Genomic DNA, 72,089 nt, shown 5'->3' on the forward strand with positions numbered 1-72,089 from the left:
AGGTGAACATCCATGCCGGAATAGCTGTCGGAATAACTATCGGAATAGCTATCGAAATCTGAGGGACTTGAACTGGTTGAGGGATTCATCTCGTACGATCAGATGAAGGATTTTCGATAAGAAATAGATTATAGGATATAGATTAGTACCCTGCAATACATAATTCACATTTGCATATATAATACTAAAATCCCATAAGTTATGGAGGAATCTACGGAAGCTGTCAGGCAAAGGTAACAATAACAGATACGCTAAGATATGAATTTTGTCTATACACTATTCATGCAATCAATGCAGTAAGATCTGTCTAGACTAGGAATGATAAGCAAGTAATTTTCTAAGGATAATAAGTAGATGATTTTCAACACGAATGATAAGCAAAACTTTTGATATGCAGACACGGTCGAAGTCCAGACTCACTAATGCATCTAAACAACTATCAGTTAGACACACTAATGCAAGACCTGGTTCGCTAAGACCACCGCTCTGATACCAACTGAAATGCCCCGTTCATATACAATATAAACGATTCACAATAGCTGATTTCATCACGAGGTAATTGACCTCTATATGATACATTTTACAAACATTGCATTCGTTTTTAAAAGACAAACTTCATTTGCATCGAAAGTTGACGGCATGCATACCATTTCATAATATATCCTACTATAATTGACTTAATAATAATCTTGATAAATTCAACGACTCGAATGCAACGTCTTTTGAAATATGCCATGAATGACTCCAAATAATATCTCTAGAATGAGCAAATGCACAGTGGAAGATTTCTTTCATACCTGATAATAAACATGATTTCAAGTGTCAACCAAAAGGTTGGTGAGTTCATAGGTTTATTATAAAACAATAAAATTCATCATTTTGATAGACCACAAGATTTAAATCCTGCATGGTACAAATGGGCCCGAATCCTATACCCACCTGTAATGTACATGCGATATCTTTTAAATACAGTACACCTTTCTCGTGTACGAAATCATCTTTCATAAATCTTAGTAACCGTACACATATCTTGTGCACAAAAATAACATACACATAACCTGTGTATAAAATCATTCTCTTGATACATAACATTCACTTTTCATTGCTTTCATAACTTGGCTTGGTAACCGACCTTAACATATAATGCGCATAATAATATCCCCAAAACAGAACATCTCATCTGTCTAATAATCATATAAACTTCGAAGTACTAAACACCACGCCCACTAGCCCTTCCGTCTAGTGAACATTCTGGGTGGGGGTGTTAAACCCGGTAGCTACCTTTAGGATTCGCGTGAATTAGGCGTGCACTAATTCTCAAAATTAGTGATGTTCCCTAATTCTTAGGTTACCAAGCAATAATAATCAGGGGAAAATATTCATATCAATTGTGGCAATTATCACGTCCACATAATTCAATGGTGGCAATTATCACGTCTACATAATTCATTCGAGGAATGTTTTGCTTGTGTCTATCTTGTCAAACATTTATAAAAGCATTTCATGTATTCACAGTTCAAAATGTATTTCAAAAGCATTTTATAAAGCAGTTGTAAAAATAGCGCATGTATTCTCAGTCCCAAAAATGTAAAGAGAAAAAGGGAATCAAATGAACTCACCATACTGTATTTTATAGTAAAAATACATATGATGACATTGAACAAGTGTAGGGTTGACCTCGGATTCACGAACCTATATCATTTGTGTATATATATATATATTAATACACATAATCGTAATTGAATAAATATATATATAAATTTCTTAGTTATATCATTTTTATGTTAATAACTTATATGTTCTGTGTATTCATTTTATATATTTTAACTAAATAAGATATTAAGTTTGTTATGTTTTATATACTAAATATATATATATATATATATATATATATATATATATATATATATATATATATATATATATATATATATATATATATATATATATATATATATTTATGTATACCATTTGTTTGTTAAAACAGTATTTTAATAATACTAAGATAATATTTGAAGTAATATAATGATAATACTCATATTAAATATAATGATAACATCAGTAGTTTTAATAAGATTGATAATTTAATAATAATTGTAATTAATAATTTTGATATTAATACATAATACTTAATAATGATAATAATTATAATAATCTTATTACGAGTGGTAATCCTACTAATAATACTTTTATTCATAATAATAATAATAATAATAATAATAATAATAATAATAATAATAATAATAATAATAATAATAATAATAATAATAATAATAATAATAATAATAATAATAATAATAATAATAATAATAATAATAATAATAATAATAATAAAAATAAAAATAATAAATGACTACCTTCAAAAATGGCACAAAAAGAATACCCCAGCCTAGTATCAAACCTGTGACCTCCCTCTCATTCACACACCCCTTAAACCATTCCCCCGCTTAATAATTTTTGAAATAACTAGTCTCCTAAATCTTTTTAACTTATTAGATTGTGACCCAAATTGAAATATGGCAGCTCAACAGAAGAATATGAGCTGGGTCACGGCCCATTAACAGCCCACTATGAATAGCAGTCCAAGAAATCCATTTAATCAAGTCCAAATTGATTACATATCTGATTTGTGAATTAATGGGAAACATTAGATAGGGTCCCTGGTTCATCATCACTCATCTTACTCATATGCGTAATAATTTATGTGTCCCAATCACTAGCGATTCGATCACTATCATCATCTTCTAATCCATCTTCATGCATCATCATAATCATTCCATCGTCTAATCCTGCATCGTTAGTTCACTGTATTCATTATCAATTCCACCACCATCATCGTTTCATCATCATTCTTTTTCATGATCCCTTATTATCATCACATTCATGTTATCATCTCATCATTCTCCTGTTGTCGTTGTTTAATTGGCAAGTATTGAATAACTGGTTTGCATCAATAGGTAGTGGAAACAATTGAACCACGAAGGAGATGATAAAGAAAAAAAAAATAATAAAACAAAAGCAGTAGCTGCAATTGTTCGATTTGGAGCAATAGTGGTAACAGAAACCTAAGTGTGTACAGTAACAGTAGTGTTCGACAGATGATTTTTATAACTGCAACAGATGATCAAAGATTTGATATGACGTTGGTTGGTTTTCGGACAGAATACATGAAATATGAAAGATGGGTTTCGTTTGTTTTGAGGTTGCGACCAAATAATAAGCAGCAATAGTGAACAAGAGTAATATCAGTAAATAATGTCTGTCATGGTAGCTTGTATAGTGGTCGTTGATGATTTTTGCTGGTGGGTTATTGAACCGGAACACAAACAGTGATAGGAGGATGTAATTGTTATATGGAGATGATGATGTTGGGTTATATTTAAAGAAGGTGGTGCGATGTTTAATGGGTTCACACCGAAAAATAGACAAGGGAGATAAGAGGGATGAAGGTGGTTTATAGTAGTGGGTTTGGATGGTGATCCGATGGTTATGAAGGTTTTGTTTGGGTTGCAAAATAAAGATACGATAATGGTGGTTATTGGTGGCGTTAGTGAGGTGGTGATAGGTGGTGATCTCCGGTTGGCCAAGGATGGGGATAGCATGTGTATATAATTTTTTTGCAAGTTGATCAAAGTGAGATTGAGGTTCGGTTTTTGTACAGCAAAAAAAAATCAAATGGGTTTTTGGTTTCAAGTTGGTTTTGCAAGTAGTCTATTATAAAATAGAAACATAAAGATAGATAGATAAAGAATACAGAAAAAAAATGGTTTATGAGAGAAAAAGGTGACAGGAACTCAGCATAATTTATTTTTGTGATCTTTTATTTCATATTATATTAGTATGTGTATATAAATAAGAAAAGTGATGAGATAATTGAGGAAGAAAAATCAAAAACAAGAATAGTAAAATGGTACAATTCAAACACCCATGAATTTTAGTTAATTGAGTGCTACCGACAGTTTATATGGTTATTATTTCGTACTCCGTTGTTGATCAGTGGCGGATAAAAGGTCTTAGAAAAATCCCAAACTTTTAGATTAACTATCTTTATTTATTTTAGTCATTATGGTATAAAATTCGATCATTAATTTATTAAATAAAAATTACATTAACTGTCCCTCTCATTTATGGGTGAAATAAAAAAGGTGTTAAAACTTAACAAATAGTTCCTAGATACATTTTTAATACGCCTAAAATTTATAGAACTCATTTTCGTATTACCGTTTATTTTAAAATTACATAAGTTTGAATTTAACTTCTCTAAATAATAATCGAAACGTCTAACGAGTATTACAATCATTAAATATTTATTTTTAATATACTTTTATTTATATATATAGATATGTTTTAATTAATAATAATTATTATATTTTGTTTTATTTTACATAGATAAATTTTGGTAACAACAACATACAATATTTAAAATTATATTTGTAATTATTATATATATATATATATATATATATATATATATACACACACACATATCAAGTTACAATTAATTGTTCGTGAATCGTCGGAACTGATCGAAGGTCAAATGATTTCATGAAACAGTTCAAAAAATTTTGAGACTCGGTTTAATAAACTTTGCTTATCGTGTCAAAACTATATAAAGATTAAGTTTAAATTTGATCGAAAATTCCCGGGTCATCACATATTTTGCTCCTTATTTATTCTAAATCCTTGTGAAAGGATTTTCTTCATCAACATTCGAACTTAGAAATTCCAAAATATCATCATAAATATCTTCGATATTTCTGAAGTTATTTTCATAGATATTCTTGTCTGAAATTATTTATCTCCTCGTGCTATCTATGTTACATCATAAAAGAAACTGTTTTAGTTTCTATTCTTCTATAAGATTTGAGTTTAAATTATGAATGATTTCTGGAGAAGTGTTGGGAGTTGAAGCATGAGTTAGTATAATATAATGACGCTTGGCCAACATGATTATATTACAGTAAGTCATGCTGAACTTCTAATGGAACGTGATGATGGTTCACAGATCATACCATCATCATGGACTATGTTACATAACTCTTTCGTTCTATTTAACCTCTAAACATATCAAGAACATAATTACTTGATAGTTCTATCTTTCTCGGATATTCTAATAATTTGATAAATAAAATCGTGCTAATACATTCTGCTTAGAATATTATAGTCATTCAAAACTCTATACCTATGAATTCTGGACCATTATTCGCCTGACTTGAAGTAGGATGAGAGTGGTGACAATAAGGAAACAAAGAAGGTGAATTTATAGTGAAATATCAGACATAGAAATCGAGGCAGATTACCGCATTTAATTAAAGATTCCTTTAAATCCCTTGAATTCCGGAATTCAACAGTGACTACGTCAATAGTTAAGACGAATTTTTATTTCCTCATCCCCTATTTTGTGATAGCTTCACTCGTACTCTTCGAGTAATCGAAATCTTATCCATATTAGTCAACAGTAATAAAACTCTATTTATCAACTCATATCCGTCATGAACACATTTTTATTGTTAGCCATGACTACCTCACTCAAATTTCGGGATGAAATTTCTTTAACGGGTAGGTACTGTGACCACCCAGAAATTTTCGACCAAATTTAAACCTAACCTTTATATAATTTCGACACGATAAGCAAAGTCTATAATATTGAATCACAAAATTTTTGAACTGTTTTCATGAAATCATTTGACCTTTGACTACTTCCGATGATTCACGAACGTTTGTGTGAAATAAAAATGAAGATATATATGAATTCTAAACATAAGTAATATTATATATATATTGTAATAAAATATTATAGAAAATGTGATATAATTAATAAATTGTAATATATCACAAGTTTGAATAAAAATTTTATAATAATATCATCATTTTTGTTATTATTATTAACATTAATAATATTATAATTATTATTTTATTTATCATCATTATTATCTATATTATTATTATCATACTATTATCCTTATTGTTATTATTAATATCATTATTAACATTATTATTAACAATTATTATTTTCATTTATAGAATTACTATTATTAATATAATTATATATATATATATATTAATTATTAATATAAACTTTATAAAAAAAAAATATCAAGATTTAGTTTCATGTAATCTAACTGTATGATATTCGTTTCCTGTTTCTAATTGCTACTAGTACAAATCAGTTACATTACACAACAAATTTAGTTTAACTTAGCTATCTACTTTTAAACTTTTATTCATGATTTGTCTCTGATTATGATATATGATGAATTCAATTTGCAATGCAAACAAAATTTGTTAAACATCAGTATCTACTTTATTTTTCTTCATTCTTTTACTTCTGTCTTCTTCTTTCTGATCTGCTACATATCGAATCCAAATCACCACTTCAATACAAAATCAGTTGAACGTAGCTATCTGTAATTTTTTTATTTCCTCCTGATTAGAAATTTTGTCCTTCCTGTCTGATTCTTGTTACACGTCGATATCCTCATCACTACAATACAAACTCAATTGGTTATTGATACAACATCAAACAATAATGAAAGAAATAGATTCATGTACTAAACTTAGATGACTTTGTATATTTATATACATACCTCATTTTATGGTTTCTGCAACAACACCACAACTCAACATCTTCAAACACCCACCATCACCACACACCTACAAAACCCATTAATGTTCCTGTTTTTCGTTCGAACCACCCTACCATCATGAACACCATCAACCGCCACCCTAGTGTTCTTGTTTCTTGACAATATAAATAAATACATATATATGCATTGATTGATCACACAGAACCATCAACCATTTGTTTCTTGTTTCTCTGTTGACATCTGAAATGTCCCGTTCATATTAATTATAAACGTTCCATATTAATTGATTTCGTCGCGAGGTTTTGACCTTTATATGAGACGTTTTTCCAAGACTGCATTCATTTTTAAAACAACCATAACCTTTATTCTATCGATGAAGGTTTAAAAAGCATTACATAGATTATCAAATAATGATAATCTAAAATATACCGTTTACACACGACCATTACATAATGGTTTACAATAAGAATATATTACATCAAAAATAAGTTTCTTGAATGCAGTTTTTACATAATATTCTACAAGCATGGAATCCAAATCTTGTCCTTATTTTAGTATGCAACAGCGGAAGCTCTTAATAATCACCTGAGAATAAACATGCTTAAAACGTCAACCAAATGTTGGTGAGTTATAAGTTTAACCTATATATTATTAAATCATAATAATAGACCACAAGATTTCATATTTCAATACATCCCATACATAGAGATAAAAATCATTCATACGGTGAATACCTGGTAACCGACATTAACAAGATGCATATAGAATATCCGCATCATTCTGGGACACCCATCGGACATGATAATTTCGAAGTACTAAAGCATTCCAAATTCCAGAATGGGGCTTGTTGGGCCCGATAGATCTTTCTTTAGGATTCGCGTCAATTTGGGGGTATGTTCCCAAATTCTTAGGCTACCAAGCTAAAAAGGCATATTCGGCTTCGATCATTCATCCATATAAAGTAGTTTCATTTACTTGTGTCTATTTCGTAAAACATTTATAAAATTTCATGTATTCTCATCCCAAAATATTAGATTTTAAAAGTGGGACTATAACTCACTTTTATAGATTTTTACTTCGTCGGGAAGTAAGACTTGGCCATTGGTCGATTCACGAACCTATAAAAAATATGTACATATATATCAAAGTATGTTCAAAATATATTTACAATATTTTTAATACGTTTTAATGTTTTAAATTTATTAAGTCAGCTGTCCTCGTTAGTAACCTACAACTAGTTGTCCATAGTTAGATGTACAGAAATAAATCGATATATATTATCTTAGATCAATCCACGACCCAGTGTATACACGTCTCAGGCTAGATCACAACTCAAAGTATATATATTTTTGGAATCAACCTCAACCCTGTATAGCTAACTCCAACATTACTGCATATAGAGTATCTATGGTTGTTACAAATAATATATATACATGGGTCGATATGATATGTCAAAACATTTGCATACGTGTCTATGGTATCCCAAGATTACATAATATATTAGAATACATGTAAAATATAATATAAGTTAGCTAGGATATGATTTGTATAGAATTGTTACAATATTTCCCGTAGCTACAACAATCAAAAAATATCCAATCTTGTTTTACCCATAACTTCTTCGTTTTAAATCCGTTTTGAGTGAATCAAATTGCTATGGTTTTATATTAAACTCTATTTTATGAATCTAAATATAAAAAGTATAGGTTTATAGTCGGAAATATAAGTTACAAGTCATTTTTGTAAGAGGTAGTCATTTCAGTCGAAAGAACGACGTCTGGATGACCATTTTGGAAAACATACTTCCACTTTGAGTTTACCCATGATTTTTGGATATAGTTTCATGTTCATAAGAAAAATCATTTTCCAGAAGAACAACTTTTAAATCAAATTTTATCATAGTTTTTAATTAACTAACCCAAAACAGCCCGCGGTGTTACTACGACGGCGTATATCCGGTTTTACGGTGTTTTTCGTGTTTCCATGTTTTAAATCATTAAGTTAGAATATCATATAGATATATAACATGTGTTTAGTTGATTTTAAAAGTCAATTTAGAAGGATTAACTTTTATTTGCGAACAAGTTTAGAATTAACTAAACTATGTTCTAGTGATTTCAAGTTTAAACCTTCGAATAAGGTAGTTTTATATATATGAATCGAATGATGTTATGAACATCATTACTACCTCAAGTTTTGTGGATAAACCTACTAGAAATGAGAAAAATAGATCTAGCTTCAAAGGATCCTTGGATGGCTTGAAAGTTCTTGAAGCAGAATCATGACACAAAAACAAGTTCAAGTAAGATTTTCACTCGAAATAAGATTGTTATAGTTATAGAAATTGAATCAAAGTTTGAATATGAGTATTACCTTGTATTAGAAAGATATCTTACTGTAAATAAGAAAGATTTCTTGAGGTTGGATGATCAATTTACAAGATTGGAAGTAAGCTAGCAAACTTGGAAGTATTCTTGATTTTATGAAACTAGAACTTATAGAATTTATAAAGAACACTTAAAACTTGAAGATAGAACTTGAGAGAGATCAATTAGATGAAGAAAATTGAAGAATGAAATTGTTTGTATGTGTTTTTGGTCGTTGGTGTATGGATTAGATATAAAGGATGTGTAATTTTGTTTACATGTAAATAAGTCATGAATGATTACTAGTATTTTTGTAATTTTATGAGATATTTCATGCTAGTTGCCAAATGATGGTTCCCACATGTGTTAGGTGACTCACATGGGCTGCTAAGAGCTAATCATTGGAGTGTATATACCAATAGTACATACATCTAAAAGATGTGTATTGTACGAGTACGAATACGGGTGCATACGAGTAGAATTGTTGATGAAACTGAACGAGGATGAAATTGTAAGCATTTTTGTTAAGTAGAAGTATTTTGATAAGTGTATTGAAGTCTTTCAAAAGTGTATGAATACATATTAAAACACTACATGTATATACATTTTAACTGAGTCGTTAAGTCATCATTAGTCGTTACATGTAAATGTTGTTTTGAAACCTTTAGGTTAACGATCTTGTTAAATGTTGTTAACCCATTGTTTATTATATCTAAAGGGATGTTAAATTATTACATTATCATGATATTATGATATATTAATATATCTTAGTATGATATATATACAGTTAAATGTTGTTACAACGATAATCGTTACATATATGTCTCGTTTCGAAATCATTAAGTTAGTAGTCTTGTTTTTACATATGTAGTTCATTATTAATATACTTAATGATATGTTTACTTATCATAATAGTATGTTAACTATATATATATCCATATATATGACATCATTTTGTTTTTACAACTTTTAACGTTCGTGAATCACCGGTCAACTTGGGTGGTCAATTGTCTATATAAAACTTATTTCAATTAATCAAGTCTTAACAAGTTTGATTGCTTAACATGTTGGAAACACTTAATCATATAAATATCAATTTCATTTAATATATATAAACATGGAAAAGTTCGGGTCACTACAGTACCTACCCGTTAAATAAATTTCGTCCCGAAATTTTAAGCAGTTGGAGGTGTTGACGTATCTTCTGGAAATAAGTGCGGGTATTTCTTCTTCATCTGATCTTCTTGTTTCCAGGTGAACTCAGGTCCTCTACAAGCATTCCATCGAACTTTAACAATTGGTATCTTGTTTTGCTTAAGTCTTTTAACCTCACAATCCATTATTTCGACGGGTTCTTCAATGAATTGAAGTTTTTTGTTGATTTGAATTTCGTCTAACGGAATAGTGAGATCTTCTTTAGCAAAACATTTCTTCAAATTTGAGACGTGGAAAGTGTTATGTACAGCCGCGAGTTGTTGTGGTAATTCAAGTCGGTAAGCAACTGGTCCAATATACCTTGGATTTAATTTCCCCCGTTTACCAAATTGAACAACGCCTTTCCAAGGTGCAACTTTAACCATGACCATCTCTCTAATTTCAAATTCTATATCTTTTCTTTTAATGTCAGCGTAGCTCTTTTGTCGACTTTGGGCGGTTTTCAACCGTTGTTGAATTTGGATGATCTTCTCGGTAGTTTCTTGTATTATCTCCGGACCCATAATCTGTCTATCCCTCACTTCACTCCAACAAATCTGAGACCTGTACTTTCTACCATAAAGTGCTTCAAACGGTGCCATCTCAATGCTTGAATGGTAGCTGTTGTTGTAGGAAAATTCTGCTAACGGTAGGTGTCGATCCCAACTGTTTCAGAAATCAATAACACATGCTCGTAGCATGTCTTCAAGCATTTGTATCGTCCTTTTGCTCTGCCCATTAGTTTGTAGATGATAGGCAGTACTCATGTCTAGACGAGTTCCTAATGCTTGCTGTAATGTCTGCCAGAATCTTGAAATAAATCTGCCATCCCTATCAGAGATAATAGAGATTGGTATTCCATGTCTGGAGACGACTTCTTTCAAATATAGTCGTGCTAACTTCTCCATCTTGTCATCTTCTCTTATTGGCAGGAAGTGTGCTGATTTGGTGAGATGATCAACTATTACCCAAATAGTATCAAAACCACTTGCAGTCCTTGGCAATTTAGTGATGAAATCCATGGTAATGTTTTCCCATTTCCATTCCGGGATTTCGGGTTGTTGAAGTAGACCTGATGTTTTCTGATGGTCCGCTTTGACCTTAGAACATGTCAAACATTCCCCTATGTATTTAGCAACATCGGATTTCATACTCGGCCACCAAAAATGTTTCTTGAGATCTTTGTACCTTCCCCGTTCCAGGATGTATTGAGTATCTGATTTTATGAGCTTCTCTAAGTACCATTTCTCTCATACCTCCAAATTTTGGTACCCAAATTCTTTCAGCCCTATACCGGGTTCCGTCTTCCTGAATATTAAGATGCTTCTCCGATCCTTTGGGTATTTCATCCCTTAAGTTTCCCTCTTTTAAAACTCCTTGTTGCGCCACCTTTATTTGAGTAGTAAGGTTAGTGTGAATCATTGTATTCATAGCTTTTACTCGAATAGATTCTCTGTCCTTTCTGCTCAAGGCGTCGGCTACCACATTTGCCTTCCCTGGGTGGTAACGAATATCAAAGTCGTAATCATTCAACAATTCAATCCATCTGCGCTGCCTCATGTTCAGTTATTTCTGATTAAATATGTGTTGAAGACTTTTGTGGTCGGTATATATAATACTTTTGACCTGTAATGACCCAGAATTTTCCGAACAAATTATACTTATGAGATTAATATTTACATAAATTAAACCATACCAACATGATAAGCAATCCAAATTGTTGATACTTGTGCTTTTGAAAAGAGTTTTACACAACGTTTGACCGTCCAATATGACCGATGATATCACGAACTATATAACATACGATAATTATACGTTTGTGTATACATATGTATTTATATATATTTAACATGATCTAAGGATGGTTTAACATCTCATTGTATACTAATGACAATGAGTTATAAGTATATTTTGAAACTACTAACTTAAGTTTTCAAAACGATAACTATACGTAACATTCTTTGATATATATACTTATAATATATAATGCTTATATACGTACGTATCGTATATATAATGTATTAAATCACTTTTTAAGGACTTAAATACATAAAACAATATAAGTATATTCACAAAAGATAGCTATATTTGAATTCTCGTTCCGTTTCCTCAAGATTTCTATACGTATATTTGGGGTATATGTACCCGTATCATACCCAGCTTCTATACGTATTTACTATTGGTATATACACATCAAATCAACACTCCAATCAACATTATTACTGCCCTAGATTCGAGGTAACTAGGATTTGTCAAGTAGTATGAATTATTAGTAAGAAAACAAAATTAGGAATCCTTTTCTTTCTTTATAAACTAAAAACGTTTTTATAAATGAACACCATTTCTTCACTCCATTTTCTCATACCTACACCCTCATTTCTCTCTCAAAATACTCATAACTTCATACTTGATCATCTCCAAGCATTTTACCCATCATTTAGCTTCAATTACAAGCCTTAAACACCATAAGAAAACTCTTTCAAGAACATATCAAAATAACCACCCATTTGAAGAAGTTTACTTCCAACCTTTTGATCTAACTTCACCACTCTTTGATTCTAAGATTATTTCTTATCTTTTGCAGTAACTTTGTCCAAGTAACTTGAGGTAGTAACCTTGTTCATAATCTTATTCAATTCATATTCATATAGCTATCTTATTTTGTGGTATAAAATTTTAACAACAAGAACATAGTTTGAATGATTTCAAACTTGTTCGCAAACTAAATAGATCCTTCTAACTTGACTTTTAAAACACTTCAAGACCTGTAATATATCATAATGATATGCTAACCTAACAAGATATAACTTGCTTTTACAAAGAACATCTTAAAAACTAAATCTACGTCGTCGGCGTGCAACCGGGGGCTATTTTGGGTTGGATAATTAAAAACCATCTTGAACTTTGAATTGGAAGTTCATGTTCTGGAAAAATGATATTTCTTATGAATATGTTAACACATAAAAATTTCATGGTTTAACTCAAAGTGTAAGTATTTTTAGAAAAATGATCATTAAATGTTGTTTTTATGATGGAAAATGATCACTTTCATAAGTTTCACCAAAGTTTGACCTATAACCTATGATTTTGAATACAAACTAAGCTATTTTCAGTTCATATTCTTAAAATTTGACTCGATCCAAGGAAGTGGCAAGTTGAACCAACAAAAACGGAGTTGTAATGAAGAAACTACGACTAAAACAAGATTGGGTATCCGAAGCTAGTTTAGCAACGAAAATATTTGGAGAAAAAGTAAATTAATCATATCTTTTCTAATTAATATGATATTTTATATATAATTACTTATGATTTGATTTTATATATTTCAGGACCACCCGTAAACAACACGAGAAGATTAATCATAAGACCTCATGATTGTACGCAACACGTCATTTGACAACACGGTACTTTATGTACGCAACACGTCATTTGACAACATAGTACCATGGGTCGAGATTAATTCTGATTAATACGAATACGATGGGGTCTTTATTTATTTTATTTAAGCAACTAATTGTGGACCACTAACATCGGACTGTTAACTACGGACTAAGAAAATATTAAAAGTATTAAAAGTATATATATATGTAACGATTACTTAAAAAGAAAATATGTTGATATATTATATATATGGTTAGGTTCGTGATATCTATCGGAGACCAAGTCGAATTAAATACCTTCAAGGCAAAAGTGAGTTTCATTTGCTCCCTTTTATATATATTTTTGGGACTGAGAATACATGCGCTGTTTTTATAAATGTTTTACGAAATAGGCACAAGTACTATAACTAATTCTATGTAGGTTTAAACCAGAAATATACCCTTAGCTTGGTAACATTAAACTACTTGTCTATGTACGGTAGGCGTGAATCCAAAAGATAGATCTATTGGGCCTGACAAACCCCATCCTGACTATGGGATGCTTTAGTACTTCGAGGTTATTTTAAACACACCTGATCTGGTGTACTTCAGAGGGTAAAACATGAACGTTAAGGCTTGTTACCGGGTGCCTACAACTTATAGAATACTTTTATACACTTGCGAGTGTACATATATTTATAAACGGAAATCTTGTGATCTATTAATATATTGAAATGATTGTTATGATAAACCTATGAACTCACCAACCTTTTGGTTGACACTTTAAAGCATGTTTATTCTCAGGTATTAAAGAAATCTTCCGCTGTGCATTAGCTCATTTTAAGGATATTACTTGGAGTCATTCATGGCATATTTAGAAAGATGTTGCATTCGAGTCATTGAGTTCATCAAGATTATTATTAAGTCAATTATAGTTGGATATATTATGAAATGGTGTGCATACCGTCAATTTTCATTGTAAAGAAAGTTTGCCTTTTAAAAACAAATGCAATGTTTGTAAAATGTATCATATAGAGGTCAAATACCTCGCGATGTAATTAACTATTGTGAATCGTTTATAATGTATATGAACGGGTCCTTTCAATTGGTATCAGAGCTGGGTTTAATGCCGTTTATTAGCAGGTTAATCGTAGAGGGGGTTCTCACAGTGTTACCTGTGATGAAGCATTGGCTCTTACTCCTCGCGGTCCCTATTAGGGTTGGCTGTACTGCCGAGAGGTGGGCCGTAAAATCAGTGTCTGAGGTACGCTCAGTGGTCACAGGCGGTTAGCTGAGAAGGCACTGAGTGGGATGCGTCCCCAACTTTCAGTTGGTATCAGAGCGGTGGTCGTAGCGAACCAGGTCTTGCATTAGTGTGTCTAACTAGTAGTTGTTAGAATGCATTAATGAGTCTGGACTCCGACCGTGTCTACATGTCAAAAGTTTTGCTTATCATTTCTAGTCAGAAATCATCTACTTAACATCCTTAGAAAATTACCTGCTTATCATTCATAAGTCTAGACACGTTTTACTGCATTTACTGCATTGATAGTGTATAGACGAATTCTTATCTTAGCATATCTGTTATTGCGAACTTTGACTGATATCTTTTCAAAGATTCTCCGTAATTTACGGGATTTTGGTATTATATATACATATGTAAATTATGTATTGAAGAGTACCAAATCTAACTCTTATAATATATTCCATACTAAAAATTCATTTTCCCCATTATACAAGATGGATTCCGCATCTAGTTCGAATTCTTCAGATTCCGACAGTTATGCCGATATGGATTTCCATTCGGGCTCCGAAAGCAGCGTCACCGGAATGGATCAACCAATTTCCCATCATCTATTCTGGATGAATTGGGGATGGGTTCGTAATATACTAAATCACTGGAGACAAGAAGAAGGTGATCCATTCCATCCACCAAATTGCCCTCTTGGCGATGAACCTGAAGCAATTACCGGCGAACCTATTCGAAACACCATTTTCTCTCTCATTTCTAGAGTATCTCGTCACGATTATATACTATCCCATATTACATATCTTGTTCATTCGCTCGCTCTAACCGCCAATCATCCCGGTGTACGAGCAGAAGTTAACGAACTTCGCGCTCGCGTGACGGCTTTGGAGAACATGGTGCGAAGGTTGCAAACACCAGCAGCAGCACCAGCAGCATAATCAGCACCACCATCAATAACATCAACAATACCATCATCACCACTAACAAACAACATCCGCATCACACGTCTCGACATCATAATCTGTCCCACAAACAACAACATCATACGCACCATAGATACCAAGGAGTACCAACAATAATGAACGATGAAGTATTGATCCATAACTTCATTGATATTCTGCGAAGAATATGTGGTTTCAAAAAGTTTTAGAGATTTCTTATTCTAGCTCAAACCGAAAAGCAAATGAGATTAATATCATATTAACTCATTAAATTCATGATTTCATCTGAAGAAAATATATATGTATATATGTTTTCATAAAGATTGTAATTAAAAGTTCTTTTGTACAAAATATTAATGGTGAAATTTTTTTTTTTAACGGGTAGGTAATACCCGAGGAATAATTAGATTTCATCTTAATAAGTTACATTGTACATTCGTCGAAGCTGATTCAACAGCCATTTACTATCCTACTTACAACCACCGATATACGTATCATTTCATCGCAGAATAACCATTTTCATTCAATTTCATATTTTGATTTTGACTTCCCAGAATCCAACAAAGTGGCATATGAAGAAAACATATGACAAAATAAAATCTGTTAGAAACAAACAAATTAACTATGAAAAATTTTGTTAAGAATCCACGCTAACAGTTCCAGCTAACTGTTCCTAGCTAACTGATTACATTTTATTTATCGCAGTTTATTTATCGCAATTTAATTATCGCACTTTTATTTATCGTCATTTAATTTCTGTATTATTTTACGCACTTTAAATATCGGGACACGTATACAATGTTTTGACATATCATATCAACGCATCTATATATATTATTTGGAATCACCATAGACACTCTATATGTAGTAATGATCGAGTCCTCTATACAGGGTTGAGGTTGATTCTACAATAATATATATAGTTTGAGTTGTAATCGAGTCTGAGACGTATACGGGTCACGACACGTATTAATTAATTCGTATATTATATATTAAACTATATATGAATTATTGGACTATCGACTGTGGACTAATGACATTAGACAATTAAAATGAATTAAAATATTAATTATAACATATGAAACTAAACATTTCTTCAAGATTGCCACTTGATTTCATCTTAAACCTCATTGTATCTCGACGATTACAATCAGCGTTCAAATCAATCATGATTCTTAAAAACACCTCAATCGAGAGGATAAACCAACCGCACTTCATCTACGGAAGAAAAGATTAATGCATATAGTTATGCACCTGAAAAACCCTCGGAAACTGAGTAAACGTTTGACACGTATCTGTTCTAGTTCCTTTGACATTGTTATTACCGAAGATCGTTTTGCAATCCCTTTCCAAAGTAGCTAATTTTGTCACAGCTCCAGCAAGTCAACTCCGACTTTTCATCCGAAACAACTTTATTATAACCGCGATATATATGCGTACTCTTTATTGTTACTGGGGAACCTTTTATATTCCACAATATTACCATCAGCGATTAATCATTCTAAAAACACAATTCTCCTTAAACTACCTCGGTTTGATAACCGATGACCCAGATCAGTTAACTTTGAAAATGCTGACGAAGCAGCATGTTGTAGATGATCTTAATGGCCAAAAGTTTGATGATAAAGAAAGGAGTGTTATGAACGCTCGATAGAAAATTTAGTACCGAAAAGCGGATTATGCGAAACTATGAAGAAAGCCGTGGACAAATCACAAAGAATAAGTTTGCCTTCAAAGAATCCAAATGATTCTGTACCTGCTAAAATCGTTAGCAAACATCTTATTTCTCATTCTAAACCTTCGCAGACAAATCTTCTTCATCATCCATTGATATTAGAAATTCTAAGATATTCTCGTATGTTCTATTATAAATATCCTCCATATTTCTGGCGATATTTTCACAACTATTCTTATCTGAGATCATTTATCTCTCCGTAATATCTGCAACATAAAAGAAACTGTGTTAGTTTCTAAATTCTAAAACCTTCGAGTTTAAAATATGAATGTTTTGAAGTAGTGTTGGGAACTGAAGCATGGATTAGTATAATATAATGACACTTGATCAACGTCATTATATTACAGTAAGTCATGCTGAGTTTCTAATAAAGCATGATGATTCACAGTACCGTCATCATGTGCTATTTACACGACTCTTACATTCTATCTAATCTCTAAACATATCAAGAGAATATTTTTCGGGATGACTCGGTCTTCTCCAGGGTATTCTGGTAATTTAACAAATCAAAATCGTTCTATTACCATTTTCTTCTTAGAGCATTAGCTATGTTCATTCTGAATTTCTTATCTACGAATTTCGGACCATTACTCGTTTGACTCGAAGTCGGGAAGAGAAAACGAAAGCATGAAGCTCCGAAAAATAATGAAGAATATAAACTCCGATAATAACCCCGAAATTATAAACCGTGTATATCGATGCAGATAGCAATATAGAGACACGGGAGAATTAGAAACACTATAAACACAAGACTATAGTAGAAGTAAATAGATTCTTCTGGTGGTAGATGAAAAAGAAGAATGACAGATATAAAAGTTAGGAGTATATCAAGAATCAGGACTTGATGAATGCTTTAAAGTAAGAATCAAGGGAGAAAGAATAGAAGGTGTGAGTCGTGGAAAATAAGGAAACGAAGGGGTGAATTTATAGTGAAATATCCGACAGAGCAATCGAAACATATTATTGCATATAATCAAAGAAGATCCTGATTTCCTTAATCACCAAAGAACCAAATCTTGTTACGAAAGATTCTCTTTAAATCCCTTAAATCCCGGAAATCAATCATAACTACGTCATCGGTTAAGACGAATATATTTTACTCATCTCACTCTTTTACGATAGTCTCATTTATATTCTTCGCATAATCGAATCATTTTATCTACATTACTCAATGATGATAAAACTCCATTATCACCTTATATTTGTCATGAAAACCTTCTTATTGTTATCCATAACAACCTCTATCAAATTTCTGGGACGAAATTTCTTTAACGGGTAGGTACTGTAATGACCCGGAATTTTCCGACCAAATTATACTTATGAGATTAATATTTACATAAATTAAACCATACCAACATGATAAGCAATCCAAATTGTTGATACTTGTGTTTTTGAAAAGAGTTTTACACAACGTTTGACCGTCCAATATGACCGATGATATCACGAACTATATAACATACGATAATTATATGTTTGTGTATATATATGTATTTATATATATTTAAAATGATCTAAGGATGGTTTAACTTCTCATTGTGTACTAATGACAATGAGTTATAAGTATATTTTGAAACTACTAACTTAAGTTTTCAAAACGATAACTATACGTAACATTCTTTGATATATATACTTATAATATATAATGCTTATATACGTACGTATCGTATATATAATGTATTTAATCACTTTTTAAGGACTTAAATACATAAAACAATATAAGTATATTCACAAAAGATAGCTATATTTGAATTCTCGTTCCGTTTCCTCAAGATTTCTATACGTATATTTAGGGTATATGTACCCGTATCATACCCAGCTTCTATACGTATTTACTATTGGTATATACACATCAAATCAACACTCCAATCAACATTATTACTGCCCTAGATATGAGGTAACTAGGATTTTTCAAGTAGTATGAATTATTAGTAAGAAAACAAAATTTGGAATCCTTTTCTTTCTTTATTAACTAAAAACGTTTTTATAAATGAACACCATTTCTTCACTCCATTTTCTCATACCTACACCCTCATTTCTCTCTCAAAATACTCCTAACTTCATACTTGATCATCTCCAAGAATTTTACCCATCATTTAGCTTCAATTACAAGCCTTAAACACCATAAGAAAACTCTTTCAAGAACATATCAAAATAACCACCCATTTGAAGAAGTTTACTTCCAACCTTTTGATCTAACTCCACCACTCTTTGATTCTAAGATTATTTCTTATCTTTTGCAGTAACTTTGTCCAAGTAACTTGAGGTAGTAACCTTGTTCATAATCTTATTCAATTCATATTCATATAGCTATCTTATTTTGTGGTATAAAATTTTAACAACAAGAACATAGTTTGAATGATTTCAAACTTGTTCGCAAACTAAATAGATCCTTCTAACTTGACTTTTAAAACACTTCAAGACTTGTAATATATCATAATGATATGCTAACCTAACAAGATATAACTTGGTTTTACAAAGAACATCTTAAAAACTGAATCTACGTCGTCGGAGTGCAACCGGGAGCTGTTTTGGGTTGGATAATTAAAAACCATCTTGAACTTTGAATTGGAAGTTCATGTTCTGGAAAAATGATATTTCTTATGAATATGTTAACACATAAAAATTTCATGGTTTAACTCAAAGTGTAAGTATTTTTAGAAAAATGATCATAAAATGTTGTTTTTATGATGGAAAATGATCACTTTCATAAGTTTCACCAAAGTTTGACCTATAACCTATGATTTTGAATACAAACTAAGCTATTTTCAGTTCATATTCTTAAAATTTGACTCGATCCAAGGAAGTGGCAAGTTGAACCAACAAAAACGGAGTTGTAATGAAGAAACTACGACTAAAACAAGATTGGGTATCCGAAGCTAGTTTAGCAACGAAAATATTTGGAGAAAAAGTAAATTAATCATATCTTTTCTAATTAATATGATATTTTATATATAATTACTTATGATTTGATTTTATATATTTCAGGACCACCCGTAAACAACACGAGAAGATTAATCATAAGACCTCATGATTGTACGCAACACGTCATTTGACAACACGGTACTTTATGTACGCAACACGTCATTTGACCACATGGTACCATGGGTCGAGATTAATTCTGATCAATACGAATACGATGGGGTCTTTATTTATTTTATTTAAGCAACTAATTGTGGACCACTAACATCGGACTGTTAACTACGGACTAAGAAAATATTAAAAGTATTAAAAGTATATATATATGTAACGATTACTTAAAAAGAAAATATGTTGATATATTATATATATGGTTAGGTTCGTGATATCTATCGGAGACCAAGTCGAATTAAATACCTTCAAGGCAAAAGTGAGTTTCATTTGCTCCCTTATATATATATTTTTGGGACTGAGAATACATGCGCTGTTTTTATAAATGTTTTACGAAATAGGCACAAGTACTATAACTAATTCTACGTGGGTTTAAACCAGAAATATACCCTTAGCTTGGTAACATTAAACTACTTGTCTATGTACGGTAGGCGCGAATCCTAAAGATAGATCTATTGGGCCTGACAAACCTCATCCTGACTATGGGATGCTTTAGTACTTCGAGGTTATTTTAAACACACCTGATCTGGTGTACTTTAGAGGGTAAAACATGAACGTTAAGGCTTGTTACCGGGTGCCTACAACTTATAGAACACTTTTATACACTTGCGAGTGTACATATATTTATAAACGGAAATCTTGTGGTCTATTAATATATTGAAATGATTGTTATGATAAACCTATGAACTCACCAACCTTTTGGTTGACACTTTAAAGCATGTTTATTCTCAGGTATTAAAGAAATCTTCCGCTGTGCATTAGCTCATTTTAAGGATATTACTTGGAGTCATTCATGGCATATTTAGAAAGACGTTGCATTCGAGTCATTGAGTTCATCAAGATTATTATTAAGTCAATTATAGTTGGATATATTATGAAATGGTGTGAATACCGTCAATTTTCATTGTAAAGAAAGTTTGTCTTTTAAAAACAAATGCAATGTTTGTAAAATGTATCATATAGAGGTCAAATACCTCGCGATGTAATCAACTATTGTGAATCGTTTATAATGTATATGAACGGGTCCTTTCATGACCCCATATAAGTAGTCTTCCAAGTCTTTAATGCAAAAACAACCGCGCCTAATTCCAAATCGTGCGTCGTAAAATTCTGCTCGTGAATCTTCAATTGTCTAGACGCATAAGCAATTACCTTCGTTCGTTGCATTAATACACAACCGAGACCTTGCTTTGAGGTGTCACAATATATCACAAAATCATCATTCCCTTTAGGTAATGACAATATAGGTGCCGTATTTAACTTTTTCTTCAACAATTGAAACGCTTTCTCTTGTTCATCCTTCCATTCAAATTTCTTCCCTTTATGCGTTAATGCAGTCAAGGGTTTTGCTATTTTGGAAAAATCTTGGATGAATCTCATGTAATAACCAGCCAGCCCTAAAAATTGGCGTATGTGCTTCGGAGTTTTCGGGGTGCCACTTTTCAACGGTTTCAATCTTTGCTGGATCCACCTGAATATCTTCTTTGTTCACTATATGACCGAGGAATTGAACTTCTTCCAACTAAAATGCACACTTTGAAAACTTGGCGTACAGTTTTTCCTTTTTTAACAACTCTAGCACTTTTCTCAAATGTTCTTCATGCTCTTGGTCATTCTTTGAGTAAATAAGTATGTCATCGATGAAAACAATGACAAACTTGTCAAGGTATGGTCCACACACTCGGTTCGTGAGGTCCATGAACACAGCTGGTGCGTTAGTTAACCCAAACGGCATAACCATAAACTCGTAATGACCGTAACGCGTCCTAAAAGCAGTCTTTGAAATATCATCCTCCTTCACCCGCATTTGATGATACCCAGAACGTAAATTGATCTTTGAATAAACCGACGAGCCTTGTAGTTGATCAAATAAGTCTCGATTCTCGATAGTGGGTAACGGTTCTTGATGGTAAGTTTGTTCAACTCTCTGTAGTCGATACACAACTGAAATGTACCATCCTTCTTCTTGACAAACAAAACAGGAGCTCCCCATGGTGATGTGCTTGGTCGAATGAAACTACGCTCTAAAGTTCCTGTAACTGACTTTGTAATTCTTTCATTTCGCTAGGTGCGAGTCTGTATGGAGCACGAGCTATTGGTGCAGCTCCTGGTACAAGGTCTATTTGAAATTCAACGGATCGATGTGGGGGTAATCCCGAAAATTCTTTCGGAAATACATCGGGAAATTCTTTTGCGACGGGAACATTACTGATGTTCTTTTCTTCAGGTTTAACTTCCTTGATGTGTGCTAGAATGACGTAACAACCTTTTCTTATTAGTTTTTGCGCCTTCAAACTACTAATAAGGTTTAATTTCGCGTTATTCTTTTCTCTGTACACCATTAAATGTTTTCCCTTTTCACGCATAATGTGAATCGCATTTTTGTAATAAACGACCTCTGCTCTCACCTTTTTCAACCAGTCCATACCAATTATTACATCAAAACTCCCTAACTCGACTGGTATTAAATCAATTTTAAACGTTTCATCCCCCAGTTTAATTTCTCTATCCCGACATATATTATCTGCTGAAATTAATTTACCGTTTGCTAATTCGAGTAAAAATTTACTATCCAAAGGCGTCAATGGGCAACTTAACTTAGCACAAAAATCTCTACTCATATAGCTTCTATCCGCACCCGAATCAAATAAAACATAAGCAGATTTATTATCAATAAGAAACGTACCCGTAACAAGCTCCGGGTCTTCCTGCGCTTCTGCCGTATTAATATTGAAAACTCTTCCGCGGCCCTGCCCATTAGTATTCCCCTGATTCAGGCAATTACTTCTAATGTGGCCCGGTTTTCCACATCCATAACAAATAAAGATGGCATTACTTGTTTCGCCACTATTTGTTCCTTTAGTTCTGTTAAACTTTGGTCCGTAAACCTCACACTTTTTCGCACCATGGCCAGTTCTTTTACACTTGGTGCAAAATATCGTGCAGAACCCATTCTGGTGGTACTCTTCACACCTTTGGCATTTTTGGTTTTTGTTGTCGTTGTTGTTATTGAGGTTGTTGTTGAGATTGTTATTGTTGTTGGAACGGTTGTTGTTATTGTTGTTGTTGTTGTTGGGACGTTTGTTGTAGTTATTATTAGGATTGCGGTTATTGTTGCGATTGTTGTTGCGGTTGTAGTTGTAATTGTTGTTGTTGTTGTATTGGTGACCCTTGTCACTGGTTTCTTTCCAGTTTCTCTTGAGTTGTTTCGTATTGGCTTCTTCGACCGCCTGCTCTTTAATTCTTCCCTCAATCTGATTTATGAGTTTATGAGCCATTCTACTAGCCTTTTGTATGGAAGCGGGCTCGTGTGAACTCACATCTTCTTGAATCCTTACTGGTAACCCTTTTACAAACGCGTCGATCTTCTCTTCTTCATCTTCGAATGCTCCCGGACACAATAGGCACAACTCTGTGAATCGTCGTTCATATGTGGTAATGTTGAACCCTTGTGTTCATAACTCCCTAAGTTCTACCTTGAGTTTATTGACTTCGTTTCTAGGACGGTACTGCTCGTTCATCAATTGCTTGAATGCCGACCACGGTAGTGCGTAAGCAGCATTTTATCCTATATGTTCAAGATAGGTGTTCCACCACGTTAACGCAGTACCTGTGAAGGTATGCGTAGCGTACTTAACTTTGTCCTCTTCAGTACACTTACTTATGGCAAACACCGATTCAACTTTCTCGGTCCACCGTTTCAATCCAATTGGTCCTTCGGTTCCATCAAATTCCAAAGGTTTGCAGGCAGTGAATTCTTTGTAGGAGCATCCTACACAATTCCTTGTGGAATTAGTTCCACTGCTAGATCCAGAGTTATTGTTATTTTGCATTGCAGCCTGTACTGTGGCTATGTTCGCAGCAAGGAAAACACGGAAGTCTTCCTCGCTCATGTTCAAATTCTGACTAGTCGCCGGTGTCATTTCCTTCAAAAATAGTCAAAAGAATTGAGTTAATCATATAGAATTTAAGAGTAGTCAATAGTATCTTGTAGCATTATATGAACTTATTTATAAAAGCTTTTTCTTCATATTAGCATTTTATAGTTTTAATTCGGGTAATACCTACCCGTTAAGTTCATACTTACTAGCTACTATACAACTCAACTACTACACTTCTATATGAAAAACTTATTACAATAATATTTCGCGTTCAAATCTTTATACAATATTTTACAAACATACAATATCACTATTATACATATAGGATGAAATATAGCACATAAAATCTTTGCTACACAGCAGCTATAAAGGCAATTCTAGTTAATACGCAAGTTGTTCAGCAAAAGAAATAAAGACACGTAATTCATAAGTCCAAAAACAAGTCATGCATTCTGGTTTTACTAAGACGACTTCCCATCCTTGGTCTTATGGAAAGTAACCGTTATGACCATTGACTACGCAGCATGTTGTAATATCGTCAAAAGGACGAGGGTTTTGTAATGCCCAACAGCTTCGTAGCAATCTAAAAACCTTGTTTCTTACCCCAACTACTGAGTCCGTCACTTGTGGGAAGGTTTTATTTAAAAGTTGTAACCCGATATTCTTTTTCTCACTTTGGTAAGAAGCGAACATCACTAACCCGTAAGTATAACATGTTTCTTTATGTTGCATGTTAGAACCTCTTTCTAACTCACGAAATCCTATGTTGGGATATGTTGAGTCAAAATAGGTTCGTAACCCGTAGCGTAAAATTGCATCTGGGTTTCCCGCACTAAATGCCTTAAAGAAAACTTGGCGTAACTTAAAGTCTCCCCAATGTGATATACCCCATCTTTCAAAGGAAAGCCTTTTATACACTAAGGCATGCCTGGAATGTCTTTCAAACGTTTGACAAACTAATTTTGCCGTAACTAATTGTGCTGATGAATTCTGCCCGACTCTAGACAAGATTTCATCAATCATATCTCCTGGTAGGTCTTCTAAAATTTTTGGTTGTCTATCCTTAACGTCCATTTTGTGTTATTATACTCTAAAATAGTCAAGGATTAGATTCAAAAAAGATAATTAACAAACAATACAAGCAATTTTTACATAGAACATAAAAGTACAAGCACACTACAATACATATAATACACAACATGATTACAACCCTCTAATCTGAATCACTGGTTTCTTCTTCTTCTTCGGACTTGGTTCGTTTTCCTAACTTTCTAGGGATATATGAAGTTCCTCTAATACGATCCGTCGTTTTCCACAATGTTTTAGAAAAACCTGGTGGTTTAGAGGTTCCCGGGTTATTGTTACAATTTAGGAAATACGAACGTTGCCGATACATATAAAGTTCATCGGGGTTGGAATCGGGTTTCTCTATTTTTATACCTTTTTCCTTATTATTTTCTTTCGCTTTATTAAATTGGGTCGAGGTAATTTCTATAACATCATCGGAATCCTCATCGGGATCCGATTCATCGGAAAATTGGTAATCTTCCCAATATTTTGCTTCCTCGGCGGAAACACCATTGACCATTATTAACTTTGGTCCGTTGGTTGAGGATTTTCTTTTATTTAATTGATTTACTATAGGTATCAATATTTCTTCCTCCGGAACCTCTTCTTCTTCCGGTTCCTCCTCTTCCGGTTCCTCTTCTTCCGGTTCCTCCTCTTCCGGTCCCTCCTCTTCCGGTTCCTCTTCTTCCAGTTCCTCTTCGGGAATTTGTGAATCTTCCCAAAATATATTCGACTCTTCATTATTATTAGGTAAATCGATGGGATTTGTACTTGTGGTAGACATCTATCCACAATATCAAACACATTAAGAGGTTAATATATCACATAATATTTACATGTTAATAATATATAGCTTCCAACAAAAGTGTTAAGCAATAGTTTTTAAAGAAAACACGGTCGAAGTCCAGACCTCACTAATGTATCCTAACAAACTCGATAAGACACACTAATACAAATTTCTGGTTCTCTAAGACCAACGCTCGGATACCAACTGAAATGTCCCGTTCATATTGATTATAAACGTTCCATATTAATTGATTTCGTCGCGAGGTTTTGACCTCTATATGAGACGTTTTTCAAAGACTGCATTCATTTTTAAAACAACCATAACCTTTATTCTATCGATAAAGGTTTAAAAAGCATTATATAGATTATCAAATAATGATAATCTAAAATATACCGTTTACACATGACCAGTACATAATGGTTTACAATAAGAATATATTACATCAAAAATAAGTTTCTTGAATGCAGTTTTTACATAATATCATACAAGCATGGACTCCAAATCTTGTCCTTATTTTAGTATGCAACAGCGGAAGCTCTTAATAATCACCTGAGAATAAACATGCTTAAAACATCAACAAAATGTTGGAGAGTTATAAGTTTAACCTATTGATGTGGTAGCGGAGTGGTATAAAATAGTTATTAATTTTAGCAGAAAATACTATTAAATACGATACAATTTTACACAAGATATTTATTCATTTAGAGAACGGATATACTTAAACCTTGCTACAACACTTATAGGCAGTGTACCTAATCGTACAGTAGTGTAGTTTTTAGTAAGTCCGGTTCGTTCCACAGGGAATCTTTTTAAACAAAGCTTAACGCTATATTAGTTTACTTTTATAAAAATACAAATATATATATATAAGTAATATTATTATTATAAAGGGGGGTTTTTACCGTTTAATGACCGGTTTGTCGATTTTAAAACTTTAGTCGCAGTTAAAACCAAATGTAAAATATTAAAAATAAATACAAGACTTAAATTAAAGCATAAAGTAAATAACGATAATGAAATTGCGAATAATAAAAGTGCGATAAAATAAACTTGCGATAATTAAAAAATACGATAATTAAAAGTGCAATTAAATACAATAACAATAAATAAAAATGCGATAATTAGAAGTGCAATTAAATATAAAATAAAGGAAATTAAATATGAAATAAAAGAATTATGCTTATTTAAACTTTCGTAATCATGATGTTTGACGTGTTGATTTTAGTTTTATGCCCATGGGTTAATTGTCCTTTGTCCTGGATTATTTAATATGTCCGTCTGGTTTTTGTCCATACCAGTCCATCAGTCATAAATATAAAGTGCGAGTGTCCTCGTCAAATTATTCTTATACCCGAAGTTAAATATTCCAACTAATTGGGGACTTAAACTGTAACAAGATTTTAATATTATGTTTAATAATTACACCAGGATGTCGACTGAGTGTAACCCAAGGTTTTAATATTTTGTTATCAATTATACCAAGTGTCCTTGTACATAATTTCACCCCTGTTTTAATTATTCTAGTGGCTATTAATCCATTCCCGTGTCCGGTTAGATGAACGATTATTCGTACATATAAATACCCCGCCCATCGTGTCCGATTGAGTGTATATGGTAATTTATAGGGACGCCCAATTGTAAATCTTTATATTAACATTAACAAACTATAATTTAGTTAAACAAATATAAAGCCCATTAATAGCCCATAGTCTAATTTCCACAAGTGTCGTTCTTTTGTCCAAACCCCAATTATGGTACAAAGCCCAATTACCCAATTTTAGTAATTAGCCCAACATCATGATTACTTTGTTTTAAATAAGCATAATAATAACTTAGCTACGAGACATTAATGTAAAAAGGTTGAACATAACTTACAATGATTAAAAATAGCGTAGCGTTACACGGACAGAATTTTGACTTACACCCTTACAACATTCGCTAACATACCCTTATTATTAGAATTATAATTAAAATTAAAATATAAATATATATATATATTTTACGTATGAATGAAGAGAAGAAAAAAGATGATGATTACGATCAGAATGCGCGAGCTTTATAGGGATTTTCTGAAATTGGGGCTCCGCGACTCGCGGCCTTTTTGGCCTTCAAACTCCGCGAGTCGCGGAGTTTGAAATTACAGCTCAGATACTTTGGAGTCTTTCTTGCCGACGGATTTATAAATATATATAATATATTAAATAATTATAAGAATTATTTAAATATTATATTATATTTATGTGCATAGTTGATTTGTAATTTTTAGTCCGTTGCGTCGAGCGTTGAGAGTTGACTCATGTCCCGGTTCCGGATTTTCGAACGTCCTTGCGTACAATTTAATATCTTGTACTTTGCGTTTTGAATCTTGTACTCTTGTAATTTCGAGACGTTTCCTATCAATAATTGGAACCTTTTTGATTGTCTTTTGTACTTTTGAGCTTTTTGGTCGTTTGCGTCTTCAATTCGTCGAATCTGTCTTTTGTCTTCACCTTTTATTATTTAAACGAATATCACTTGTAAATAGAACAATTGCAACTAAAAGCTTGTCTTTCTTGAGGAATAATGCTATGAATTATATGTTCGTTTTTAGTATTATCAAATATTCCCACACTTGAGCGTTGCTTGTCCTCAAGCAATATCGTCTTGAAATACTAGAATCACTTCTTTATTCTTCACACTTTGTACATCAGTGATTTTCTATACGGCGGTATAAACAATGGTAGTAACGATATGGTTTACAGTCCCACATGACTATAAAAATTTAGATCCATTAAGGAAATTGGATCTTTATGAAAACATTTGATCTTTTGAAAATTAAATCTAGTTTTTACCCTAGATAAGTTTTCCGGGATAACCCTTTACCGGTGTTTGCAAAATATTTTTATGGGTTTGGTGGGTTTCAGTTTTGAAAATTTTAGCTCAAAACTTATGGTTTTGTGTCACCCACTTGCTAACCTTGTATTTGGAAAGCAACACGTCCAGTTCACTTGTCCCGTATATTACCTTTCGGTAAACTACCGTCCGGTTGTAAAGGAAAGCGTTGAACAAGCAACTGTTAAGGCAATGTCCCCTGACATGCTTTTAATTATGGTCTATAACGTGTCGGACGCAATTACTATCCTTGGTAGGAGCAATAGTAAAGCTCACCCTTATAATTTTTTGGTATGGCACAAGGTCCTGTCTTTGACCACTATGCAACCACCGTTCTTACGGTTGACACCCGTTTTAGTTCAGGTGACCTAATGAATTTCAGGTGAATTCCTAGAATTTTACGTTCAATGGTAATGAACGCATTGAAAATAGGGTTTTCAGAAAACAAATCGGTTTGTAATTTTGATCAAAATATTTTCTCGTTCAAGCTCAAGTTTAGATATCATTGAATTCCATGAGTTTGAATTCTCAATCTTTAAGGTCAATCTCTAGGATTGAGTAATATCAGTCTTAAAAGCTGATTTTTAATCTTTAAGGAGATTATCCTTTCTGGGGATCTGATTCATCAGTCTTATCCAGCTAATTTGCATGGTGCCCCCCATTGTACGAGATAAATCCTTCTCATGGTTAGGATAAATCTGACCACTTGGCGACCCTGTTTAATGCTGAGGTCCGTGGATTTCCTGCTGATTTTAGTGATGACTTTTCTAGATTTTTCGTCAACCTACAGCTGGTCTGGACGACAACTTCATGACCTAAATCAAGAAGCGCGTTTCTTTTTCGGAAGACTTTACTTCCTTTTAATGATGGAATTGATTCATCGTGTAGATCCATCTCTTCTTTTCTTTTATCGGGTAAAACAGTTTAGTTTAGTTCAAAGCAAAAGTATTTTCAGTTATTTGTTACAGATATATGTGACATATGTTTAAGATAACTTGATAAATTTTCCCACACTTGGCTTTTATTTTCCTTTTTATCGTCCTCTATTCCATTTTAAATGAATTTTAACATTTTGGTTTGTTTCTCAATTTATGTCCTTTCCGAGGTAACAATAATTTCGGTGTTAAAACCTAGTTTTATCGTTCATAAATATGTATAAACATGATTTTGAGTTCATTTAATTGAAAATTTTGAAAAATTTTACTAGAATTGGGTAGTCAGTATATAAGATCAGGGCTGTTCTTTATTATCAGAGAGCACTAGATTCTAATACAACGACTGCTTTACTAGTATTTTTAATGGTAACCAAGTGTATAAAGTAAAAAATTTTAAAATCCGAAAGAATTTAACCCCTTCCCACACTTAAGATCTTGTAATGCCCTCATTTGCAAGAAATCAGGAATAATTTAAATTATTGAGGGTGATTTGTGTGAAAATGATTAAATTTTTACCAAAGTTTTCAAATATATTGGCGTTTGTTTGCTGAATGATAAATGGTGCACATCATTTGTTCATTCCGTCTTGTTGTTATTTCACATATATTTTGTATCTTGTCGTCAAAATTAGTTGCTTTTGCTGAACTTAATGCCAGTCTTTGAAAATGCGTTGTTTTACCCTGTTGTGTACATAAGATAAACTGCAAACATATATACATATTTTTGAAGTTTGGTATATTACCCCACATTCAAAAATTATTAAAATCTAAGAATAAAAGTTAAACAATTATAAAAACTATTACAATATTAACAAAAGTATTAAACGTATCAATCATTAAAAATTACAAAATAAATAAAACTAAGTATACTAGGGATGATACTGGTACCAATAGGGGTTCCAGGCATAACCATAGGTGCTATAGAATGCTTCGGCAGGGTCATACGTAGGATACGGTGGCTGCATCTCTATAGACCAGGAAGGGAAGATGGGTTTCGGTGTAGGAATATAGTTTCTACCTATATGTTGGCAATGAGCTATGATTTGGTTCTGATGAACTTGCCAATCTTCAAATGCTCTCTGTCTAGCATTTTCGTACTCCTGAGAAGCTATAAACCTTTGCATTTCTTGCATCTCATTCCCCCCTCCTACATTACCTTGCTGTTGGTTTCTCTCAACCTGTGGATGTCTACCATGGTATGGTACTGCGGCGTTATTTCGCCTTTTCAAAACTTTCGCACCATGGTATACATTTAAACCTATAGTATCGCGGGGTTCTGGTTCTTCTACTAATAATCCCCCCCCGACTTATATCCACACCGAGATATTCACCAATCAAAGTAATAAAAATACCACCTCCTATTATGCTATGCGGTCGCATCCCCCGAACCATAGCTGATAAATAATAACCCACACAATACGGTATACTTACAGCGCTTTGTGGGTCTCGAATACACATATGGTAAAACAAATCCTGTTCATTTACCTTTTCCTTGTTTTTACCCCTTTGTGTAATCGAATTAGCTAAAACCCTATGAATCACTCTTAATTCGGCTCTATCTATATCCAAATAAGAGTAATTTCCCCCTTTGAAACGGTGATGGCTTGTCATTTGACTCCACACACCGTGTGTATCAAAATTTTCATCTATCTTTCTACCATTTAGTATCAACCCTCTACAATCGGCAGATGCTAACTCCTCAGGCGTATATATACGTAAAGCCTGAGCCATGTCCAGTAAAGACATGTGGTGCATTGAACCGCCTAACAAAAATCTAATAAAAGAACGATCGGTTAAACTAGCTACCCGATCATTCAACTCTATACTACATAACAATTCTTCACACCATACTTTATATACAGGTCTACGCATGGTGAATAAACGTACCCAGTCATTAAAAGAAGAATTACCATACCTCTGTACAAGTAATTCCCTAATTGGCCCGGCCAATTCTACAGCTTCTAAGGGTCCCCATTCTATGACCCTTGGTACCTCAACAACCTTAGAATGAAGACTATGCAAACCCCTTTGATATTTTGGATAATCTATCCAAAGTCTGTCAAATCTCAGGTTCGGGTGCAACTCTTCCAAGTGCATATCAGAAAAGGTCATGACTAGATGAGGTATATCCTGCTTGTAGTAGTTATCCACTTCCTGTTGTCCTGCATTCTCAGCAGGAGCATTGCGAGCTTGGGATGAAGATTCACCCCTTTCAGTCTGCAAAACACATCAAACACAATTTTTGTGCATCCAAATATGCATTAGTGTCAGCAAAATTATCAATCAAAATAATTACAATGACATGATCAATTTATATCAAACTTAAGCTCATTTTCACATTTTTATCAAATCTACACTTTTTCAAATAAGCATATACGAAAATGTTCGCCAAGTTCATAAGCATTCAACTCAAATAACATGTCAAAATAATCATTACTAGCAATTAAACAAGTTTCAAATGGTATTATCTTTCAAAAATCAAGTTCATGAATTTTAGACTTGAAAAAGTCCACTTTAATTCTCAAAATCATGTTTAGGCTCAAAGTTTGGATCATTTAACTACCTAGACATGTTAGACTACTTAATTTAGCAAAAATTCATGACAAAAATCGGACATAACCTGTTTATATCAAAAAGCCCCAAATTTGCTCAAGAACACAAACCCTAGATTACTCAAAATTTGAAGTTTAAGGCTTTTAATCATGTTAAATAGCATCAATCTAGGTTATACAAGCATAATACATAAACAATTTAAACATAATTACATTAAAAAGCATCAAAATCAAATTGGGGAAAAAATTGCTCAAGAACACCAAATTTCGGATTAAATGGTGTTTAGGTGTAGAAATTTACCGTTTTTCTTGAGTAATTCCTAGATAGCATCCTTCTCAACATGATTTTAGTAAAAGATTTGGTGATTAGCGGTTAAAAATTGTGATTTTGGGGGTGTTTTTGGGTATTTTTTCGGAGTATTTCGCAGGTTTTCGGTTTTGGGGAGTGAAACTGAGCTGTTTCAGCTCGTTTTATTTTTTTCTGTAATCCGGTCCTCCCGCGAGTCGCGGCCTTTTTGGCCTTCAAACTCCGCGACTCGCGGAGTTTTTTTTTTTTTTTTTTTTTTATAATCATTAACTTATAAAACAATTAAGTACTTAATTTTAAAATTTTGTTTCCCTTGTTATTTAGGACGAGGTCGTTTCGGATCGATGTCCTAGTCCCTCCCTCGACAAAATTTTTAAAATTTGTCTTTTTGTAGCGATTATTTTAAAAGCTAAGATTTTTGGGTTTTTTTTTTTTTTAAATGTTTTTGGCATACTTTAATTCAATAAGATTAAAAACAATGATAATAAAAGTTCTCGTCCCTCCCTCGGGTAAAGCAATTTCGGTTCAAAGACCTAGTCTTCAACTTACGACGAATTTTAAAAATCATATTTTTAACTTAATGAGATAAAGTAAATTTTTGTTTTTAAATTCACACAACTTAAATATAAAATTCAAAATTAATATTAAAAATTCACACCAAACTTAAAATTTGAAATGCATAAAATTAAAAATTTATATTTTAAAAATTCACACCAAACTTAATTTAAAAATTCATATTATAAATTCACACCAAACTTATATTAATTTTTCAAATATTTATAATTTTAAATATATTGCTTTTACAAAGTTTACAATATTAATTTAAGATTTAAATATTAATTTTAAAAACAAGGTAAAAATAAAATTAAAAATCTTTTTGTCTTTTTATCCCACTTTAATCAATCAAATATTATCAAAAATATGCGCCCCTCTTTTCGGTAAAGTAATTTCGGTTCCAAAACCTAATTTAACTCATGACGAATTTTTGAAATATTTTGGGTTGATTGTTTAAAGATATTTATACCTTAAGAATAAACGTTAAATTTCGCAGTGATGTAATAAATTTTTGAATGATATCAATAATTTCGGTCGCCAAACCTAATTTTATTCAATACCAATTTAATACTTTTTAGCGAACAAATTAGCGTTTATTATCAAAAGGTTAAAAATAAAAATAAAAATAAAAACTGTACAGACATACCTGTGAAATAGATTTCTTAGTTATATGATCTATCCCATTCATAAGATAGTCGGTTTAATTGGTTTTCCATGGCTACATAGGCGTAACCTCGAGCATTCAGTGTCTTTTCTTCTAAACATATGAACGGTCCGTCTCTGCATAAAGTAACAAATTCGGTATTTGAATAGGTTTGATTATTTGAACATTTACCTCCATGTGACCATTTTCCGCATTTGTGACATCGTTCTAGGTGTCGTGCTCTTCTTTTCGCTGCGGATTTTGATTTTCCTTTACCAAATTGTAACTTATTATCTTCGCATCTGGATTCTTTTCTAACTCCGTCCATTCTTTCTCTGATTACTGATACTAATTCACTCGGGAGTATGTCATTATTAAGTTTAGTGATCAAAGCGTGTAGCATTAGACCATGGTTTAGTTCACAGGCAGTCTTCATTTCGTAAAAACCTAAAAAAAAATAAAAATTCAGAATGGGGGAGAGAAGACTAGTTCTTTAGGGTCTGCTAGGGAAAGACCATTCGGGTTCCATTTTCGAGAACTACACGAAAACAGACAATCTAACTCTAACAGAAATACATATTATCCTTTAAAGACTTGATTCTCCCCACACTTAGTTAGCTGTTGTGTCGAAATTGTGATTAACTTCGTTGTTGACTTCCATCGGACCATGTATGTAATGTTTAACTCTGTGACCATTAACTTTAAATTCAATCCCATTTGAATTTATTAATTCTATCGTTCCGTATGGGAAAACTCTTTTGACTATGAATGGTCCAGACCATCTTGATTTCAATTTTCCAGGAAATAGCTTGAATCGTGAATTGAAAAGAAGAACTCTGTATCCTTCTTTAAATTCTTTTGAACTTCTGATTCTTTTATCATGCCATTTCTTCGTTCTTTCTTTATAGATTAACGAATTTTTGTATGCTTCATGTCTTAATTCTTCTAATTCGTTTAGTTGACTTAATCGTAGACGTCCAGCTTCATGTAAATCAAGATTACATGATTTCAAAGCCCAAAATGCTTTGTGTTCAATTTATACTGGAAGATGACATGCTTTTCCATAAATAAGTCTAAAAGGTGTGGTTCCAATTGGAGTTTTGTAGGCTGTTCTAAAAGCCCAGAGTGCATCCTCCAATTTAATGGACCATTCCTTCGGATTTGATCCTACGGTTTTCTCTAGAATACGTTTTAAAGCTCGGTTGGTATTTTCAACTTGTCCACTTGTCTGTGGATGATATGCGGTGGAGATTTTATGAGTTACTCCATATCTTTTAAGAACTTTCTCAAGTTGATTATTACAGAAATGAGTACCCCGATCACTTATTAAAGCTTTCGGTGTTCCAAACCTTGCAAAAAGACGTTTTAAAAAGTTGACTACAACTCGTGCATCGTTAGTTGGGAGAGCTTGTGCTTCCGCCCATTTAGATACATAATCAATGGCTACGAGTATATATAGATTATTATGAGATTTTGGAAATGGACCCATAAAGTCAATACCCCAAATGTCAAATACTTCACATACATGGATGACATTTTGTGGCATTTCATCACGTTGACTTATTTTTCCGGCCCTTTGACATGCATCACAGGATTTGCAAAGAAGGTGTGCGTCTTTGTAAATTGTAGGCCAATAGAATCCAGCATCATAAACTTTTCTTGCTGTTAGTTGAGGCCCATAATGCCCTCCTGTTGGTCCTGTGTGACAATGGTTTAATATTTTACTAGCTTCATCTCCAAATACACATCGGCGTATTATTCCATCGGGACAACTTTTAAACAGATGTGGATCTTCCCAGAAATAGTGTTTTATATCACTGAAGAATTTCTTTCGTCTTTGGTACGATAATCCTTTTTCAAGGAATCCACATGCTAAATAATTTGCATAGTCTGCAAACCATGGGATTTCTTTATAATCTATCTTCAATAGATATTCATCAGGAAAGTTGTCTTGTATGGCTGATTCATTTAGAACTTCTAATTCGGGATTTTCAAGACGAGAAAGATGATCAGCGGCGAGATTTTCTGCTCCTCTTTTATCTCGGATTTCAATATCAAATTCTTGTAAGAGTAAGATCCAACGGATTAATCTTGGTTTAGCATCTTGTTTCGAAAATAGGTATCTAAGAGCAGAATGGTCGGTATAGACCACCGTTTTTGCTAAAACGAGATATGATCGAAATTTGTCAAAAGCAAAGACAATAGCAAGGAGTTCTTTTTCAGTAGTTGTATAGTTCGTTTGTGCTCCTTGTAACGTCTTACTAGCATAATATATAGGTTGAAATCGTTTTTCAATCCTTTGTCCTAAAACGGCTCCCATTGCAAAATCACTTGCATCGCACATTAGTTCAAATGGTAGATTCCAATTTGGTGTTATCATGATCGGCGCATTAGTTAGTTTCTCTTTAAGAATATTAAAAGATTTGATACACTCATCTGAAAAGATGAATGGAGCATCCTTTTCTAGGAGTTTATTCATAGGAGTGGCAATTTTAGAAAAATCTTTTATGAAACGTCGGTAAAAACCGGCATGCCCTAGAAAACTCCTAATTCCTCTAACATTGGTGGGATGTGGAAGTTTACCAATTACATCTACTTTAGCTCTATCCACTTCAATTCCTTCTTTTGAAATTTTATGTCCAAGAACGATGCCTTCTTTAACCATGAAATGGCATTTCTCCCAATTAAGTACTAGATTTGATTGTTCGCATCTAATAAGCATTCGTTCAAGATTAACTAGACATGATTCAAATGTATCACCGAAGACTGAAAAGTCATCCATGAAAACTTCCATGCATTCTTCTATCATGTCATGAAAAATCGCCATCATACACCTTTGAAAGGTTGCAGGGGCGTTACAAAGTCCAAATGGCATGCGTTTGTAAGCAAAAGTACCATAAGGGCACGTGAATGTGGTTTTCTCTTGGTCCTCGGGTGCTATTGGAATTTGAAAATATCCGGAAAATCCATCTAGAAAACAATAGTAACTATTTCCGGCTAATCTTTCCAACATTTGATCTATGAAAGGTAAGGGAAAGTGATCTTTTCTGGTGGCGTCATTTAATTTTCTATAATCAATACACACACGCCATCCTGTTACAGTCCTAGTATGAATAAGCTCATTTTTTTCATTTGTAATGACAGTCATGCCACCCTTCTTAGGTACGCATTGAACTGGGCTTACCCATGGACTATCAGAGATTGGATAAATTAGACCTGCATCTAGCAGTTTAATAATCTCTTTCTTAACTACATCTTGCATATTAGGATTTAGTCTTCGTTGGCGTTGCACATACGTTTTATGACCTTCTTCCATAAGGATTTTATGTGTGTAATACGAAGGACTTATTCCTTTAATATCATGAATCTTCCATGCAATGGCTGGTTTATGAGCTTTCAACACAGAAATGAGTTGTGATTTCTCATTTTCAGTAAGAGAAGACGATATTATTACAGGTAATTCAGATTCACCATGTAAATAAGCGTATTCCAAATGGTTTGGAAGTGGCTTTAACTCTAATTTCGGAGGTTCTTCTATCGATGATTTATATCGATATCTGTCTTCTTCTTTTAGCATTTGAATTTCTTCTGTTGTTGGTTCATATCCATTAGCTATAAGTGTAGCTAACATTTCAGCTTCATCAATTGGTTCATTACCTTCTCCTAAAGAACATTCTCCTGTTCCTTGTAATTCTGGAAATTCTTCTAATAATTCTGTATGTGCATCTATAGTTTGAATATAATAACATGTATCATCTGCAGATTGTGGTTGTTGCATTGCTCTATCAACTGAAAAGGTAACACTCTCATCCTCTATACTTAGGTTCAGTTTCTTACCGAACACGTCTATCATTGCTTTAGCCGTGTTTAAGAATGGTCTTCCTAATATGAGAGGAACTTGAGAATCTTCTTCCATGTCCAGAACAACAAAATCTACTGGAAATACTAAAGTACCAACTTTAACTAGCATGTTCTCCATTATCCCTCTAGGATATTTTATTGATCTATCGGCTAGTTGTATGCTTATTCTGGTTGGTTTTAATTCTCCAAGGTCTAGTTTAGCGTATAGTGAATACGGCATTAGATTTATACTAGCACCTAAGTCTGCCAATGCTTCTATTGAACTAAGACTACCCAGAAAACATGGAATTGTGAAGCTTCCTGGATCAGATAGTTTTTCTGGTATCTTATTCAACAGCACTGCTGAACAATTAGCATTCATAGTAACAGCCGAGAGTTCTTCCATTTTCTTTCTATTTGAGATTAGATCTTTCAAGAATTTAGCATATCTAGGCATTCCTGAAATCACATTAATGAAAGGAAGATTTACATTTATCTGTTTAAACATATCTAAGAATTTGGATTGCTCGGCTTCAAGTTTTTCTTTCTTCATTTTACTCGGGTAAGGAAGTGGTGGTTGGTATGGTTTAACATAAGGTTTAGCCTTAGCTGTGTTATCTTCATTAACCTTTTCAACTACCGGTTCTTTTTCCTTATCTTGATCAGGTTGTGGTTCTTGTGGAGTAGGAATGGCTTCATCAGAAGTTACAGGTATTTCAGGTGGTTTAAGTGTTGTACCACTTCTTGTGGTAATGGCTTTAGCTGTTTCATTCCGGGGGTTAGCATTTGTATCACTAGGTAGACTTCCCGGTTTTCTTTCACCTATTAACCTTGCTAGGTTACTTACTTCTTGTTCCAGATTTTGAATAGAAGCTTGTTGATTTCTAAATGCTTGAGCATTTTGTTCATTGGTTTGTTTTTGAGATGTGAAAAACTGCGTTTGAGTTTCAACTAGCTTCGTCATCATATCTTCTAAATTCGGCTTTTTATCATCGGTTTGTTGTGGTGGTTTGTTTTGAAAATTTGGTCTTTGCTGATTGTAAGTATTATTGGATACTTGTTGATTGCTAGGACCTTGTTGGTTGTTGTATGGAATATTTCGGTTATAATTCTGGTTTTGATTGTAAATCGGTCTTGGCGGTTGATAATTATTCTGATAATTATTTCCAGGCCTTTGGTTTATGTATGAAATATTCTCTCTTTGTTCCATTGTTAATTCAATACTGAGACAATCTTTTGTCAAATGTGGTCCTCCACACTGCTCACAACTAATTCGTATTGAGTGAATATCCTTAGTCATCTTTTCCATTCATCTTTCCACAGCATCTATCTTTGCGGAAATGGAATCTAAGTCATGGCTAGAATCGGCTCTAGCTGCTTTAGATGATCTAACGATGTCTTTTTCTTGGTGCCACTCATGTGAGTGGGAAGCAGTGTTATCAATAATTTTGTAAGCATCAGTTTCGGTTTTCTTCATAATAGAACCACCAGCTGCTATATCTATGTCTTTTCTTGTAGTGATGTCGCATCCTTTGTAGAATATTTGTACTATTTGACAGGTGTCTAAACCATGTTGCGGACATCCTCTTAATAACTTTCCATATCTTGTCCACGCCTCATATAGAGTTTCATTTGGTTTCTGTGTGAACGTAACAATTTCTGCTTGAAGTCTTACGGCTTTAGATGCAGGAAAGAATTGTTTAAGAAATTTGTCAACTAAAACATCCCATGTATCAATCGCCCCTTCAGGTAACGATTCCAACCAATCTTTGGCTTCTCCCTTTAAAGTCCAGGGAAATAACATAAGATATATCTGTTCATCCTCCACTTCTCGGATTTTAAATAGTGTGCAGATCCTATTAAAGGTACGTAGATGTTCATTTGGATCTTCCTTCGGCGCACCACTAAATTGGCATTGATTAGTCACCATGTGTAGAATTTGTCCTTTGATTTCATAATCTGGCGCATTAATGTCTGGATGAGTAATTGCGTGACCTTGGCCAGTGCGTTTAGCTCTCATTCGGTCTTCCATACTTAAAGGTTCCAGATTCTCCATAATTGAATTTGTTGAATCGGAATCACTAGAGGATTCTGATTTAATGGTTCGTTCCTCAACAATCTCTGTTTGAATGATTGGTGGTTCCGGAGGAAAGTTTAATGGTTCAGGATCTACGAACCGTTCCTGAATATTCTCCGGATTCTCAATTGTGAGGTTGGGTTCAAAAAATGAATTATCGGAAATTTGAACTGAAGTACTTGGTCGACTGGATGACGATTCTAAAGAAAAATCAACGGCAGTTATATTTGCTAAATGTCTTGATCTAGTTACAGGTGGTGAACGTACAAAAGGTGGTGAACGTCTTGCTCGGTGCATTCACTGAATATCCTATTAGTTTTTAAAAGGAAAGAAAAATTATAATAAGTTATCCAACCAATAGACTTTTCTGATTTTGCCCACGTTTCGAATAGCCAAAAGATGTAGCAGAGGGGCAGGATTCGTTTGGTCTCAATATAATTGAGGACTGTTTGGCTCCAATAACCCGGTCCACGTACAAATCCAACTATTACTACGAACCAGAAAATTTTGATGTCTATTAATTTAACCACTTAAAATAAATTTTTGTAATTTTAAGAAATTTAGATAAGAAGTAGAATAAAAATCTATGTCCTAAAACTAGAATAGCGAGAAATAAGAAAGAAAAGAGTTCGTCGGAAAAAGGTTGAAAAAGAAAAATGGTTGAAAAATAAAAGGTGACGGAAAAATAAAAGAAACTTATAAAAACTTAAAAATACTTGACTAACCTAACCTTATTACTACAACTAACTTAAAATTATAATCGCAAATTGAGATTACTAATTGGAATGATAATTGATGCATAGGTAAAAGTCGTCTAAAAATATTAAAGCTTACAAGAAAAACTAAATCCCAAATGGAATTAACTTAAAAAGAAACTAAAACTTAAAAAGGCGTCGCAAAATTCTAAAGTACCTAAATCTTAGTCTAGAGAAAAAGCACTTAAGGAATTCTACGGCAAAGCCTAAAAATCTAGGAGTAAAAATGACTATGGCAAAAACTAAGTTTAAAATTAAATATGAGCGAAAAATACAAATATTACGTTAAAACGATTAAAAAGGGACAAAATATAAAAATATACAAAAAGTTGTACAAAAAAATACAATTTTTATAAATATTATTTTTATATTATTTATTTATTAAAACTACTAATTTTACAAATTAATTAAACTAATTAATACTAAATACATAAATTAAATAAAAAGTAAAAGTTAAAATAAAACTAATAATAATAATAATAATTAGGGTTAAATAATAATAATAATAATTAATTTCCCCGTAATAAATGCAGGATTAGGGCTTCTGTCGCGTGTCAGGTTTTCTCCGCGAGTTGCGGTATTCAAGGCAGTAAACCCCGCGAGTCGCGGGGTTCATAAATTCAACTGACAGCTTTTAATTTCGACGCGTTTTTTTTTTTATTTTTTTTTTCTATTTTCTGTTTTATAATTTTCTGTTTTATAATCTAAAAGTTATATATAAAAACTTATATTTTTACAAACTAAAGATACTTTATAAAACTTAAATATTTAACAAAATCTTAAAAATATACAAATTTTCTGTTTTTTTTTATATTTTCGAATATTTAAAACGTATTTTTACAAAAACGTACTAAAAGTAAAAATCCCTTTTTTTTTTAAATAGCGTTGCGCTTCCGGCTTTTAAGATAGTCCCCGGCAGCGGCGCCAAAAATACTTGATGTGGTAGCGGAGTGGTATAAAATAGTTATTAATTTTAGCAGAAAATACTATTAAATACGATACAATTTTACACAAGATATTTATTTATTTAGAGAACGGATATACTTAAACCTTGCTACAACACTTATAGGCAGTGTACCTAATCGTACAGTAGTGTAGTTTTTAGTAAGTCTGGTTCGTTCCACAGGGAATCTTTTTAAACAAAGCTTAACGCTATATTAGTTTACTTTTATAAAAATACAAATATATATATATAAGTAATATTATTATTATAAAGGGGGGGTTTTACCGTTTAATGACCAGTTTGTCGATTTTAAAACTTTAGTCGCAGTTAAAACCAAATGTAAAATATTAAAAATAAATACAAGACTTAAATTAAAGCATAAAGTAAATAACGATAATGAAATTGCGAATAATAAAAGTGCGATAAAATAAACTTGCGATAATTAAAAAGTACGATAATTAAAAGTGCAATTAAATACAATAACAATAAATAAAAATGCGATAATTAGAAGTGCAATTAAATATAAAATAAAGGAAATTAAATATGAAATAAAAGAATTATGCTTATTTAAACTTCCGTAATCATGATGTTTGACGTGTTGATTTTAGTTTTATGCCCATGGGTTAATTGTCCTTTGTCCTGGATTATTTAATATGTCCGTCTGATTTTTGTCCATAACAGTCCATCAGTCATAAATATAAAGTGCGAGTGTCCTCGTCAAATTATTCTTATACCCGAAGTTAAATATTCCAACTAATTGGGGACTTAAATTGTAACAAGATTTTAATATTTTGTTTAATAATTACACCAGGATGTCGACTGAGTGTAACCCAAGGTTTTAATATTTTGTTATCAATTATACCAAGTGTCCTTGTACATAATTTCACCCCTGTTTTAATTATTCTAGTGGCTATTAATCCATTTCCGTGTCCGGTTAGATGAACGATTATTCGTACATATAAATACCCCGCCCATCGTGTCAGATTGAGTGTATATGGTAATTTATAGGGACGCCCAATTGTAAATCTTTATATTAACATTAACAAACTATCATTTAGTTGAACAAATATAAAGCCCATTAATAGCCCATAGTCTAATTTCCACAAGTGTCGTTCTTTTGTCCAAACCCCAATTATGGTACAAAGCCCAATTACCCAATTTTAGTAATTAGCCCAACATCATGATTACTTCGTTTTAAATAAGCATAATAATAACTTAGCTACGAGACATTAATGTAAAAAGGTTGAACATAACTTACAATGATTAAAAATAGCGTAGCGTTACACGGACAGAATTTCGACTTACACCCTTACAACATTCGCTAACATACCCTTATTATTAGAATTATAATTAAAATTAAAATATAAATATATATATATATTTTACGTATGAATGAGGAGAAGAAAAAAGATGATGATTACGATCAGAATGCGCGAGCTTTATAGGGATTTTCTGAAATTGGGGCTCCGCGACTCGCGACGTTTTTGGCCTTCAAACTCCGCGAGTCGCGGAGTTTGAAATTACAGCTCAGATACTTTGGAGTCTTTCTTGCCGACGGATTTATAAATATATATAATATATTAAATAATTATAAGAATTATTTAAATATTATATTATATTTATGTGCATAGTTGATTTGTAATTTTTAGTCCATTGCGTCGAGCGTTGAGAGTTGACTCATGTCCCGGTTCCGAATTTTCAAACGTCCTTGCGTACAATTTAATATCTTGTACTTTGCGTTTTGAATCTTGTACTCTTGTAATTTCGAGACGTTTCTTATCAATAATTGGAACCTTTTTGATTGTCTTTTGTACTTTTGAGCTTTTTGGTCGTTTGCGTCTTCAATTCGTCGAATCTGTCTTTTGTCTTCACCTTTTATTATTTAAACGAATATCACTTGTAAATAGAACAATTGCAACTAAAAGCTTGTCTTTGTTGAGGAATAATGCTATGAATTATATGTTCGTTTTTAGTATTATCACCTATATATTATCAAATCATAATAATAGACCACAAGATTTCATATTTCAATACATCCCATACATAGAGATAAAAATCATCCATACGGTGAACACCTGGTAACCGACATTAACAAGATGCATATAGAATATCCCCATCATTCTGGGACACCCATCGAACATGATAATTTCGAAGTACTAAAGCATTCCAAATTCCATAATGGGGCTTGTTGGGCCTGATAGATCTATCTTTAGGATTCTCGTCATTTTGGGAGTCTGTTCCCAAATTCTTAGGCTACCAAGCTAAAAAGGGGCATATTCGACTTCGATCATTCACCCATATAAAGTAGTTTCATTTGCTTGTGTCTATTTCGTAAAACATTTATAAAATTTCATGTATTCTCATCCCAAAATATTAGATTTTAAAAGTGGGACTATAACTCACTTTCACAGATTTTTACTTCGTCGGGAAGTAAGACTTGGCCACTGGTCGATTCACGAACCTATAACAAATATGTACATATATATCAAAGTATGTTCAAAATATATTTACAATATTTTTAATACGTTTTAATGTTTTAAGTTTATTAAGTCAGATGTCCTCGTTAGTAACCTACAACTAGTTGTCCATAGTTAGATGTACAGAAATAAATCGATATATATTATCTTGGATCAATCCACGACCCAGTGTATACACGTCTCAGGCTAGATCAGAACTCAAAGTATATATATTTTTGGAATCAACCTCAACCCTGTATAGCTAACTCCAACATTACTGCATATAGAGTGTCTATGGTTGTTCCAAATAATATATATACATGGGTCGATATGATATGTCAAAACATTTGCATACGTGTCTATGGTATCCCAAGATTACATAATATATTAGAATACATGTAAAATATAATATAAGTTAGCTAGGATATGATTTGTATAGAATTGTTACAATATTTCCCGTAGCTACAACAATCAAAAAATATCCAATCTTGTTTTACCCATAACTTCTTCGTTTTAAATCCGTTTTGAGTGAATCAAATTGCTATGGTTTTATATTAAACTTTTTTTATTAATCTAAACAGAAAAAGTATAGGTTTATAGTCGGAAATATAAGTTACAAGTCGTTTTTGTAAGAGGTAGTCATTTCAGTCGAAAGAACGACATCTAGATGACCATTTTGGAAAACATACTTCCACTTTGAGTTTACCCATGATTTTTGGATATAGTTTTATGTTCATAAGAAAAATTATTTTCCCAGAAGAACAACTTTTAAATCAAAGTTTATCATAGTTTTTAATTAACTAACCCAAAACAGCCCGCGGTGTTACTACGACGGCGTATATCCGGTTTTACGGTGTTTTTCGTGTTTCCAGGTTTTAAATCATTAAGTTAGAATATCATATAGATATAGAACATGTGTTTAGTTGATTTTAAAAGTCAAGTTAGAAGGATTAACTTTTGTTTGCGAACAAGTTTAGAATTAACTAAACTATGTTCTAGTGATTTTAAGTTTAAACCTTCGAATAAGGTAGTTTTATATATATGAATCGAATGATGTTATGAACATCATTACTACCTAAAGTTTTGTGGATAAACCTACTGGAAATGAAAAAAATAGATCTAGCTTCAAAGGATCCTTGGATGGCTTGAAAGTTCTTGAAGCAGAATCATGACACGAAAACAAGTTCAAGTAAGATTTTCACTCGAAATAAGATTGTTATAGTTATAGAAATTGAATCAAAGTTTTAATATGAGTATTACCTTGTATTAGAGAGATATATTACTGTAAATAAGAAAGATTTCTTGAGATTGGATGATCACTTTACAAGATTGGAAGTAAGCTAGCAAACTTGGAAGTATTCTTGATTTTATGAAACTAGAACTTATAGAATTTATGAAGAACACTTAGAACTTGAAGATAGAACTTGAGAGAGATCAATTAGATGAAGAAAATTGAAGAATGAAAGTGTTTGTATGTGTTTTTGGTCGTTGGTATATGGATTAGATATAAAGGATGTGTAATTTTGTTTACATGTAAATAAGTCATGAATGATTACTAGTATTTTTGTAATTTTATGAGATATTTCATGCTAGTTGCCAAATGATGGTTCCCACATGTGTTAGGTGACTCACATGGGCTGCTAAGAGCTGATCATTGGAGTGTATATACCAATATTACATACATCTAAAAGCTGTGTATTGTACGAGTACGAATACGGGTGCATACGAGTAGAATTGTTGATGAAACAGAACGAGGATGAAATTGTAAGCATTTTTGTTAAGTAGAAGTATTTTGATAAGGGTATTGAAGTCTTTCAAAAGTGTATGAATACATATTAAAATACTACATGTATATACATTTTAACTGAGTCGTTAAGTCATCATTAGTCGTTACATGTAAATGTTGTTTTGAAACCTTTAGGTTAACGATCTTGTTAAATGTTGTTTGAAAGGACCCGTCCTAATCCATCCGGACGAAGTCCATATCGATTATAAACGATTCACAATAGTTGATTACATCGCGAGGTACTTGACCTCTATATGATACATTTTACAAACATTGCATTCGTTTTGAAAAGACAATCTTTCATTTCATCTGAAGTTGACAGACATGCATACCATTTCATAATATATCCAACTATAATTGACTTAATAATGATCTTGATAAACTCAACGACTCGAATGCAATGTCTTTTGAAATATGTCATGAATGACTCCAAGTAATATCTTTAAAATGATCAAATGCACAGCGGAAGATTTCTTTCGTACCTGAGAATAAACATGCTTTCAAGTGTCAACCAAAAGGTTGGTGAGTTCATTAGTTTATCATAAATAATCATTTCATAATTTTAATAGACCACAAGATTTCATATTTCCATTTCTCATAAACATACGTCCCATGCATAGAGACAAAAATATCATTCATATGGATTGAACACCTGGTAACCGACATTCACAATATGCATATAAGAATATCCCCATCATTCCGGGATCCTCCTTCGGACATGATATAAATTTCGAAGTACTAAAGCATCCGGTACTTTGGATGGGGCTTGTTGGGCCCGATAGATCTATCTTTAGAGTTCGTGTCAATTAGGGTGTCTGTTCCCTAATTCTTAGATTACCAGACTTAATAAAAAGGGCATATTCGATTAGATAATCCAACCATAGAATGTAGTTTCGATTAATTGTGTCTATTTCGTAAAACAGTTATAAAAGCAGCGCATGTATTCTCAGTCCCAAAAATATATATTGCAAAAGCATTTAAAAAGGGATTAATGAAACTCACCATACTGTATTTTGTAGTAAAAATACATATGACGTCATTTAACAAGTGTAGGGTTGGCCTCGGATTCACGAACCTATATCATTTGTATATTTAGTAAAATATATAATTGTAATCAAACAAATGTATATATATTTAGTTATGTAGTTGTTATAGTAATTTATAAGTTTTATTATCTAATTATATATTTTCATTTTATATAAAATTAATAATGTGGTTAAGTTATGTGTAAAAATATATAGTCTTCATTTTTATATTTATAATCTTAACATCGTTATTTAAGCCTTTATCTTCTTAGTCGTAATTATTTTAATAATAATACTTATAATAATCTAGTAATATCAATAATAATGATAATGATAATAATAATAATCTTAATTATAATTATAACAGTTATACAAATGATAACAAATATGATAATACTCTTAATTTGACTAATAATAATGATATTTCTAATTATTAGGAGTAGTAGCATTTATCATTTTCATAATAATAATAACACCGATAGTAATAATAATATTAGTTATGTTAATGATAATTATAAAAATACTTATAACATTAATATTCATGATAACAATAGTTAACACAAAAATACTCACATAACCAATAATAATAACAATAATAATAACAATAATCAAAATAAAATAAAACTACCTCAATAAGCCTTTTATAAAAATATTGCCCCAAGTCGGGCTCGAACCCGAGACCTCCTGAATACTCGAACACCCCCAAGACCATTCTTCTGTTACGATTTTTCTGTTTTAATATTCACTTCATTTATATTTATCCCTTTAAGATCCCAATTCGAAGCCTGGACCAACTCCTAAACACTTGAAGCCCAAATTTAATCCATGAGCCCATATTGCTAAATAAAAATAAAAACGCAGCAGTTGGTTTCGAACCCAGGACCCTTCGCTCAACACGCACACGCTCAACCAATGAACCAGTTTTGTTTTCCTGAAATTATATCAGCTCTAATAATACTCAACCCGTAATTACTGTTTCCTTCTTCTTAATCAAAACCAAACATCAGCTTTATTATCCTACATCATCATCATCTCTCATCTTCACCATCACAGTATCATTATTGTGCATCACCATTATATTATCACTTATCATCAATACATCATCATTTTCAACATCCATAACCCTCATCATCATTTATATAATTGTAAATATCACGGTTTCATCGTCTTCTTTATCAATATCACCATCATCATCGATTTCACCATCTTCTTTTAACTGTTCATCGTCTCCAACTTTCATCATCCATCGGCTGAATCACTCCTCACCATCTTTATTCAGTCATCGAGCATCACTGTTTTTAACTTCATCGTTGTCACTTTACAAAATATAAAGACAGGTACAGAAATAGCGAAACAGTTGAGACTGCTTATTTCGATGGTGATGATTTGTTGTTCGAAGATGGTGAGTAAAAAAAAATACAGCAGTCACAGTAATAGTTCAAATAAAAAGAAAACACATAACACTTGATGTGTTTGGGGTTTTTGTTCGAAATAAGCAACATAGTAGTAGCAAAAGACTGCAGCAGTAGCCCACAAACAGAAAACAATAATGACACAGTTGCAGGTGATGAGATTCGAATGGTTGTAAATGGTGGCTGCTGTAGCGATTGGTGGTGATTAGTGGCGGTTTTCAACAAGAGAAAGAGAGAAGAGAGAGAGAGTGGTGATGGTTTATAGCATGGTGTATGTGTGGATAATAGAGGTCGATGGTGGTGGGTTTCGGGTAAAGAAATGGTGAAAGATGGTGTGGAAGCTCACGGTGGGAGGGTGTCGATGTGATGTGTGTTCGAAGCTAGCCGGAGGTGGTGAAGATAGTGGTGATAAAATAGGTGTCGACATAACCATGGTATCAATTGATATTTTTGAGTTTTTATTTTATCAAGTCTCTGTATCTGTATGTAGGGGAAATATCATATAGGGTGATAGTGACAAAAGAACACACTGTAACAAATTATTAATCATTCTTAAATTTACGGGTATAATTCAATCAATTAAAAGAAATAATATAATATTATTAATAATTAATAATAATAGTAATAGTAATAATAATAAATAATATAATAATAATCAAAGGGATATAAACATGTAAATTATTAACCGTCGTCTACTATTGGCTTAATATTTCATTTACGGACTGAAATTCGTACTTCGTTGATAATTAGTGGCGAATAAAAGTCTCAGAAAAATTTTATATTAAATATATTTATTTATTTTGGTCATATGGTATATAATTCGATCATTAACTGTTTTAAAAAAAATTTCATCAACTGTCCCTCTCAATTCTGGGTAAAATATAAAAAGTGTTAAAACTTAACAATTAGTTCCTAAATACCTTTTTAATAAACCCAAAATTTATAGAACTCATTTTAGTATCACCGTTTATTTTAAAATTACATAAGTTTGAATTTAACTTTCTTAATATCAATCGAAACGTCAAACGAGTATTATAATTATTTAATATTTATTTTTAATGTACTTTATTTATATATAGAGATATATTTTAAATACTAATTATTATAATATCCTATTTTTATTTTATTAATTTTTTTATAACAACAACATATAATACTTCAAATTATAATTTCGAATTATTATTAATATATACATACACACATATCTATCTACAATTAATTGTTCGTGAATCGTCGAGAGCAGTCGAAGGTCAAATGAATATGTTAAACACAGTTCAAAGTTTTTGAGACTTCAACATTACAGACTTTGCTTATCTTGTCGAAACCATATAAGATTCAAGTTTAAATTTTGTCGGAAATTCCCGGGTCGTCACAGTACCTACCCGTTAAAGAAATTTCGTCCCGAAATTTGAGTGGGGTCGTCATGGCTAACAATAAAAATGTTTTCATGACAAATATGAGTTAGAAATTTGAGTTTTATCATTAGTGAGCAATTTAGATAAAACGATTCGATTACTTGAAGCGTATGAGTGAAGCTGTTGCAAAAGATTGAAATAGGAAAAGTAAAGATTCGTCTTAACTTTTGACAGAGTCGGGATTGAATTTAGAAAATAAGGTGCGTCTTAACTTTTGACGTAGTCATGGTTGAATTTCGGAAATCAAGGGGTTTAAAGAAAATCTTTGAAATCTATAATATCGGATTCTTTGAGATTTAAGGGAATTAAGATCTCTTTAATTAAATGCGGTTATCTGTCTCGATTGTTACTTCTGATTTTTCCTTTATAATTTAAACTCTTCCGTTCCATTATTCTCACCATCCCTATACTTTCTTCCTTAGTTCATACATCCGAAAATTTATGAAAATGCTTAATCCAATACTGATCCTTGTCCTTATCCTTACTATCGCAATGATCGTCCTTCTTTTCCAACTCCCACAGGAAGAATCTATTTATTTTTACTATGCTCTAGTGATTATTGTATTTATAATCCTCCCGTGTCTTTATATTGCTATACGCACTGATATCCACAGTTTGTAACTTCGGTGTTATCATTGGGCTTTATATTTTCTCTTATACTTCGAAATCCTTGCTTCTGTTTTCTATAATCATTGTCATCCACAGTTAACGTTCCCTTCTATTTGCTGCGATTTATATTCCAATTTCTATTTCTTTTGGAGCTTTGTCCCTTCGTTTCTTCTTTTTACGATTGGACACCTCTTGTAATGGTCCAGAATTCGTAAGTACGGAGTTTCGAATGAATATAATATTCTAAACAAGAAAGAACGTAATAACACGATTTGATTTGTCAAATTACCAGAGTTACTGAGAATAGAACTATCAAGAATATATTTTCTTGATATGTTCAGAAGTTAATCAGAATGAAAGAGTTATGTAACATGTCACATGATGACGTTATAATCTGTGAATCATCATGTTCCATTTAGAAGCTCAGCATGACTTACTGTAATATAATCACGTTGATCAAGTGTCATTATATTATAGTAATTCATGCATCAGTTCCCAACATTACTTCAATAACATTCATATTTTAGGCTTGAAAGTTTACAGAATATAGAAACTAACAGTTTCTATATGATGTAACACTGATAGCACGAAGAGATTAATTATTTCAGATAAGAATAGTTATGAAAATATCTTCAGAAATATGGAGGATATTTATAATGAAAGCTACGATGATATCTTGGAATTTCTAATATCAATGGATGGTGAAGAAAATTTGTCCTCGAGAGTTTGGAGTCAGAATCAAGGTATTCGCTAAAGATTTCATCAGAAACAGAATCATCAGGATTTTTAATGTACAAGTTTGGTCCTTGTGATTTGTTCAAAGACTCCTTCATAGTTTGTTCAATCAGCTTTTCAGTTTCAAACTTTTTCTGAGCTTTGCCAACATACAATTCTTTATCATCAACTTTTGGCTGTTGAGGTCGTTTACAGTTTTTGTTGCTTCATTCAACTTTTCAAAATTCAGAGCATTAATTTGCGACTGAGTGCTTTTCAGAATTTTAGAATGAGAGATCATAATTCTAAGAGATAAATGTCATACATATAACTGTTGATGTAGATATGTTGTGAGTTTTCAAAGTACTGATTGCTGATTCCGGGTAATTGGTATGACAGTTCTCGTTACAAGATGTGGATGAGTATATGATAGGGTTTCAATGAATAAATATAATGATTTGTCAGAGAGATTTAAGCCAAGAAGCAACGAGGTTGCTGGTACGTCTGCTGGTAATATGGTGGAATATAAAAGAATTCTCCAGTATCAAAAAGGTAATCGTATATATATCAGGATTATAGTAAGGTTACTTCAAATGAAAAGTCAAAGTTGACTTGTTGGAGCTGTGACAAAATTGGCTACTTTGAAAAGGGATCGCAAAATTATTTTGCTAATAAATGCCAAAGGATCTGACGCGGCTACGTGTTAAACTTTTACTCAGTTGCCGAGAGTTTTTCAGGTGCGTAACTATATGCATACCCCTTTCCTTCCGTAGATGAAGTACGGTTGATTCATCCTCTCGATTGAGGTGTTTTCAAGAATTCCGAAAAGTTTGAACGCAGATTGTAATCGTCAAGATACAAATGGGGTTTAAGATGAAATCAAGTGGCAAACTTGAAGAAATGTTTAGTTTCATATGTTATAATCAATATTTTTTTAATTCATTTTAATTATCCAATGTTGATAGTCCACAGTTAGCAGTGTACAAGTAATAATTTATATATAGTTTACTATATAATATTCGAATTAATTTATACGTATCGTGACCCGTGTACATGTCTCAGACTCGATCACAACTCAAAGTATATATATTATTATAGAATCAACCTCAACCCTGTATAGAGAACTCGATCATTAGTGCATATAGAGTGTCTATGGTGATTCCAAATAATATATATAGATGTGTCGATATGATATGTCAAAACCTTGTATACGTGTCCCGATATTTAAAGTGCGTAAAATAAATAACAGAAATTAAATGACGATAAATTAAATGCGTAAAGTAAATAACAGAAATTAAATGACGATAAATAAAATTGCGAGAATGTAAATTGTGATAATTAAATTGCGATAAATAAAATATAATCAGTTAGCTAGGAACAATTAGCTAGGAGCAGTTAGCGTGAATTCCTAACAAAATTTCTCATAGTTAATTTGTTTGTTTCTAACAAATTTTATTTTGTCAAATGTTTTCTTCATTATGCCACTTGTTGGATTCTGATAAATCAAAATTCAAATATAAAATTGGATGAATATGGTTATTCTGTGGTGAACGGATTTGTATATTGGTGGATGTAAGTAGGATAGTATATGACTGTTGAAACAGATTCGAAGAACGTACAATGTAACTTATTAATGTGAAATTTAAATAGTCCTCGGGTATTACCTACCCGTTAAAATATTTTCACCATTAACAGTTTGTATAAGAGAATTTTTAATTATAATCTTTATGAAAACATATATACATATATATTTTCTTCAGATGTATTCATGGATTTAATGAGTTAATATAATATTAAACTCATTTGCTTTTCGGTTGGAACTAGAATAAATAATCTCTAAAACTTTAGAGATAACATATTTGCCATGTCGAACGAAGATAAATGAGGTAGAACGATACATAGAACGAAGATCATACTTAAAGTACAGATGATGATATTGAAGCATGGATTGTTGATGGTACTGGTGCTGTTATTGATGGTACTGTTGGTGCCGGTGATGTTGCTGAAGCTGGTACATTTTGCACCATATTCTCCGAATTGAATATTCGAGCGCGAAGTTCGTTGACTTATTACTCCAGGATGATTGTCGGTAGGAACGAGCGGATGAATAAGGTTCAGAATTGTGGATAGAATATAATCTTGTTGAGTTACCCTGGAAATGAGACTGAAAATGGTGTCTCGAACAGGTTCGCCGGTAAACGCTTTAGGTTCATTGTCAAGAGGTGAATTCGGTTGGTGGAAGGGATTTCCTTCTGCGTGTTTCCATTAATTAAATCGACTACGAACCCATCAGATGAATTGATAATGGCTGATTGGTTGAGTCATGCCGATGACGCTGTTTTCGGAGCTTAGGTGAACATCTATGTCGGAATAGCTGTCGGAATAACTATTGGAATCTGAGGGACTCGAACTGGTTGCAGGATTCATCTCGTACGATCAAATGAAGGATTTTCGATAAGAAATAGATTATAGGATGTAGATTAGTACCCTGCAATACATAATTTACATATGCATAAATAATACTAAAATCCCATAAGTTACGGAGGAATCTACAGGGAGTTGTCAGTTAAAGTTACAGTAACAGATACGCAAAGATATGAAGTAGCAGATACGCTAAGATATGAATTTTGTCTATACACTATTCATGCAGTCAATGCAGTAAAACATGTCTAGACTAAGAATGATAAGCAAGTGATTCTCTAAGAATGATAAGCAGATAATTTTTGACACAAAATGATAAGCAAAACTTTTGACATGCAGACACGGTCGAAGTCCAGACTCACTAATGCCTCCTAACGACTTATCAGTTAGACACACTAATGCAGACCTGGTTCGCTAAGACCTCTGCTCTGATACCAACTGAAAGGACCCGTCCTAATCCATCCGGACAAAGTCCATATCGATTATAAACGATTCACAATAGTTGATTACATCGCGAGGTACTTGACCTCTATATGATACATTTTACAAACATTGCATTCGTTTTGAAAAGACAATCTTTCATTTCATCTGAAGTTGACAGACATGCATACCATTTCATAATATATACAACTATAATTGACTTAATAATGATCTTGATAAACTCAACGACTCGAATGCAATGTCTTTTGAAATATGTCATGAATGACTCCAAGTAATATCTTTAAAATGATCAAATGCACAGCGGAAGATTTCTTTCGTACCTGAGAATAAACATGCTTTCAAGTGTCAACCAAAAGGTTGGTGAGTTCATTAGTTTATCATAAATAATCATTTCATAATTTTAATAGACCACAAGATTTCATATTTCCATTTCTCATAAACATACGTCCCATGCATAGAGACAAAAATATCATTCATATGGATTGAACACCTGGTAACCGACATTCACAATATGCATATAAGAATATCCCCATCATTCCGGGATCCTCCTTCGGACATGATATAAATTTCTAAGTACTAAAGCATCCGGTACTTTGGATGGGGCTTGTTGGGCCCGATAGATCTATCTTTAGAGTTCGCGTCAATTAGGGTGTCTGTTCCCTAATTCTTAGATTACCAGACTTAATAAAAAGGGCATATTCGATTAGATAATCCAACCATAGAATGTAGTTTCGATTAATTGTGTCTATTTCTTAAAACAGTTATAAAAGCAGCGCATGTATTCTCAGTCCCAAAAATATATATTGCAAAAGCATTTAAAAAGGGATTAATGAAACTCACCATACTGTATTTTGTAGTAAAAATACATATGACGTCATTTAACAAGTGTAGGGTTGGCCTCGGATTCACGAACCTATATCATTTGTATATTTATTAAAATATATAATTGTAATCAAACAAATGTATATATATTTAGTTATGTAGTTGTTATAGTAATTTATAAGTTTTATTATCTAATTATATATTTTCATTTTATATAAAATTAATAATGTGGTTAAGTTATGTGTAAAAAATATATAGTCTTCATTTTTATATTTATAATCTTAACATCGTTATTTAAGCCTTTATCTTCTTAGTCGTAATTATTTTAATAATAATAATAATACTTATAATAATCTAGTAATATCAATAATAATGATAATGAAAATAATAATAATCTTAATTATAATTATAACAGTTATACAAATGATAACAAATATGATAATACTCTTAATTTGACTAATAATAATGATATTTCTAATTATTAGGAGTAGTAGCATTTATCATTTTCATAATAATAATAACACCGATAGTAATAATAATATTAGTTATGTTAATGATAATGATAAAAATACTTATAACATTAATATTCATGATAACAATAGTTAACACAAAAATACTCACATAACCAATAATAATAACAATAATAATAACAATAATCAAAATAAAATAAAACTACCTCAATAAGCCTTTTATAAAAATATTGCCCCAAGTCGGGCTCGAACCCGAGACCTCCTGAATACTCGAACACCCCCAAGACCATTCTTCTGTTACGATTTTTCTGTTTTAATATTCACTTCATTTATATTTATCCCGTTAAGATCCCAATTCGAAGCCTGGACCAACTCCTAAACACTTGAAGCCCAAATTTAATCCATGAGCCCATATTGCTAAATAAAAATAAAAACGCAGCAGTTGGTTTCGAACCCAGGACCCTTCGCTCAACACGCACACGCTCAACCAATGAACCAGTTTTGTTTTCCTGAAATTATATCAGCTCTAATAATACTCAACCCGTAATTAATGTTTCCTTCTTCTAAATCAAAACCAAACATCAGCTTTATTATCCTACATCATCATCATCTCTCATCTTCACCATCACAGTAACATTATTGTGCATCACCATTATATTATCACTTATCATCAATACATCATCATTTTCAACATCCATAACCCTCATCATCATTTATATAATTGTAAATATCACGGTTTCATCGTCTTCTTTATCAATATCACCATCATCATCGATTTCACCATCTTCTTTTAACTGTTCATCGTCTCCAACTTTCATCATCCATCGGCTGAATCACTCCTCACCATCTTTATTCAGTCATCGAGCATCACTGTTTTTAACTTCATCGTTGTCACTTTACAAAATATAAAGACAGGTACAGAAATAGCGAAACAGTTGAGACTGCTTATTTCGATGGTGATGATTTGTTGTTCGAAGATGGTGAGTAAAAAAAAAATACAGCAGTCACAGTAATAGTTCAAATAAAAAGAAAACACATAACACTTGATGTCTTTGGGGTTTTTGTTCGAAATAAGCAACATAGTAGTAGCAAAAGACTGCAGCAGTAGCCCACAAACAGAAAACAATAATGACACAGTTGCAGGTGATGAGATTCGAATGGTTGTAAATGGTGGCTGCTGTAGCGATTGGTGGTGATTAGTGGCAGTTTTCAACAAGAGAAAGAGAGAAGAGAGAGAGAGTGGTGATGGTTTACAGCATGGTGTATGTGTGGATAATAGAGGTCGATGGTGGTGGGTTTCGGGTAAAGAAATGGTGAAAGATGGTGTGGAAGCTCACGGTGGGAGGGTGTCGATGTGATGTGTGTTCGAAGCTAGCCGGAGGTGGTGAAGATAGTGGTGATAAAATAGGTGTCGACATAACCATGGTATCAAATGATATTTTTGAGTTTTTATTTTATCAAGTCTCTGTATCTGTATGTAGGGGAAATATCATATAGGGTGATAGTGACAAAAGAACACACTGTAACAAATTATTAATCATTCCTAAATTTACGGGTATAATTCAATCAATTAAAAGAAATAATATAATATTATTAATAATTAATAATAATAGTAATAGTAATAATAATAAATAATATAATAATAATCAAAGGGATATAAACATGTAAATTATTAACCGTCGTCTACTATTGGCTTAATATTTCATTTACGGACTGAAATTCGTACTTCGTTGATAATTAGTGGCGAATAAAAGTCTCAGAAAAATTTTATATTAAATATATTTATTTATTTTGGTCATATGGTATATAATTCGATCATTAACTGTTTTAAAAAAAATTTCATCAACTGTCCCTCTCAATTCTGGGTAAAATATAAAAAGTGTTAAAACTTAACAATTAGTTCCTAAATACCTTTTTAATAAACCCAAAATTTATAGAACTCATTTTAGTATCACCGTTTATTTTAAAATTACATAAGTTTGAATTTAACTTTCTTAATATCAATCGAAACGTCAAACGAGTATTATAATCATTTAATATTTATTTTTAATGTACTTTATTTATATATAGAGATATATTTTAAATACTAATTATTATAATATCCTATTTTTATTTTATTAATTTTTTTATAACAACAACATATAATACTTCAAATTATAATTTCGAATTATTATTAATATATACATACACACATATCTATCTACAATTAATTGTTCGTGAATCGTCGAGAGCAGTCGAAGGTCAAATGAATATGTTAAACACAGTTCAAAGTTTTTGAGACTTCAACATTACAGACTTTGCTTATCTTGTCGAAACCATATAAGATTCAAGTTTAAATTTTATCGGAAATTCTCGGGTCGTCACATTGTTAACCCATTGTTTATTATATATAAAGGGATATTAAATTATTACATTATCATGATATTATAATATATTAATATATCTTAGTATGATATATATACAGTTAAATGTTGTTACAACGATAATCGTTACATATATGTCTCGTTTCGAAATCATTAAGTTAGTAGTCTTGTTTTTACATATGTAATTCATTGTTAATATACTTAATGATATGTTTACTTATCATAATAGTATGTTAACTATATATATATCCATATATATGACATCATATAGTTTTTACAACTTTTAACGTTCGTGAATCACCGGTCAACTTGGGTGGTCAATTGTCTATATAAAACCTATTTCAATTAATCAAGTCTTAACAAGTTTGATTGCTTAACATGTTAGAAACGCTTAATCATATAAATATCAATTTCATTTAATATATATAAACATGGAAAAGTTCGGGTCATTACAACATAGACCACAAACCATCCAAAAACAACTTGCTACTGCTCATCTTGTTTATTTCATGTCCTGATCAAGCTACAACCTGCAACCACATTCGAACTATTACTATTAGTTTAATGATCGTAAACCATCACCTTACAACTACTACAACTTCGGTTCTTTGATCAACAAACACCATCGTGAGCCACCACTCACCTCCTAGTTTACTCTTAAATGGCTAACCCATCACCACCAAGAAACAAACCTTCATCTGCCATCCACCATCAAACCATTTCCAATATCATTATTTTTCTCTTCTTGTTCGATCACATCTCATGTCTTCCTTGTTCAATTAAAGCAAATTACCATTAACCTCGGCTAACACCATCCTACGGCCACCATCAACCCACCTTTAAACCACCAGGATCATAAACCGCTATCTCTCTCTTCATCTCTCTCTCTCTTCAATTTTTTTCCCTCAAACTATCAAACCCACGAGAACTATCTACTGCTGCAACTAGTAGCCATTTATTTAACGTAAAGTAATCTGAAAGAAGTAAACTAAATTGATAAATGCAAATTACGCGTATTATATGGAATGTGGAGGGGTCGGCAAGTGGGTGTCTTGGATTCTAAATTCCACTCACCCACGATCCAATTAGATAGGGTGTTAATAATAATATTATGCGTAATTTTTCTTCTGTTTCGGTCTGTTAAAAGGAAGCAGGAAAAGAAAAACCAAACCCACTTGCTTTATTCGCTTACTAATCTCCTGATATACTTCCCTGCTCTCGATAACCCTACCATATAATAAGTTATTGGACTCTTTTCGGTAGTGGGCTTATTTTGGCCAACCATAGTCTTTTCAAGGTGGACTAATAAACTGGACTGCTTATTTAGGCCTAGTGGGTCGGTTTGTTACTTGAGCCGAAGTCATAAGATGATAGTCGATATTGTTGAAAACAAAAATGGTGGTTTGCTACGTGATGATAATCTATGATTTATCATCATGGTATGAATATGATAATGATTAAACGATGAAGGTGATTATCATAAAATGATAATTAAGGTGACGGTTTATGAATAAATAATGATAATGGATTCCGTAAAATGATAATATATAGATGATAGTTTATGAGGTTTAAGGGATAATTTGATGAGGGTAACTGAGAGGATAAGAAATACAATGATAATGTATTAGATAACTATTTTGATGATAAGGTTAACAGCTTGATTATGATCGTGGCATGTTAAATTGATGTTAACAATGAAAAACACGATAATATTGTTGTTGTGCTGCTGCTACGTTCAGGAAGGCTTAGAATAGAAAAAGGAAGTCGATTAATACATATTGATTTAGTGAAATTGGACCGTAAACCTTGTTTTAAGTAAGTTGGGCCGAGAGTGTGCAGTTGAGCCGTGATTGGTTTTAAAATTGGACCGTGATATAATTGGGCTATAGGCTTGTTTGTAATGAATCGGGTTATATAGTTTAGTTATGGATATAAATCAGAAAAACTGAAATGGAGTGGTATAGAGTGTTTGCGGGTGAGAGGGAGGTCGCGGGTTCAAACCCGGACTTGGGCATTTTTTTAGGGGATACTTCTTTGAGGTAGTTTACTTATTACTCATTATTATTATTATTATTTGTGATGACCCGGAAATTTTCGACTAAATTTAAACTTAATCTTTATATGGTTTCGACATGATAAGTAAAGTCTATTAAATTGATTTTCAAAAATTTTGAACTGTTACATGAATTCAATTGACCTTCGATCATTCCCGACGATTCACGAACAATTAATGGTAAATAGATATATGTGTATGTATATATAAATAATAATTCGAAATATAATTTAAAGTATTATATGTTATTGTTATTAAAAATTAATAAAATAAAAATAGGATGTTATAATATTTATTATTTAAAATATATCTCTATATATAAATAAAGTATATTAAAAATAAATATTAAATGATTGTAATACTCGTTTGATGTTTCGATTGATATTAAGGAAGTTAAATTCAAACTTATGTAATTTTAAAATAAACAATGATCCGAAGAGTAGTTATATAAATTCTAGCTTTATTAAAAATATATTTAGGAGCTAAATGTTAAATTTGAACACTTTTATATTTTACCCAGAATCGAGCGGGACATTTGATTAATTTTTTTAAAAACAATTAATAACCATTTTATATGACTAAAATAAAGAAAGACATTTATTGTAAATATTTGGAATTTATTTTTTTCTTCTTTTTATTCGAAGACTTTTATTCGCCACTGGTTAACAACGGACAAACACTAGACCATATCTCCACATGTAAACGTCACCAAATCTTTTACTATGTTTAATTGATTTAATTGATTGAGTTATTATTTCAAAGACCCACTTTCTGTTTCATTTTCGTTGCATGTGAATTAGTTAGTGTTATTAATTATTATTATAATTATTAAATGATTTACTTTATTTAGGGTTGTTAAACGTCCTTTCCAACTTACCTCTCAAATACTATGCTTAATTGAAGTTTAAAATAGAGTTAACTATACAAATTATTGAGTCACTGATTATGCTTTATCTAACTCCATATACATATTGATATATATATACATAAACATGGGAGAGATATAATACATACATATATTTACACATCAAGTTCTATCACCTTCAACATTCCCCGTTTAAAATTTAATACCATCACCATAACAAGCTCGATCATCACCATGGGTTCATTGATCACCATACTCACCAACCACCTTACTTCACTTCTTCTTCACTATCGAATCCCTATTACAAATAACCACCACGAACATCCATTTAATCACCATCAAAAACCATCATCGGTTAACTCAACTGGTACTTCTGTTTCTACTTCAACGATTAACATAACCAAACACCAACGTTGGCTACTTCTGTTCTGGTTCAGCTCATAAAACGCCATCGATAACCTTTGTTTTTCTTGAGATACTTCCATTTGGTTGCAACCCAACAACTATGACCCAATTACTTATGTCTGATTCTGTCTTCCTATTTTCTACACGTGATCACCACCACAGCCCAATGCATCACCATCTTCAACAAAGCAAGCAAATCATTTGATCACCACTCTCTCTCTCTATCTCTCTCTTACTCTCTCTCATCTATGTTCCTATTGCGAACTTACCACAACACCAAACCCAACAAACATCGAAGTCATTCATTATATTGCTACGTTCATGTTCTAATTATTTTTGTTAGCTGCTACTGCTATCCCTCGAATGAACCCTACTCTTAAACAAAACATCTTGATCTTTCTTGTTGGTTCAATGATTCAGTTGTACAGCTACTTGCTGCTGCAATTATCTCGTACCTGTTTTTCTGATCAGAACCAAACCCACAAACCTGCAAGTTCCACTTGTACAACTGCGTATTATGTTCTTTCTTTTCTTCTGTTGTAACCAACGATAACACCTAACCCACTTGTTGATTATAAATGACAATAAATAAATGGTGATAAAGATGAAACGATGCTCTTGCCATTTGTTGTCTACCACTAAGTTATTCTTTTATTCAATTGAACCCCACGACCACTTGCAAAAACTACAGACCCTAGTCGTTAACCAACGAGATTTTTATTTGATCAATACAACTTGGGGTTCTTTAAATAAGTTAAAAGATCACGCAAAGAGTGGGCTGAGAAGTTAGGCCATGTTTATGCTATTGGGCCGTGATCATGTTGTTACATTTATTAGGCCGCTATTTTTCTTACGTATGATGATGATGATGTGATTGATGATGGATAAGGTCGAGGGCGAGATAGATGACTTCAAGAAGATGATGATGTGATGAAGAATGAAAACGATAATGGTGATGAAGAAGAAGACAGTATTTCAATGATGTATGATGATGGACCAGCGATTAATAATGATGATTAAAAACGATGATCATGAAAATGTTAATTTGATATTTTAAAACGTTAAAAATGAAACAGAGAGTTAAACAAAGATGATGATTAGGATTACAATAGAATGATAATTAGAATGATGAAGATGGGTATGAAGAACGGAAACAGAAATACGATAAATAGATTTCAGTTAGGAGGTAAAATAGAAAGACGAGATAGAGCGGATGGTTAGAGATGTTTGGGTGTAACGAGAGGCGCGAGTTCGAGCCCGGTCCGGGGCATTTTTTTTTAGAACAAGCCTATAAGGTAGTTCTCAATTTTTATTATTATTATTATTGTTATTATCATTATTATTATTAGTATTAACATTATTATTAATATTTTTATCATTTTAATACCATTACTATCATTATTATTACTTTTACCATTATTATTATTACAACTATATTATTATTATTATTATTATTATTATTATTATTATTATTATTATTATTATTATTATTATCAATATTACTATTAATATTATTATCATTACAATAAAGGTTAGATATATAAAAATATATTTAATAAAACTACATTTTATAAATTATTTATTTAAAAGTATATAAATTAAATTTATAAGTTAATAATGAAACACATAAATTACTAAAACTAACAGTTATATTAATAATAATACATAAATTTATTTGAATTCAATTATATGTGTTAATATATATATATATATATACATGATATAGGTTCGTGAATCCGAGGCCAACCCTACATTTGTTCAATGCCGTCATATGTATTTTTACTACAAAAATATAGTATGTGAGTTCATTTGATTCCCTTTTACTCTTTACATTTTTGGGACTGAGAATACATGCGCTACTTTTATAACCGCTTTATTAAATGCTTTTGAAATACATTTTGAACTGCGAATACATGAAATGCTTTTATAAATGTTTGACGAGATAGACACAAGTAAAACATTCCTCGAATGAATTATGTGGACGTGATAATTGCCACCATTGAATTATGTGGACGTGATAATTGCCACAATTGATATGAATATTTTTTCCCTGATTATTATTGCTTGGTAACCTAAGAATTAGGGAACATCACTAATTTTGAGAATTAGTGCACGCCTAATTCACGCGAATCCTAAAGGTAGCTACCGGGTTTAACACCCCCACTCAGAATGTTCACTAGACGGAAGGGCTAGTGGGCGTGGTGTTTAGTAATTCGAAGTTTATATGATTATTATACAGACGAGATGTTCTGTTTTGGGGATATTATTATGCGCATTATATGTTAAGGTCGGTTACCAAGCCAAGCTATGAAAGAAATGAAAAGTGAATGTTATGTATCAAGAGAATGATTTTATACACAGGTTATGTGTATGTTATTTTTGTGCACGAGATATGTGTACGGTTACTAAGATTTATGAAAGATGATTTCGTACACGAGAAAGGTGTACTGTATTTAAAAGATATCGCATGTACATTACAGCTGGGTATAGGATTCGTGCCCATTTGTACCATGCAGGATTTAAATCTTGTGGTCTATCAAAATGATGAATTTTTATTGTTTTAAGATAAACCTATGAACTCACCAACCTTTTGGTTGACACTTTAAAGTATGTTTATTCTCAGGTACGAAAGAAATCTTTCGCTATGCTTTTGCTCATTCTAAAGATATTACATGGAGTCGATCATGGCATATAGAGGTCAGAACCTCGCAATGGGACCATCTGATGAAGACTTCGTCCAGGTGGATTAGGACGGGTCATCACATTATTAGTATTATTATTATTTTTATTAGTAGTATAAGTATTATTACTAATATTATTATTATTAATATAATTATCATTATTAGTATTATTATTATTATTATTATTATTATTATTATTATTATTATTATTATTATTATTATCATTTCTACTATTACTAATATCATTATTATTTTTATAAAAACCATATTATTATTATTATCAATATTACAATTAATATTATTATTACAATTAAAGTTGATTATATAAAAATATGCTTAATAAAACTATATTAATACTTTATAAGTGTTTATATAAATATATTTAAGTTAATAATGAAACACATAAATTATTAAAAATAACACTAATAATTATATATATAAATTTGTTCGGTTACAATGTGTTAATATACATAATTGATATAGGTTCGTGAATCTGAGGCCAACCCTGCATTGTTCAGTATCGTCGTATGCATATTTTTATTACAAAATATCGTATCGTGAGTTCATTTGCTCCCTTTTACTCTTTACATTTTTGGGACTGAGAATACATGCGCTGTTTTTACAACTGCTTTATTAAATACCTTTGAAATCTATATTTTTGGACTGAGATGCTTTTATAAATGTTTGACGAGATAGACACAAGCAAAACATTCCTCGAATGAATTATTATGCAGACAGAAGTTATGTAGATTATTATTGAATTAGTTGGACGTTATAATTGCCACTAATTGTTGTGAATATTTCTCCTGATTATTATTGCTTGGTAACCTAGGAATTAGAAAACGGGTATGGCCCTAATTCACGTGAATTCTAAAGATAGCTACCGGGTTTAACACCCTCACCCAGAATGTTCACTAGACGTAAGGGCTAGTGGGCGTGGTGTTTAGTACTTCGAAGTTTATATATTATACAGACGAGATGTTCTGTTTGGGGATATATTGATGCGCATTATATTTTAAGGTCGGTTACCATGTTGAGCAATGAAATCAAATTGAATGTTATGTATCGAGAGAATGATTTTTATACACAGGTTATGTGTAATATTTTTGTGCACTAGATATGGGTACGGTTATTTAAAAATCGCGAGGCAACCTACGAGGGAGAAAAGGATACGAACCTACTCTGCTAAGCATTACGAAAAATGGTTTTGTACACGAGATAGGTGTACTGTATTTAAATCTTGTGGTCTATCAAAATGATGAATTTTATTGTTTATGATAAACCTATGAACTCACCAACCTTTTGGTTGACACTTTTAAAAATATGTTTATTCTCAGGTCTGAAAGAAATCTTCCGCTGTGCATTCACTTATTTTAAAGATATTACTTGGAGTCATTCATGGCATATATACGTCAGTTCATCGCGATGGTACCAGATGTTGAAGTATTCGTCCAGGTGGATTTGGACGGGTTATGACAGTCATTTCTTCTGGAGTTATCTCCTCGCGGATAGCCTCGTGATCCATTATCATCAACTCCTCGTGATCTATAATGCTCTCCATGTTGATTTTTGGTATCATTCCCTGATCGCAAATATTCCCTTGCAATCTCCATAGCTTGGGAATACGTTTTTGGAATTGTCCATCTTAGTTGTCTTACAAGTGACATATGTCTTCGCTGATCTAAACATAAAATGAAGCCAGAGATTTGTTGGCCCTCGGGTAGATCTGGAATCTTTTGACATTCTAAGGTGTATCGACTCATGAACTCCTTCAATAGCTCCGCTGCATGTTGCTTTATTTCATCCGCATCCAAATGAGTTAATGTATATCTCCTTGAGTTCTGATATTAAAGCAAAAATTTTGCTCGTAAATCTTGAAAGCTTGTAATACTCCTTGGCTATAAACCTGTGAACCATTCTCTTGCCATCTTCTGTAGAACCATCGGAAACATATGACATGCTACCTCATCTTCCCAATGCTGAGTTCGAATAGCGCCTTCAAATAACTGTAAAAAAATCTTCTGGATCCGATGATCCATCATATGTTCCTAGTGTTGATGGAATGTTTAAATTCATTGGCAATTGATACTTTGAGATTCGTTCACAAAATCGCTGTGTTGTTGTAAACATGGCCATTGTCTTTTTTTGCTTCTTCTCCTGTAATCAACGCAAACAAATTATCAACAGCTGTTTCCCTTGTTTCTGGTTGTGCTAAAGAATGCTTATATTTTTCTGGCGCTGCTCGCGAAAGGATACCAGCTAAAAAAAATTTCCCGATTCTTCAGTTATCTCCTCTTCGTCACTGAGAAACTCTGTTATCATTTTTCCTTTTAACCCCTCACTTGTTTCCATCAGTTTCTTTTATATTCCTTCATCTCGCTCTTTTCTCATTTTAACCATGATTACCTCCAACAACTGCATCGTCTGGTTCTTCAAGACCTCTTGTTCATCATTTTTAGCTGATTCATCAAACGTTTCGCTTTGTTCTTTTCTATGTGAATTATCAAATAGTTGTAAAGGTTGTATTGGTGAAAATTTCACTTGTTGTGTGTTTTTATTTGATCTTTCAGTGATCTCATTACTGTTTTCTTCTTGCATCCTTTTTGAAGACTCTTGAGTTACTGTTTTGTCTTGATCTCCTCCCATTTTTTTATGCTGTTCTCTTTTCTATTTGTAGAAAAAGCTCAAAACTAGTTATAGAACGGATGGCGCCAAATGATCATACTAAATTCGGATCGCGTATAAAATACGAGTGCAAGTCACTATCACGTTAACGGTGAGCGGTTTTAGTCTTTCAACATTCTCCAAATAACAATGATTACCGAATCTAGAGTCAAACTGCGAATTCAGTCAAGGTCAAACTTGGTCAATCACTTTAGAGAGAGAAAATCTCTCTGTGGAGAGAGAAAGTTCTACTCTGACAAAATGATGTAATCTGCCTATCAATGAAATTCAAGTGGCCTATTTATAGGCAAAAAAAGTCAAAGGATCTTCTTTGAGGATAGACACGTGTCATGTTTTAATTGGTGAGTCAACCCTTATTCTTCGAAATTTTGACCAGTCAACCCTTATTTTTCGGGATATGAATTTCATCCCTCTTCGCTATCTGCCATCTCTATTCGCTGGTCGCTAATGTTTTTATACTTAACTGTTTTTTAATGCTTTTGTTTACGTTTATGGTGTTCGGTTCTTCTTTAAAATGCTTTTTTCTGTACGCTAGCCGAGTAGCGTATCTTTAAATAATATGTGAAAGAACTTCACCTACTTGTTTCGAGCTTTCCGTTGCCCGATAAAATTTGTGGTTTGTAACAAAATCATCAATATTCAAATCAAAACTCTCTTGAGCTTCTTATCCGGTGAGATCAATTAAAAATTTTAACGTCTTTTTACGTTAAATATCCCTATTGTTGTGACCAAGAATAGTAAAAAGACTTGAATGTGTCATCGTAAATAACTAATATAGTTATTTGGGCATCAATGTAATAGCTTTTACGTATCATTCTTTTTGTATCAGTCCATCCAAACATTACTGGGGATCACGTTTTATCAAAAGTAATGCATTTGTACTATTTTGATGGTCATTAAATCATATAAAACCGAAAACGTTTTTGATGAGTCTATTTTGTAAGTTGTGTCTCAATTTTTTTCTAGCTGCAGTCTTTGAGGAAACGTGGTTTCAAGGAAAGATATTCAATAGTTACGGAGTAATAAAATTCCCTTAATTGCTAAAAAAATTAGTTTTTAAATATGGGCTGGATACGTTAGCACAACCCTTAAATCAAAATTGAAACAAGACCGCTATACCAGTTTAACAAGTAAACTTTGATCCAACTCTTAATTTTTACATATCAGTCCCTCTCATCAACCAATTAGATCTTTAGATTTTCTGTCACGCATACCAATTTATTATTATTATTAATATTAATTAATAGTATCAACTAGTTATCGAACCCTCGCTTCGCGCCGGGGGTTCGGTTTTCAATGTATTTTATTGCGTTTAGTAAAATTATTTTGTGGCTAAAGATGATGTCGTTGAAGCGCAACTCGAGTCGAACTAAAAGGTATAACCCGTGAGAGATTTAAATGTTATTTTAGATTAACAATATATATGCATCTCCGCGTTTCGCTATGGAATTGTCGACTTTTAAAAATTTAACGCAAAATCAACGTGTATGAGAAGTACCCCAAGCATTTAGCGTTTTTTAAAAAGCGTCCGTTTTGCGTATAACTAGTGACATTGTGTTCCTAAAATTATTTCGAGTTTAACGATGGTGTCGGAAAAATTTAACTCGTTGCGAGCGAGAAGATATGACCCGTTGAATATTTGGGTGGAGTTTATTTAAGATTTTTTATGAAAATGGTTAATTGACACTTTACCCCCTGTTTGGGGGGTCGATTTGAATTTTTCAGAAAAGTGTGGGGGGGCGTTGGTAAAATGAAATTTAGTTAAAATAAAAAAAAATTAAAAAAAAAGGTGAGAAGTCGAAAATGTCCCTGGTTACTATTCATAACTTTTGTCTGTTAGTTAATATGTAAATTATTATTACTACTCTTATATACTAATTGTCATTATTATTACTACTCTTATATTTACTACTCTTATATACTAATTGCCACGAAAGATTGTGTCGTCTGATTACCTAATCCATGTCGTTTGCTAATCTTCGTTTGTGGCTATAATTACAACGTTAACACCACAAGTTTATAATATACATATATAAATGTTTGGACAAACAAAATAATTATTGGTGCTTAGTCTAGATGGTCATTTGAGTTTTATGTAATTTAATGTATGATACAAGCTCAAATCATAGTGTCTTTTTTTTGTTATCAATATCAAATATTCATGTTTTAAAATCAGGTACTCAATATTAATTTATAAATAGAACAAAATAACATTTTTATAAAAATTAAAAAAGAAAACTCTCTCCGCGTCGATTTAATAGTTCAATATTACATTTTGAGATGTCATAAATCAATATGCCAACTTTATAAGTGGAAGATTATAATATACTCCCGTTTTATCCATGTAAAAAAAAGTAAATAAAGTAACGATGGTAAATAAAGTAACGAGTAACTATAATTAGTTTTGTTTGGGCTTTTTTATGTTTTATATATGTACTAAAGGTCGAACCACAATATTGTTTATTTGTTCCGTTTAGTTCACTACGGCTAGAATTGTTATATGGAAAGCATATCGTTTTGCACTGGTCGTGTATTATATTTTTAAACTATTAAAATAATGTTTAATATTTGTTGCAAATGATATCTGTAGCAACGCGCGGTAATTTTTTAACTAGTTCTCATCTAAAACATACTATTACGTGAGTATCATTTTTCAACTAAAATATAATTTTACTAACAACAAAATATATGTATCAAGGGGTCCTTGTCTACCAATCTATCATTAAGGGATGAGCTCTCTAATCATGAAGTTGAGAATTCAAACTTCACTTATGAGTTGTAACACATACATATTAATATTCGTGGTGGTTCATTTGATATATATGTTGTATTTTTGGATTGTTGTAATATAAAGAAACAAGAAAAATAGATATTTTTACTTATTGAAATATTCAAAAAAATATATAAATAAACGTGTATTAGGATATTAATGATAATTTTTAATTTTTTAATGCAAATTATCAATATCAAATATTCATGCTTTAAAATCAGGTACTCAATATTAATTTATAAATAGAACAAAATAACATTTTTATAAAAACTAAAAAAGAAAACTCTCTCCGCGTCAATTTAATAGTTCAATATTACATTTTGAGATATCATAAATCAATATGTCATCTTCATAAGTGGAAGATTATAATATACCCCCGTTTTATCCATGTAAAAAAAGGTAAATAAAAAGTAACGAGTAACTATAATTAGTTTTGTTTGGGCTTTTTTTATGTTTTATATATGTACTAGTGGTCGAACCACAATATTGTTTATTTGTTCCGTTTAGCTCACTATGGCTAGAATTGTTATATGGAAAGCATATCGTTTTGTATTGGTCGTGTATTATATTTTTAAACTATTAAAATAATGTTTAATATTTGTTGCAAATGATATCCGCAGCAACGCGCGGTAATTTTTTAACTAGTTCTCATCTAAAAACATACTATTACATGAGTATCATTTTTCATCTAAAATATAATTTTACTAATAACAAAATATATGTATTAAGGGGCCCTTGTCTACCAATCTACCATTAAGGGATGAGCTCTCTAATCAAGAAGTTGAGAATTCAAACTTCACTTATGAGTTGTAACACATACATATTAATATTCGTGGTGGTTCATTTAATATGTATGTTATATTTTCGGATTGTTGTGATATAAAGAAACAAGAAAAATATATATTTTTACTTACTGAATTATTTAAAAATATATATAAATAAACCTGTTTTAGGATATTAATGATAATTTTTAATTTTTTAATGCAAATTATCAATATCAAATATTCATGCTTTAAAATCAGGTACTCAATATTAATTTATAAATAGAACAAAATAACATTTTTATAAAAACTAAAAAAGAAAACTCTCTCCGCGTCAATTTAATAGTTCAATTCAATATTACATTTTGAGATGTCATAAAATCAATATGTCATCTTCATAAGTGGAAGATTATAATATACTCCTGTTTTATCCATGTAAAAAAAAGGTAAATAAAAAGTAACGAGTAACTATAATTAGTTTTGTTTGGGCTTTTTTTTATGTTTTATATATGTACTAATCGTCGAACCACATTATTGTTTGTTTGTTCCGTTTAGTTCACTACGGCTAGAATTGTTATATGGAAAGCATATCGTTTTGTACTGGTCGTGTATTATATTTTTAAACTATTAAAGTAATGTTTAATATTTGTTACAAATGATATCCGTAGCAACGCGGGGTACATCTAAAACAAAGTATTACATGAGTATCATTTTTCATCTAAAATATAATTTTACTAATAACAAAATATATGTATCAAGGGGCCCTTGTCTACCAATCTATCATTAAGGGATGAGCTCTCTAATCAAGAAGTTGAGAATTCAAACTTCACTTATGAGTTGTAACACATACATATTAATATATGTGGTGGTTCATTTGATATGTATGCTATATTTTTGAATTGTTGTGATATAAAGAAACAAGAATAATAGATATTCTTACTTATTGAATTATTCAAAAAATATATAAATAAACCTGTTTTAGGATATTAACTAGATTTGTGGTCCGCGCTTTGCGACGGATTAGTGTCATTTTAACGCTACTACATCGTTAGACAGTTTTTGGGCTGAAAGTCATCAAAATGTTGTCCACTCTTTCCAGACCATTTACGCAATGCCCAGCAACTGTTATGGTTTGAGGCATCCTTTGTTCATTTTTACACTCTAAATTATTGAGATAAAAAGAACAAATAAATGTTTGAATTTGGTGATAATAAAAGAACAAAAACTACAACTATGTTAGATTCATATTTATAACTTTTACCAACGACAAAAATAAAAATAAATAATTAAAGTTGTACAAAAAAATATTTTAAAGACAAAAAGAAAAAAGTCATTGTTAAGAAATAGGAGTATAAATACTACGCGTATTTTTTCAATGAACTTAACTTTTAATTTAATTTCAAATAAGTTAAAATTAAAAATTAAAATTAAGATAATAAGAAATATGTGGGCTTTTTTTATCTCGTTTAATGTTTGGGCTTAAGCCCACCAGAAAAGGCTTGAAATCTGCTCATTTGTGATAGGGTTTTGGTATAAGTTAATTTTCTTTATCATTATTCAAACACCACACACTTTCACATTTGCTTTATCCTCTACTAAACTATATCTGAGTTTATCTTCTTGAATTTTCATCTTCAACGCGTTTTCATCAAAAAAAATTTAATAGTTTCTAACTTGTTTTGTTAGTATATTTTTAGCATAAATAATATCAAATCGAGTTTTATATAAACGATTTTTTATATGTATGCTTTCTCTAACATTCTCGTTCAACAAATCTAGAAAAAATAAACGTCGTTATTAAGAAACTCATATTTTTCTTTTCAAAGTGGTATTTGTAGTAAGTTGATGGTGGTGATGGACGGAGTTCGTGGTAGGGCGATGATGGCGGTGAACGGAATTTCACGATGGTGGTGGTGGAGGTCGATATTAGTTGTAGATCTCTCATCGTAACAATTAGAACCGAAATTTATGTTAAATCAAGACCGGAAACCGCATCGGTCGGAAAAGTTGTTTTGGGTTAGAATTTTTTATTTTTTCAGTTTAAGATTAAAAATTTTCAAGTTCATGATCTTGTAAGTTCGTATATTATAGCGATATATGTTTTTATTTTTCAGTTGTTTTTTGTGTTTGTTATATTTTCAGACTTTGCTTAACTAAAAATAAAAAAAATTTGTCCTCAGATCTGTTTAGTTCTAGATCCATAT

This window comes from Rutidosis leptorrhynchoides, chromosome 1 (genome assembly GCF_046630445.1).
Source record: "Rutidosis leptorrhynchoides isolate AG116_Rl617_1_P2 chromosome 1, CSIRO_AGI_Rlap_v1, whole genome shotgun sequence".
Taxonomy (NCBI): domain Eukaryota; kingdom Viridiplantae; phylum Streptophyta; class Magnoliopsida; order Asterales; family Asteraceae; genus Rutidosis; species Rutidosis leptorrhynchoides.